The sequence below is a fragment of the Muntiacus reevesi genome, chromosome 14 (assembly GCF_963930625.1).
Source record: "Muntiacus reevesi chromosome 14, mMunRee1.1, whole genome shotgun sequence".
NCBI lineage: Eukaryota > Metazoa > Chordata > Mammalia > Artiodactyla > Cervidae > Muntiacus > Muntiacus reevesi.
In genome coordinates, this window is record NC_089262.1 from 22,786,154 (window position 1) to 22,858,242 (window position 72,089).

General features: G+C 36.5%; 1 protein-coding gene across 1 annotated transcript; it reads right to left on the reverse strand.

Annotated features, from left to right (window-relative positions):
• Positions 1-39,287: 39,287 nt before the first annotated feature.
• LOC136146590 (uncharacterized) lies at positions 39,288-42,846 on the reverse strand. The gene is made up of 3 exons (XM_065905542.1): positions 42,273-42,846; positions 41,065-41,286; positions 39,288-40,485 (listed from the first exon to the last, which is right to left on the reverse strand). Exons 2-3 carry the CDS (start codon positions 41,284-41,286, stop codon positions 39,607-39,609), a joined length of 1,101 nt encoding a protein of 366 aa, XP_065761614.1. The 5' UTR covers positions 42,273-42,846; the 3' UTR covers positions 39,288-39,606.
• Between the last annotated feature and the right edge of the window lie 29,243 nt (positions 42,847-72,089).

Genomic DNA, 72,089 nt, shown 5'->3' on the forward strand with positions numbered 1-72,089 from the left:
TTATTTTATTTTTTTAAATATCATTTTATTAGTTGGAGGCCAATCACTTCACAACATTTCAATGGGTTTTGTCATACATTGACATGAATCAGCCATAGAGTTACACGTATTCCCCATCCCGATCCCCCCCTCCCACCTCCCTCTCCACCCTACTCCTCAGGGTCTTCCCAGTGCACCAGGCCCAAGCACTTGACTCATGCATCCCACCTGGGCTGGTGGTCTGTTTCACCATAGATAATATACATGCTGTTCTTTCAAAACATCCCACCCTCACCTTCTCACTCAGAGTTCAAAAGTCTGTTCTGTACTTGTGTGTTTCTTTATCTGTTTTGCATATAAGGTTATCATTACCATCTTTCTAAATTCCGTATATATGTGTTAGTATGCTGTAATGGATAAGGAAGCTGTGGTACATATACACCATGGAATATTATTCAGCCGTTAAAAAGAATTCATTTGAATCAGTTCTAATGAGATGGATGAAACTGGAGCCCATTATACAGAGTGAAGTAAGCCAGAAAGATAAGACAAACCATTCAATATCACAGTATTCCAAGTCTATGCGCCAACCACTAACTCTGAAGAAGCTGAAGTTGAACAGTTCTATGATGACCTACAAAACCTTCTAGAATGAACAGGGAAAAAAAAAAAAAGTTGTTCTTTTCATCATAGCTAACTGGAATGAAAAAGTAGGAATTCAAGAGATACCTAGAGTAACAGGTGAGTTTGGCTTTGGAGTACAAAATGAAGCAGGACAAAGGCTAACAGAGTTTTGCCAAGAGAATATACTGGTCATAGCAAACACCCTCTTCCAACAACTGTTTCCCATTGTGGCTGTATCAATTTACATTTCCACCAACAGTGCTAGAGCGTTCCCGTTTCTCCACACCCTCTCCAGCATTTATTTTTTGTAGATTTTATGATGATGACCATTCTGACTGGTGTAAGTTGATAGCTAATTGTAGTTTTGACTTTCATTTCTCTAGTGATGAGCAATGTTGAGCATCTTTTCATGTGCTTATTCACCACCTGTATGTCTTTGGAGAAATGTCTGCTTAGGTCTTCCACCCATCTTTTGATTGGGCTGTTTGTTTTCTTGTTGTTGAACTGTATAAGCTGCTTATATATTCTGGAAATTGGTTAATCTTTGACAGTTATTTCACTTTCAATTATTTTCTCACATTCTGAAGGTTGTCTTTTAATCTTGTTTATTGTTTCCTTTGCTGTGCAAAAACTTTTAAGTTTAATTAAGTCCCATTTGTTTATTTTTGTTTTTATTTCCATTACTCTAGGAGGTGGGTGAGAAAGGATCTTGCTGTGATGCACATCAAAGATTCATGCTGGTATATGGCAGAGAGGAATAAAATATTGTAAAGCAATTATCCTCCATCTTGGAAAAAGTGATTGTCCCACCCTCTCCTTCCCACTCTGTCTGGAAGTCTGTTCCCTACATCTATGTCTTTATCCCTGCCCTGCAAATAGGTTCACCTGTACCATTTTTCTAGATTCCATATATATGTAATAATATACGTTGCCATGTGTAAAACAGATAACCAGTGGAAAGCTGCTGCATAACACAGGGAGCCCAGCATGGCAGTCTGTGATGTCCTAGAGGATGGATGAGAGGGGCAGGAGGGAGGCTCTAGAGGGAGGGGATATATGTGTGTATGTGTATTATATATACATATATGCTTATGACTAATTCATGTTATAGGGCAGAAAGCAACACAACTTTGTAAAGCAATTATCCTTCAGTTAAAAACCAAAAACAAAAAAATTGTTGGTGATATTTCAGGCTCAACCATGAGGGCTATGCTAACTTGCTACAGTCGTGTCTGACTCTTTGCAACCCCGTGGACTGTATCCCAGCAGGCTCCTCTGTCCCTGGGATTCTCCAGGCAAGAACACTGGAGTGGGCTGCCGTGCCCCCCTCCAGGGGACCTTCTTGACCCAGGGGTTGAAACCTTGTCTGTTAATGTCTCCTGCATTGGGAAGCAGGTTCTTTGCCTCTAGGGCCACTTGGGAAGCCCATAGGCCATTACAAAAGCTTTACTGGGCAAACCTCACCAGGAAAGCAGCCCTGCCCATACCAGACTTGTCTCACAGCCTTTGAAGTGAGATTCAGTCAAGGGCACAGACACATCTGACTGATCATGTTCTCTGCATGTTTGCATTTCTAATACAGATGGTTCTATTTCTAGGTAGTATTTTTCTGAGGCCATGGGCAGAGTTATTCACTCAGTCCTGTAAGGTCTGGAATGGGGTGGAAATTTTGAGGGGAAAGGGAAACTCTGAAAACACACTAATCCACTCTAACTTAGTACCCAGTGTTTTCTACTCTTAGCACGCTCTCCTGTCCCGTCTCCTAGGCCAGGGTCCATTGAAGTGTCAGGGACTTTTGTTTGGAAGTCCCTTGACAGTGAGACAAACCCCACCTCTTTATGATCCACCTGACTCTCTGCTAGGCCATTGTTTCATTGGGAAAAAATGAAATATCAGAAAGGTTGGTGCCCTCTCTAAGTTTGGCCTCTTATACTACCACGATAGGAGAAGGCAATGGCACCCCATCCACTACTCTTGCCTGGAAAATCCCATGGACGGAGGAGCCTGGTAGACTGCAGTCCATGGGGTCGTCAAGAGTCGGGCACAACTGAGCGACTTCACTTTCACTTTTCACTTTCCTGCACTGGTGAAGGAAATGGCAACCCAGTCTAGAGTTCTTGCCTGGAGAATCCCAGGGATGGGGGAGCCTGGTGGGCTGCCGTCTATGGGGTTGCACAGTTGGACACGACTGAAGCGACTTGGCAGCAGCAGCAGCAGCAGCAACACTACCATGATAAGTGACTGCAAGCTTCTTTCTCCACTGTGAATTTCATTTTTTATTGAAAGTTTCATCTACTGGTACTCCAACAACCAGGCAGTTCAGCTCTTTCCTAGCACAGCTGAATTCCTGACATGGACAAATTCAGGTTTCTTGATTGATCCAACAAAGGAGACTGTACATCAGAAAAACAATGGATGTTTCACTCAACTAAGGAAATCAATAGAAATTACAGGAAGTAGAGTGAATTACAGAATTTAGAGAAAGCAATGGTTCTATGCGCCAAAGTAGCACAAAGATATATTTAAAGGGGCCAACATAAGGGGTAGACTATAAAGTGACCTCAGGATCCTATGTGCTTGGAAACTACAAAGTTTAATAAAGTTTAATAAATAATCTGAGAGGAAAGTGTCAGTAGAAGGGAAAGATGCTTTAATCAGAAAAAACAGCAATCTGGGGAGATGGTGGACTTGTGCCCAGAGACCAGTTTGGAAGATGCTGCTCAGCCATGACAGTTTTTAAAGGAAAGGAATGGGAGAAGAATCTCAGTGAATCATCCAGGCAGCATATTCTCCATCCTTTGCAGACTGAGTGACTCTCTCTTCAGATGTTATCTTCCCTCTGTGATCCTTAGGATCACTGCATTATCCTGCAGGATTCCTGTAGGGGGCTTCGGAGGCTAGAGAGCTAATCATTCCTTAACTACTGAATTCTTCATTCTTGCTTCTTTTTATCTGGTTAAAGAATCAGCAGATTAGACAATGCATGGTGTGCATTCATCCAGGAGAGCATAAGTTAAGAATTAGTTTCAATTGCTTTAGTGATCTCATTCTTATAAATGAGGCTTTTTTGTCATTTTAATTCATTTTGCTTTTTTAAAAAAATTATTTTAATGAGAGGATAATTGCTTTACAATATTGTGTTAGTTTCTGCCATACCAGGAAGGAGACAGAAATGGGAAAACCAGGAAGGGGCAAAAGAGCTGCTTTCAAATGCTGAAATCTAAAAATTAAAGGATAATGTTTCAAAAATTGCTAAATGCCTATCACCACCAAAAAGAATACCGAACATTCAATAGACGTGTGCTCTCGTGTGTGTTCATATAGGTGTTTGTGTTTTACCTGAGAGTACATACAGTGAAAAGTATCACGTCCATTACTATTTGAATGCAGAGTTCCAAAGAACAGCAAAGTGAGATAACAATGCCTTCCTCAGTGATCAATGCAGAGAAATAGAGGAAAACAGTAGAGTGGGAAAGACTAGAGATCTCTTCAAGAAAATTAGAGGTATCAAGGGAATATTTCATGCAAAGATGGGCACAATAAAGGACAGAAATGGTATGGACCTGACGCTGTGAAAGTGCTGCACTCAGTATGCCAGCAAATCTGGAGAACTCAGCAGTGGCCACAGGACTGGAAAATGTCAGTTTTCTTTCCAATCCCAAAGAAAGGCAATGTCAAAGAATGTTTAAACTACCACACAGTTGCACGCATCTCACTAGCAAAGTAATGCTCAAAATTCTCCAAGCCAGGCTTCATCAGTACATGAAATATGAACTTCTATATGTTCAACCTGGATTTAGAAAAGGTAGAAGATCCAGAGATCACATTGCCGACATCTACTGGAGCATCAAAAAAGTAAGAGAGTTCCAGAAAAATATGTACTTCTGCTTTATTGATTACATCAAATCCTTTGACTCTGTGGATAACAACAAACTGTAGAAAATTCTTGAAGAGATGGGCATACCAGACCACCTTACCTGCCTCCTGAGAAATCTGTCTGCAGGTCAAAAACAGCAGTTAGAGCCAGACATGGAATAACAGACTCGCTCAAAATTGGGAAAAGAGTATATCAAAACTGTATACTGTCACTCTGCCTGTTTAACTTAACACAGATTGCATCATGCAAAATACAGGGCTGGTTGAAACAAGAGCTAGAATCAAGATTTTTGGGAGAAATATCAATAACCTCAGATACACAGATGACACCACCCTTATGGAAGAAAACAAAGAGTAACTAAAGAGCCTCTTGATGAAGGTGGAAGAGGAGAGTGAAAAAGCTGACTTAAAACTCAAGATTCAAAAAAACTAAGATTATGGCATCTGGTCCTATCACTTCATGCCAAATAGATAGGTAAACAGTGACAGACCTTGTTTTCTTGGGCTCCAAAATCACTGCAGATGGTGACTGCACCCATAAAATAAAAAGATGCTTGTGTCTTTGAAGAAAAGCTACAGGAAACCTAGACAATGCATTAAAAAGTAGAAACTCTACTTTACTGGCAAAAATCTGTATAGTCAAAGCTATGGTTTTTCTAGTAGCTATGTACGGATATGAGAGTTGGACCATAAAGAAGTCAGAGTGCCAGAAAATTGATTTTAAACTAAAGGTTCCATAAAATCCAGAAACCCCAGTGATTTAACACAACAAAAGTCTTGTTGTTGATCTGCCAAAGTCTGCGGACTCTTTGGAGATTCATGGATCCAGTTCATTTGTACCATGTGCAGTAGCACCATCATGTAACGGCATGGCTTCCAACACATGCTACCATGGAAGGAAAAAGAAAAGTACAGCTCAGCCCAAAAGCCATGCATATTGTTCTTTTCTGAAGCTCTTTAGGATGAGCTAGTCTCTGCCTAAATTCAAGAGGTCTGGGAAGCATAGCTTCCTGTGCTTCCAGAAATGTGAGGCACACAGATATTGATGAACACTGACAATGTCTACAATCCTAAATCCAGATTAACCATATATCTAAAATGGCTATCTACTGTGACTCTCAGTAATGAGTCAGGCAATCACATTCCAGACAATTCAAGACTAGAATATGAATACATCATTCTAAATTCTCCAATTCTCATGAAGAAAAAATATTATTTTTGTGGCTATAGATCCAGACCACTCAATATTATGGCCTACTTTTTATTCTTATCCATTGGTATTCTAAGTAAGTTCTGTGGGGTCCTAGAATTGTTTGCTCTGATTCACATTTTTGTAAAGAATTGCTTTGTTAAACAGTGACAAACTATTTTCTTGGGCTCCAAAATCACTGTAGATGGTGACTGCAGCCATGAAATTAAAAGACATTTGCTCCTTGGGAGAAAAGCTATGACCAACCCAGACAGCATATTAAAAAGCAGAGACATTACTTGGCCAGCAAAGGTCCATCTAGTCAAAGCTATGGTTTTTCCAGTAGTCATGTATGGGATGTGAGAGTTGGACTGCAAAGAAAACTGATCACCAAAGAATTGATGCTTTTGAATTGTGGTGTTGGAGAATACTCTTGAGAGTCCCTTAGCTGCAAGGAGATCCAACCAGTCAATCCTAAAGGAAATCAGTCCTGAGTATTCATTGGAGGGACTGATGATGAAGCTGAAACTCCAATACTTTATCCACCTGATATGAAGAACTGTCTCTTTGGAAAATACTCTGATGCTGGAAAAGATTGAAGGTAGGAGAAGGGGATGACAGAGGATGAGATGGTTGGACGGCATTACCGACTAAATTTGAGCAAGTTCCAGGAGTTGGTGAGTTTGAGCAAGCTCCAGGAGTTGGTGATGGACAGAGAAGCCTGGTGTGCTTCAGTCTATGGGGTCACAAAGATTCAGACATGACTGAATGACTGTACTGAAGTGAACTGAACTAAACTGATTGTGTCCAGATTTCAGTTGGAGAAAATATTTTTGTTATATTTGATTGCATTTTTCAACTGAAATATCCTTTTGCTCAATTTTCTTCTTTTGGGGGGGGGGATTCTTCTGTCACATGGCTTCCATGCTGGCTCAGACTGTAAAGAACCCACTTGCAATGTGAGAGACCTGGTTTCAATTCCTGGGTTGGAGAAGGGAATATCTATGCACTCCAGTATTCTGGCCAGGAGAATTTCATGGACTGTGCAGTCCATGGTGTCACAAAGAGTAGGACATGACTGAGAAACTTCACTTCACTTCCATCTCATGCCACTCTACCCTTATTAATTACTAATCTCATTTGTATTTGGTTTATTGTTTTTGCAATGAAGATAGGTAGACATAAAATCTCTCACACAAAATGTGGAACGTTTTCAAGTTCCCAATATTTTGTAGTTATTTTCAGAACATGGCCTTTGGTATAAACATTTTCATAATATTAGAAATGTATTTCCAAAGTAAATTTTCTGAATTAGAATTGCTGTGTGAAAGGCAAAATGTAAGGCTTTTAGATGTACTGAAGTCATCTCTCTAGAGACTGGGTGTTTTTCGTCTCCTTCCAGGAACCCATGTGAGTGCCATTTCCCAATAGCTTCATTAAGAATACACACAGCTTTCATGTTGACAATTTAATGCATTAGGAAACTTTCTTGCTGCATGTTTTATATGGAAATTTTCTAATCAGATTTTTTTATAGAAAAGTTCATGGTAAATTCTGTAAATAACAATGCTGTATAGCATGGAAAAATCTGCATTTTAGGAATACAAAAACTCAGTGAAACAACAGCAAAAAATATCCCTGAAGGAGGCATGCTCTTAAATCTATAGGAATAATGTTGCAAAATAAATAGCAGGAAAAGAAAATGTAAATATTGAAATTTGGGGTAATCTGATGATTAAGTAATTGTATTCAGTGTATATTTAAATATTAATTTATTTTATTTAACTAAATATGGATATATTTTCTATACACCATATAAGAGCCATTTTGTACAATTTTTTGTGGAATATGTTCTCATAGCTTTCATCTGTTTTACTCTCATGCTTTTGATCTTTTTTCATCAATTTTTAAAAGCCTTTTATTTATTAAGAATTTATTCTTTTACATCTGATTGTTTTTTTTTTTTTTTTTTTTTTTTTTGGTAACTGTTTTTCCATATATATTCGTCGGATTTCTTAATATTTTTTATTACTGCCTCTGGAATTTTAGCTAATTAGAAAATCTTCTACACCAATGTCACAAAGGAATCTGTGTTTGTTTTCCTCTAGCACTCATTTGATTACATTTTACATTTACATTTATGAATAATCTAAATCTTATTATTTTGTATTATTTGAGGAATTGATCTGTTTTCTTCACGTCACTATCCAGTTGTCCCAAGGGAATTTAGTTAAAAGTTCACATTTTCATTAGTAATTTAAGATACCATCTTCCAAAATTACTAATTTTCATAAGTTTTTAGCATATTTCTGGATCTTTTGTCTTTTACCACCAGTTTATCTATTTCTGTCAATACTGCAGGCTTAAAAAAATAGTTGAATTATAGCATGTTGAAATATCTCAAGGACTGGCTACACTTTCACTTCAGTGTTTTCCTACAGATTCTTGTAAGGTTTATTTCTCAAATGAATTTAGTATCACATTCTTTATCACCAAAATAAATGCATTGTTAATTTTATTGCAATCACATTACTTTTATAAATTTGTTTAAAGACAACTGACATGTTGAAGAGGTTGAGACATGCTGACTAAGAGGAAGGAATGCCTTTCCATCTGTTCAGCTTTACTTGAAAGTTTTTTAAGAGTGTATTATAGATTGTAACTTAAATGTTTATAAGGTCTACCCTACTGATTATGTTGTTAAATCTTTCAAAATTGAACTTATTCTTTTTCAATATGTCTTATTTTTATCTGAGTGTAATGTGTTAATATATTCTATTTTCAGTGCTTTTCAGAAATTTATTTCTGTATAATTTCTATTATATAAATTACCCTTTCATAGGTGTTTACTGTAATATAACAATAAAAGATATTCACCTTTTTTGCCTTTTATCACTAAAAAATGTTTCTTGCTACTGTTTTCTGGTCAGAATTGTACTTTTATATTAATATTACAACCTCTACTTTTTTCATAGTTTTATCCTATTAATGATTCCTTTTCCCTATATGTGTGTATGTGTCCTTGGCCATCCTTTTATTTTCAACTTCTATTAATCATTTATTTATAAATGAGTCTCTTCAGAGAAAAGAGTATTACTTTATGATTCAATATGAAGGATATTTTTATTAGTTACTAAAACTTGTTTGTTTTTTAAATATGCTTGGTATATTATATAGTGACTATGTCATATTATTTTATTTTTAAATTTCTGTGCTTGTATGTTATATTTAACAAATTTCTTTCTCATTGTATGCAAATTTGTTATGTATTTGATGCTCACAGTATTTAGAATATTTAGCTGCTTTATCTTTTTGTATCTTTATAATGGTCATAATCTTCTTTAACTATTCTTCAAATATCTAGTTTGTCATATTTACATAAGTTGTTTGCTATCTATTACCTACATTTTACCTATTACCCATATATTCAAGAGTGATTTAAAAAATCCAAGGGAATTTTTTTGCCCTGTGTTGCTATCAAATTGGTTCAGCTCCATCAATGGGGTACTGAAGTGAGAACTCTGGGGAGAAAAGAGGAACTCCCTAAAGATAGGAAGCATAATGATGAAGGCTGGAGAGAAAGAGTACATTTAAAAGTCCATGTATTGAAACTAGACAAAGGTGATGGTTGCTCAACATTGTGAAAGTTTTAAATGCCATTGGATTGTACACTTTATAATGGTTAAGATGCTTGGGTTTTGGAGTGGTAGAAAAATTCCATGTATACAATACCTGAATGCTATCTTCACAAGACAGTTGCATCTAGCATTCTCTATGTATTAATTTCTCAGCGCGTTTTTTAAAAAGCGATTAGATATGGGCTTACACGACACGATTAAGTCCAAAGGTCTCCTTGTTTAATTCAGTCAGCATAGTGAGGTGCAGTTTGTGTTTGTTTGTTTGTTTGTTTTTAATGGATAAAGTCTTTTGGGTGATATCCACCGGAGATAGGGAAAGGGTTGATATGTTCTCTAGATCTCTTTCAATTTGCAGAACCCTGCATCTTTGCTACTCAGTGTCATGTTTAAAAGGAACAACTCCAGTTCTCCTTCTTCTTTTCTTCCAGAAATAATTGTTTTCCCAATGTTGCCACCTCTGGGCTTTTCCAACACCCTCTCTGCTAGGTCTGTGAACTATCAAGTTCCGGACTTGTATTCAAAATTGTTGCACTTAAAGTTGAATTTATTTTTTTCCTAGAAGTAGCTTTGTATTTAAGTCTTCTCCACTATCTTCTTTTTCACTGACCTTTAAAGACTATCTTTCCCTACTGTCAATATCCACAGACTTACAAAAATGTCTCAAGGTCCAGTGGTGTTTCTGTGGGAATTTGGTGTGTACTTTCATGCGTATGAGTAATTTGAAATTCAGTTTATTCCCTGTATCCCAGTAATGGAGAAGGCTTGGATAGTGTTTGATTATATTTCTATGTCTTGTTGATCTTCAGTTCAGTTCAGTTCAGTTCAGTCTCTCAGTCATGTCTGACTCTTCATGACCCCATGAATTGCAGCACACCAGACCTCCCTGTCCATCACCAACTCCCGGAGTTTTTCTCAAACTCATGTCCATCGAGTCGGGGATGCCATCCACCCATCTCATCTTCTGTCGTCCCCTTCTCCTCCTGCCCCCAATCCCTCCCAGCATCAGGGTCTTTTCCAATGAGTCAACTCTTCACATGAGGTGGCCAAAGTATTGGAGTTTCAGCTTCAGCATCAGTCCTTCCAATGAACATCCAGGACTGATCTCCTTTAGGATGGACTGGTTGGTCTCCTTGCAGTCCAAGGGACTCTCAAGAATCTTCACCACAGTTCAAAAGCATCAATTTTCCAGCGCTCAGCTTGCTTCACAGTCCAACTCTCACATCCATACATGACTGCTGGAAAAACCATAGCCTTGACCAGACAGACCTTTGTTGGCAAAGTAATGTCTCTGCTTTTTAACATGCTTTCTAGGTTGGTCATGAATTTTCTTCTAAGGAGTAAGTGTCTTTTAATTTCATGGCTGCAATCACCATCTGCAGTGATTTTGGGGTCCAAAAAAATAAAGTTTGACACTGCTTCCACTGTCTCCCCATCTATTTCCCATGAAGTGATGGGACCAGATGGCATGATCTTAGTTTTCTGAATGTTGAGCTTTAAGCCAACTTGTTCACTCTTCTCTTTCTCTTTCATCAAGAGACTTTTTAGTTCCTGTTCACTTTCTGCCATAAGGGTGGTGTCATCTGCATATCTGAGGTTATTGATATTTCTCCCGGCAATCTTAATTCCAGCTTGTGCTTCTTCCAGCCCAGCATTTTTCATGATGTACTTTGCATATAACTTAAATAAGCAGAGTGACAATATACAGCCTTGATAGACTCCTTTTCCTATTTGGAACCAGTCTGTTGTTCCATGTCCAGTTCTAACTATTGCTTCCTGACCTACATATAGATTGCTCATTACATTTTATTTATTTTACAGGTTACATAGAGGGATTTAAATCAGATGGTCTCCACTTTCCTGGAGCAAATAGAAACTGTCAATTTTATAAGATTTGAGTATTTTTTTGGTAATAAAAAGCCATTAGTCATGTTTGGAAAGTAATGGAAAAGGCAATGAAGAGTTAAAAGTCTAAAGGAAGAGACAGAGTTGAGGACATGAAAGATATATTTGAAGAAAACATTTGCCGACTTTTGGGACACCCTGGACTGTAACCCTCCAGGTTCCGCTGTCCATGGGATTTTCCAGGCAAGAATACTGAAGTGGGTAGCCATTCCCTTCTCCAGGAGATCTTCATGACTCATGAATCGAACCCAGGTCTCCTGAATTGCAGTTGCATCCTTTGCATCTGAATCACCAGGGAAACCCAACGAAAACATAAGTGATATATTTTGCAGGGAGTGAACTCAACTCCAAGCTCTGCCTCTAGCTTTCTCTCTGTTGTATAAATGTGTTACACTAATGATATCTAATGTTTTGTGAACAGTGGAATCTCAACAGAAGTAACTTGAAGACACATAGATTTAAGGAACCACTATAGCTAATTGTGGGTAAAAGACCCCTACTATATATATTACATTCTTAGATGCTTCCAAAATTTTCCATTTCCTTCCCTATTACCACATGAGATTCTTGAACTGAAGCCCTGAATCCACCTATGGAAAACAGGAGAAGACTGACTCGAAAGCTCTTCCTTTTGTATTGTGATGTTCTTACCATATAATATTGCAGAAACCAAGAAACTCACCGTCATGGGTTCATTAATTTGTGCTCAATGAGGAAGATGAGATAGGAATGCTCCTCACTAATCCAGAGTAACTAGACTGTGTGGTGATTTTATTTCTAAGAAAGCTATTCCATAGGATCTAGTTGTATGTTCTCTGATTATGCTACTCTAATCATCTCTAAATTGCATTACAGAATATTTGTACCCTTAATTCTCACTTATTCAAAAACTGTCTGTAACAAAACAGTGCTCATGCTGGATTTCCATAAGATCATTTTATCTTTTTCTGTGAAAATATATTGGAATTCAGACATTGTTTGGGTGAATGTTGAGATTCAAATAGGTGATTAATGTGATCTCAAAGTCACTCAGAATGCCTAAAAATTCACCAGTCTGAGTTGGCAATAGGAATCAAAGATCAAGTATAATACCCATAATAAAAATAAAGTATAGAAATAGTTTTGATCATAGAAGTCAATATAATATGATGGTTAACATAATAACTTAGGAGTGAAACTGTGACACTTTGGTGATTCTTTGAACAAAAGTAGTGATATTTTAATCAGGGCTGAAACTGAGATTTCATTTTATAAATGTAGAAATATGATTGTGGTTTTAGCTATAAGACAGAAATTAAGAGGAAATATATTCAAGTTCTTTAATTGGGAGATGTATAATGCCACCAAAAAATCTTGAATTTCATAGTGTACCAGGTAAAATAATGTAAGTTAAAAACACATTTTGTTTTAGAGATGCCTGAGAGAGATTAAAAATGAAGATAAAATGTAGTATGCTTTTTATTTTTTCAAACCTCAAAGGCTTTCTGTAAGTGAGAAGGCTGGCAATTGGTTCCCAACATGTGTCAAGAAAGTAATTAATTCATAGTACCTTTGGACCACATAGTATTACCATCTATAACAAGAGCAACAGGAGACCTTCTGTTGAGAAGATCTGTGTTGTTTTCTTGTGCCTCTTGTTTTTATCTCAAGGTAGAAAATTTTGTTTGAACTTGACAATTTGTTGTCCTTGCACTTCTATATGAATTCTCTTCAGGAAAATAAAAAACAAAACTGTAGCACAGTATCAAAATACAATTGCTTTTTTTATTTTCTATTTTCCTTCAAAGGTGTGAATTTAAATTTACACTATATGCACATTGCAGGTGTCAGTTAATTTTCCTAAGAAATCACTAACAAAATATTTTATAGATTTATAAAATGTATAATTGAATATTCATAAGGATAATGAAGTAAGCAAAATAAGCAGGGATAAATAAAGCTGAGAAATGAAGATAAAGAAGAAAAAGCCTATCATCAAAAATAAGAAGCAATAATTAAAAACTGACTTAAGTAGCAATATAGTCCATTGGTACTCCAGTAACCTATTCTTGATTAGAATCACTGAAGTTTTCAACTAAAAGGGGAAATAAAATGGTTAATGCTACTTCAAAAGATTCTTACATCTGTACCTAAACTTGAGTTCTGGGCAAAACAGTCTAATTGAATATCATAAAATCATTAATTAACAAAAGACCCTGAGACAAATAAAATTTATATAAAATTTGACTACGCATGATACTGAAATTTTGTTTACTGTCAAAACACTGATAAGAGAGTGTATTGGAAGGCTGTTTCTCCAAGAAGCCTATGAAGACAAAAATTATTTCTACTTGCAGTCACCATATCCAAAAGGCTATCTAATACCATGTATGAGAGTTATAGAATGACTGGGGAGTTAATTACCTTTATTATGATAATGGTTTGCATCAAAATGCCAGTATTAATTTAGGCTAAACCATGTCATCACCTTTTCTTTTTTCTGGACTGAATGTAAGACTAGGCTCCAAAAACAAAAAATCAGGCTTTCTTTGTATCCTTTTACAAGACTAACACATGGATATATTATTTGCTGATAATAATAAAAATGAACTAAGAAATCATTTTTTATGCCTTTCCTGTATTTTGACCTTGTTTAGGAGTCTTCATTAAGTATTCTTCAGGTAAATTCTCTAGTCCTTGTGCCAACTGGCTTCTGTGAGTTGAAACAACACATACGAAGTGTGGGGAAAGGAGTCTAACCAAATCTTCCTATTGGAAAACACCTTCGATTTCCTTTCCATTCTGCATGGAACAGGTAGAATGAGAAGAACCCATTACAAACAAAGTTTAGTCTTACTATATCCTATTCTAAAAAGCCAAAAACCAAAACACATTGCTGTATCTACGTCACCAGGCTTCCCTGGTGACTCAGTGGTAAATCATCTGCCTGCAATGCAGAAGACTTGAGTTCGATCCCTGGGTTGGGAAGATCCCCTGGAGAAGGAAATGGCAACAACCCACTTCAATATTCTTGCTTGGAGAATTCCATGGACAGAGGAGCCTGGTGGGCTACAGTTCATGGGGTCATGAAAAACGGGGCGCTACCGAGCTCTGTCACCAGTCCCTACCAGCTCTCCTCATTCCTGGGAGATAAAGGGATAAACAGGAGACTAGAAATTATGGTAGATTCCAGGAGCACCTAATACCTGAAAGGGGTCATGACAGATGCCTGGTAAACATACCAGATTTCCCAAGTGCCTTTTTTCTTTCATTTTTCAATTTACTTTAAAACTTTCCATATTCCCTGAACTTAGAAAGAATGGACTTTGCTCCAGGCAAAGGAAAATTCTTCCTCTTGCTAAATAAAACCTATCCACTGCCCACACTATACCTGGACTATGAATTCTATCCTTATCTATTGAATCAGTCCCATTTCTTAATGAAAAGTTGCCACCTCATTAAACTTTATGTCACTTTCTCCTCCAATACTGTACTTTTTATCTTCTATTTGGAATTAAATTTCTTGAAAAAGCATTATCTATACTCAACTTTTCCTCACCCCATGCACTTTGAACCCATTCCAAATAGACTTTTACTCTGGCAGTGTTCCCTTAGTAAGCATTCTAATGCTCTACTTGTTGCAAAACATATTGGTCATTTCTCAATCCTACTCATATTTGCTCATTTTTATTTTTTCTCCATATATATATATGTATATATATATATATATATATAAACTTTGATTTCAGAACACTATTTCTAAAATTTTTAGAAAAAAAATTGCTTTATTTCTAAAACTTATCTTTTATATTTGAACTACAGCCTTTTAAATCTCATCTAATTTATAGCCTTGGTGTGCCATGTATTCATAGAAAATTTCCAAATAATTTCCAGAGTTCCATTCAGAACTCTCCCATAAGCTCCCAAATGATATATCTACAACCTTCTATATGTACTCTGTTAGCTTCTTAGTCATCTCAAAATTATGTCCAAAAATTTTTGTATTATTCGGAAAAGCTGACCTTTCTGAATTCTTTCTGGTCAAAGTAAATGACAAGTTCACCTTGGCGTTATAGAAAATTTGAAATCATTGAAATACAATCACATGCCATTGTATTTCACAACCAACAAAGTCACTTGTTTTTACTTTCAAAATATCCAAAATCCAACTACTTCTTACACATCCACTGACTAACAATATAGTACAAGCCATTATCATCATTCTATTAGATGATTATAATAGACAGTCTCCCTGCTTTTGCATGTATTCCCTTATTGCTAACCCAATAGCTAGAAGGATATTGTTAAAACAGAGGTCAGATTATGCTAATCATTACTCAAAATCCTCTAGTCTATTCCCTTCATGGTAAAAAGCAAAACCCTTAAAATGATCTATAATGCATAATATGTTACTTAATAGTTGTTCCTTATGCACTGCAGATATATGCTTCTCTTAAGGGCTATATTTTTGCTCTTTTGTTAATCTAAGGGACCCTTTTCCCAATATGTACATTTTCATTTATCTACTTCTTCCAAGTTTTTCTTTCAAATGCCACATTCCCCAAAGAACATGCCTTCTTTTGCTGTTTCTGTTTTGCATATATATGACCATATAACATACCAATTATACTAACTATTTTTAAGTCACTTCTTCAATAAAACATACTTCATGAAGGGAGTTTTTTTTTTTCTTTTTTCCAATGTTTTGATCCATAATAAATATAATATTGCCTGGCATCTAACAGACCTTCTGTCTATTTTGCTGAATGAATGACTGAAGACATTTCTGGTATTCATGATTCCCTTACTTCAGCTAGGAAAGAAATGATATCCTTCGAATTTGAGTGCAAAGACTCAAAAGCAAGAAAGTGAATGATATAAACTCTAGTCTGAAGGCAAGAGAAAACCAATGTGCCAGCTCAAAGATAGAAAGAGAGAGTAAATTCTCTCATTCCAGGTTTTGTTCATTTTAGTTAGGCCTTGCACGGATTGGATGTGACTCACCCACTTTGGGGAGAACAATCTGATTTTCTCAGTTGACCAAGAATAATCTCATCCAGAAATGCTCTCACAAGCAGTCAAAATACTGCTTAACCAAATACCTAGACACTCCACACTCCCAGTTAGGTTAGTGCATCAAATTTATCATCATAAACTTTAAAGTAAAATGTTGTATCATTGTTATGATTAATTTATAATTACATAGGTCCTTGAAATTCTTTATCTTTATTCTTCAAAGCATTGTAAAAAGCATAGTCATGTTTTATTCTACTTTGTGAAAGTTTGTGTTTTATATGAATGACAGTTTGTAGAGCTTTAACAACACACAAACAAATTACACACAGAATAATTTCCCCTGTTGCATTCATCACTAAGAAAAAAATGAAATGGTAATTGTGTTTTCTTAATACCAAAAAAAAAAAAAAAAACTTAAAAAGTAAGAATCCTGACATTTAAAGGCAGTTGAAAATGTGTAGCTTATTTCTTGCAATATGCCTCTAACACTACAACATTGCACATTGAAACTATTAGAAAGTATCTTTATTTAAACATCCATTGAAACATTTCTCAATACTTTATTTTGAAAGCTAATATAAATTGAAAAGTAAAAAAATAATTTGCATTACAAATTTAAATTAAAGTAAAGAATATATACTTTTCCCCTAAGTAGACCTTTACTAGAGTAAAAAGTATTTTTCTAGAATTATTTCCTTTGGATAATTCAAATTGTCACAAATGTGAGGACAGCAATTATATTAATGAGTAGAAAATGTGTCTTCCCTTTATAGAGCATGGGTCAAAGGTTTTAGCTAAAAGTATATTTTCAGATCAAATATTAAAAACTGATCATCAGCAAAGCATTGGAAGCTAATATCAAGATTATAGAAATATCACACCTGAGTTTATTCTTTGAAGAAAAAAACAGAAGTGGAGTCTTGGGTGACCTTTAGTAATCTTCGACACCATCCATATTCAAACCATATAGTAGTCCTCTTGAATTCATCTTCAAAATATATACTAAATGTGTTATTTTCCCCATTTTTAGTATTAGACCATTTATACAGGCCAAAATCCTCATTGACCTCCACTCCCATAAGAGATTTCTAACTATCCTCCTTGATCATACTGTTTCCCTGTAAAACAGAGCTATTAATGAGAAATAGTCTATCCCATAACCTGGTGGCTTACAGAAAGAAGGGTTTGTGATTGCTCATATGTGTATAGAAGAGCTATTTGTTTCTCATGGTCTTGACTTGGATTGGCAGAGCAGTCCTGGGCTTGGCTTAGGCACATTCACATGTCTGGCAGTCACTGTGGTTGGTTAATTTATGATAGCCTCAATCAGATGACTGACTCTATTTCATGTATCTTCTCATGCAGCAGCTTTGCCTGGGCATCTTTTCATGATGATCCAAGTGAGAGAACAGAAGTGTTCAATGCCTTTGAGACTTAGACTCAGATCTGATATGCCACACTCCTATCACAATCTACTGGCCAAAATGTGGCTAGTCCAAGATAGATTTAAGAGATGGAAAAACAGAAATGATGAGAGTTTTTGCAAAGACACATTGCAAAGAATGTAGATATAATAAGGGGACTGGGAAAGTGTGGTGGAAAGTTGGAAAATTGGAGTTACATTAGAGTCAATCTACCAAAAACTCAATAACCTATTTTCAAAACAATATCCAGATTATACTTCTAAAATATAAATATATGTCAATGTACTGACCCAAACCTTTAATAACCTATTATTATATTTATAATATATTTCAAACTCCTGATCAAGACTTACAACATCCTTATGATATGGTTTCTGCCTTCTCTGATCTCATCTTCTATTACTCTCAACAGGGAGCTTCCCTGTGAGCTCATCTATTTATTCCCAGCTTGCCAATGAAAAAACATACAGTAAATATTTATTGAATATTTGCTAAATAAATTAATGGATTAATTAATACACAGGCATTTTATATGGGGATTCATCAACACATTTGTTGAGAAAACAACAAATATAGCATGGGGAGAAATCCAAGATTTAGATATCATATTACCTCATTTTTCCTGTTTGTTTTCCTGTTTTCCTTGATAGATATTACAGGTAAAACATAATAGAGTTGAATTTAATCACATTCCACTTCACTGAATTCTGCCCCGAATTCTGCCCCAACTTCTGTTAAGATTCAATGCACCTGAATGTCCTTACACAAACACCTACACTGTTGGAAAACTTTATACAAAAGCAGGAACAAGTTCTCTCTACATCCAAACTTTTGAGTACTTCACATTGAGTTTCAAACTTCTATTTATCCCCATATACATAGAAGGACACCTTACAATACAGAATTTTAGACTGAAGTCAATAATTGAAGAAAATTGCTGTAAAGAATATTGATTCAAATAGAATTGCATGACAGAAAGTATTAATATTTTAGATAAAATATTGCCTGTAAATGTACTGAGGTTGATAACTTTAGTGTAAATTTCCCTGTAGTTAGAAAACACATACTTATGTTTTAAGCTTAGAGGGCCAAAAAATCTTCAATATTTAAATTGTTCAAAAATCATTTGTGTGTACTTTTGTGTATGTGTGTGTATGCATGTGTGTGGAGGTGAGAGAGAGAGAGAGATTGAGAGAGCACATGATAAAGTGCATGTATAAATGGGTAAAATACTAATGAACTGGGTAAACATACATGTTCTTTGTAATATTCTTCCTTTTTTCTCTCAAAATTTCATAATTTTTAATGATTTTTTTTCAAAATAAAGTTATATTGTATAGTACAATAATGAATCTATGGAAAATGTCTACCATTGTACATTTGGTATCACCTACAATTTTTAATGTATTGCATAAAATTTTATTTTCTTAGTGCCTTTTGTAGACCATTCATACATATTATAACCTAGTTAAAGAGCTATCAAGTGAGCAGGACTTACTCTTTGGATTCACTTTATATCAGTGTGTATCAACAAGGACTAGGGAGGGAAAACTGAGTTATTGCTATTTTAATTACTGCTAAAGTAGTAATAGATAGCCAGATGTTATGAGATATAAGAACTTGATGTGCAGACACCAGGAACTGGAATTTAGATCTTTTCCTTCTTCACCATGCACCCAGTTGTAGCAAATGCCCTGTTTATTTCATTGAAATAACCTGTTCTACTATCCTATCTTGTCTTCTTTTGCTGCAAGGAAAAAAAAAAATCATTTGATGTTTCCTTGTATTTTCACTAGTTGTCTTTATAACATTTTTGTTTCCCAGTGGGAGTGCATTTCCATAGTGGCATACCTGGATGCTTAGTTGCTCAGTCCTGTCCAACTCTTTGTGACCACATGGACTGTAGCCCACCAGCCTCCTTTGTCCATAGAATTTTTCAGACAAGAATACTGAAGTGGGTTGCCATTTTCTACTCCATCCATAGTGACACTGAAGTATTTATAACTGGCCAGGTTGCAACCACCACCTTACAGCTAATTGTGTATACAGTCAAGTGAAAGTCCCTCAGTTGTGTCTGACTCTTTGCGACCCCATGGACTATACAGTCCATGGAATTCTCCAGGCCAGAATACCAGAGTGGGTAGCCTTTCCCTTCTCCAGTGAATCTTCCCAACCCAGGATTCAAACTGGTGTCTTCTGCATTGCAGGCAGATTCTTTACCAACTGAGCTTTACCAGGGAAGCCCAGGTTAGGTCTCATCTAAAGGGAGTAATGCAGTCTACAGTGATACAAATCGTGCTTCAGAAGTTTAATAAACCCTAAAACTTGTGCTGACTTTCCTTAATAATAGAACATCATATCGATGGATGCGTGCTCAGTCTCTCGGTTCTGTCCAACGCTCAGCTACCCCATGGATGGTAGCCTGCCAGGTTCCTCTGTCCATGGGATTTTTCAGGCAAGGATACTGGAATGGGTTGCCATTTCCTCCTCCAGGGGATCTTACTAATTCAGTGTGTGAACCGACATCTCCTATGTCTCCTGCATTATAGGTGGATTCTTTACCACTGAGCCATTAGAGAAGCCCTCAGTATCAACACATGTGGGTCAATATAAATGTTGAAGTCTTTGAGGAAGTACTTATCACCATTTTTGAGTGGTATCGTTAATTTATACTCAAAATGTTTATAAAGTATGTACATTTTGCCCCACAAATATAATAACAATAGCATCTTATAACACATGACTTTGAATTAAAACCAATTCATATATGCTTAGTATTTCTTTAATATTCCTGGGGAGTAGTAAAAGGTACCTAAAAAACACTTAAACTTTGAAGTTTCCTTTACTGTTTACCATCAGACTCTTCTCTGAAGCTCAGTCTAGCCTCTGAGATTTTTTTGTTGTCCTGGCCATTTGCTTCAATAGCGTCATTATCCATTACTGCCTACCCTCTTCCTTAATCTTGTCCAGGTATATCTTTGTAACCTCCATTATGTTAACATCGGTTTTTTTCATCATAAGTTTTCTGCTACTTATACATTTTACCCCAAATGTATTTTAATAGAAGGAAAAGTTGGAAAACACAGCTGGGAAACAGGAAGCCATGTATTGCTGGCCAAGTTTTTTCTATATGTGATTAGAGCTAACAGCAAGACATAAATGTCTTCTCTATAAGACAATTGGATAGAAACATTTTTTTGATCCTCAACTGAAGGAACTGGAGCAGAAAAGATGAAGTGGTTCCTTTTCATGCCAAATCAAGATGATCTATAGCTGAGTCAATAATAGAATTGCTGGTATATAACATATGTGCCCAAGGCAACATCTGACCCATAAGAGAAGTTTCAGCTTGGTCTCTAACTCTTACAATAAAGCTAGACATAAGGTTTGTTGAAATTATACAAGTGACCTGTTTAGACTAGGAAGTGATCTTATAAATCAGTCATTCTAATCTATGTCTGTGGTACATAAATTTAATAAATTCATTCTAGATACTCAATCATTGAACATTAACTAAGTGGAGCTTAAATCAAAGAAAAAAAGCAGCTATTAATATTTGATTCTTAATGTAGGATTCTTTCAATTTTCAAATATTTTGGTATATAAGATATATAATTAATATTATCAAGTAAACAGAGATTGTTTCCTCTGTAACCTTGCAGCTTTAGTAAAGTGAAAGTGAAAGTCATTCAGTCATGTCCAACTCTTTCCAACCCAAAGGACTATATAGTCCGTATTCTTCAGGCCAGAATCCTGGAGAGGGTAGACTTTCCTTTCTTCAGGGGATCTTCCCAACCCAGAGATTGAACCCAGGTCTCCCACATTGAAGGTGGATTTTTTACCAGCTGAGCCACAAAGAAAGCCCAAGAATACTGAAGTGGGTGGGTAGCCTATTCCTTCTCCAGCAGATCTTAAAAATTCAGGAATCAAGCTGGGGTCTCCTGTATTGCATGCAGATTCTTTACCAACTGAGCTATGAGGGAAGGAGCTTTAGTAAGAAATATGCTTTTAAGAAAACACAGGAAAAACTGACAGTATATATTTTAAATGGATTTCTTTATTCCTATAATTTCAATGCCTTGACTTTGGATATAGTTGATATATGTTTATAGTCTTACATTGAAATCAGCACTTTAATTCTGTAAATTGCATAATCAAAGGTTTTATTTTTCTAGATGGTAACTACTTCTAATTGTCAAGATGCACAATTGCAATTATAAAAGCATTGAAAAACAAACCGGTTTCTGGAAAGGGGAACATATGTTCTGCAATTTTAACTATAATTTCAAGAGACAATGTAATATCTAATTCTTAAGCAAAGAGCTCTTGAGAACTCACTATACACATATTCTATTTAGTTTCATGAAACAGGGATTTTCCAAAGATTACTAATAAATAATTAACATGGAGAGATGCCTCTTAAGATCTACTCAATGGAAATGATACTTACAGTTCAGTTCAGTTGCTCAGTCATGTCCAACTCTTTGCAACTCCATGGACTGCAGCACGCCAGGCTTCCCTGTCCGTCATCAACTCCTGGAGCTTGTTCAAATGCATGTCCTTCAAGATGGTGATGCCATCCAACCATCTTATCCCCTGTTATCCCCTTCTCCTCCTGCCTTCAATCTTTCCCAGAATCAGGGTCTTTTCCAGTGAGTCAGTCCTTCGCATCAGGTGGCCAAAGTATTAGAGCTTCAGCTTCAGCATCAGTCCTTCCAATGAATGTTCAAGACTGATTTCCTTTAGGATGGACTGGTTGGATCTCCATGCAGCTAAGGGACTCTCAAGACTATTCTCCAACACCACAGTTCAAAAGCAACAATTATTTGGTGATCAGCTTTCTTTATAGTCCAACTCTCATATCCAGATATGACTACTGGAAAAACCATAGCTTTAACTAGACAGACATTTATCGACAAAGTAATATCTCTGCTTTTTAATATACTCTCTGTGTTGGTCATAGCTTTTCTTCCAAGGAGCAAATGTCTTTTACTTTCATGGCTGCAGTCACCATATGCAGTGATTTTGGAGCCCAAGAAAATAAAATCTGTCACTATTCAAAATAGCTTGTTCATTACAACAATTAGAATCAGAGTTAACAATTCTAGGATCCCAGGAAACATACCTAGAATACCAATGAATAAGAAACATGCAGGCCATAATAGTGAGTGTTCTGGATTTGCAGCTCCAAAACCAGCATTTTTATTAGTGAGAATTGGAGAATTTAGAATGATGTATTCGTATTCTTTAAGAATTTTCCACAGTTTGTTGTGATCCACACCATCAAGGCTTTGCCAGAGTCAATAAAGCAGAAATGGATGATTGCCTCAAACAACTCTCTCTTTTGTGATGATACAACATATGTTGGCATTTTGATCTCTGGTCCCCCTGCCTTTTATAAATCCAGCTTAAACATCTGGAGGTTCACTGTTCACATACTGTTGAAGCCTGGCTTGGAGAATTTTGAGCAATATTTTGCTAGCATGTGAGATGAGTGCAATTGTGCCATGGTTTGAGCATTCTTTGGGATTGTCTTTCTTTGGGGTTGGAATGAAAAGTGACCTTTTCCAGTCCTGTGGCCACTCTTCAGTTTTCCAAGTTTGCTGACATATTGAGTGCAGCATTTTTACAGCATCATCTTTTAGGATTTGAAATAGCTCAACTGGAATTCCATCACCTCCACTAGCTTTGCTCATAGTGATGCTTCCTAAGGCCCACTTGACTTCGCATTCCAGAATATCTGACTCTAGGTAAGTGATCACACCATCATGATTATCTGGGTCATGAAGACCTTTTTTTGTATAGTTCTTCTGAGAAATCTGTATGCAGGTCAAGAAGAAACAGTTAGAACTGGACATGGAACAACAGACTGGTTCCAAATCAGGAAAGGAGTATGTCAGGGCTGTATATTGTCACCCTGCTTATTTAACAGAGTACATCATGAAAAATATGCAGAGTACATCATGAAAAATGCTGGACTGGATGAAGCACAAGCTGAAATCAAGATTGCCAGGAAAAAAAAAAAAATAATAATCTCAGATATGCAGATAACACCACACTTATGGCAGAAAATAAAGAAGAACTAAAGAGCCTCTTGATGAAAGTGAAAGAGGAGAGTGAAAAATCTGGCTTAAACTCGACATTCAGAAAACTAAGATTATGGCATCTGGTCCCATCACTTCATGGCAAATAGATGAGGAAACAATAGGATCAGTGGCAGATTTTATTTTGGGGGGCTCCAAAATCACTGCAGATGGTGACTGCAGCCATGACACTAAAAGATGTTTCCTCCTTGAAAGAAAAGTTCTGACCAAACCTAGATGGCATAGTAAGAAGCAGAGATATTACTTTGCCAACAAAGTTCCATCTAGTCAAAGCTTTGGTTTTTCCAGTAGTCATGTATGGATTTGAGAGTTGGACCATAAAGAAAGCTGAGTCTGGAAGAATTGATACTTTTGAACTGTGGTGTTGAAGACTCTTGAGAGTCTTTTGGACAGCAAAGAAATTCAACCTGTCCATCTTAAAGGAAATCAGTCCTAAATATTCATTGGAAGGACTGATGTTCCAATACTTTGGCCATCTGATGCAAAGAAATAACTCATTGGAAAAGATCCTGATGATGGGAGAGATTGAAGGCAGGAGGAGAAGGGGAGGACAGAGGATGAGATGGTTGGATAGTATCACTGACTTGATGGACATGAGTTTGAGTAAACTCTGGAAGTTGATGATGGTCAGGGAAGTCTGGTGTGGTGCAGTCCATGGGGTCTCAAGGAGTTGGACACAACTGAGTGACTGAACTGAATTGATCCATATTCTAGTGTTGTATTGGCTGGAATGTGATTGCCTGACTCCTACTGGGAGTAACAGTAGATAGCCATTTTAGATATAAGATTGATCTAGATTTAGGATTGTAGACATCATCATTATTCACCAGTATCTGTGTGCCTCACCTTTTAGGAATCACAGGAAGCTATGCTTCCCAGACCTCTTGAATTTAGGTAGAGATTAAGTCATTCTAAAGAGCTTCAGAAAAGAATGATACGCATAACTCTTGGGCTGAGCTATACTTTTCTTTCTATTTCCATGCTAATGTGTGTTGAAAGTCACATCGTTACATCATGGTGTTATGTAGTACAAAAGAACTGGATCCATGAATCTCCAAAGAGTCAGCAGGCTTTGGCAGATCAACAACTAGTCTTTTGTTGTGTTGAATCACTGAGGTTTCTGGATTTTATGGAACCTCTAGTTTAAAATCAATTCTTCAGCACTCAGCCTTCTTTACAGTCCAACTCTCATATCTGTACATGAAATACTGGAAATACCATAGATTTGACTCTACAGATTTTTGCCAGCAAGGTGGCGTCTCTGATTTTTGATGCACTGTCAAGGCTTGTTGTACCTTTTCTTCCAATACACAAGTATCTTTTTGTTTCATGGCTGCAATTAACATCTGTAGTGTTTTTGGAGTCCATGAAAATAAGGCCTGTCACTCTTTCCCCATCCATTTCCCATGAAGTGATAAGACCAGATGCCATGATCTTAGTTTTTTGAATCTTGAGTTTTAAGTCAGCTTTTTCTCTCTCCTCTTTCACCTTCATCAAGAGGCCTTTTAATTCCTCTTTGCTTTCTTCCATAATGGTGGTTCCATCTACATATCTTAGGTTGTTGATAGTTCTCCTGGCAATCTTGATTTCAGTTTGTGTTTTATCCAGCCTGGCATTTTGCATGATGTACCCTGCATTTAAATTAAATAAGCAGGGTGGCAATATGCAGACTTGATGTACTCCTTTCCTAATTTTGAACCAGTCTGCTGTTCCATGTCCAGTTCTAACTCTGTTGCTTCTTGACCTGCATGCAGATTTCTCGGAAGGCAGGTCAGGTGGTTTGGTTTTCCTATCTCTTTCAGAATTTTCCAGTTTGTTGTAATCTACAGTCAGAGGCATTAGCATAGTCAATAAAGCAGAAGTTGATGTTTTTCTGGAGTTCTCTTGCTTTTTCAATGATCCAAAGGATGTTGAACTCTAGGTTGAAGGATTTTGATTATTATCTTGCTAACATGAAATGAATGCAATTGTGCCATAGTTTGAACAACCATCAGCATTGTCATTCTTTGGGATTGAATAGAAAACTGACCTTTTCCAGTCCTGTGGCCACTGCTGAGTTTCCCAAATTTGCTAGCTTATTGAATGCAGCACTTTCACAGCATCATCATTTAGGGTTTGAAATAACTCAGCTGAAATTCCCTCACCTCTACTACCTTTGTTTGTAGTGATGCTTCCTAAGGCCCACTTGACTTCACACTGCAGGATGTCTGGCTGTAGGTGAGTGATCATATTATCATGGTTATCCGAGTCTTTAATATCTTGTTGTATATTTCTTCTGTGTATTCTTGCCACCTCTTCTTAATATCTTCTGCTTCTGTTAGATCCATACAGTTTCTGTCCTGTATTGTATCCACCTTTGCACCCTTGGTATTTCAAATTTTCTTGAAGTGATCTCTAGTCATAGATTTGATTTTTTTTTAAAAAAAGTCTAAATGTGCTATCTTTCTTCATAGTTCTGCTCACTAGAGGACTTTTTAATTTCTTAAATTGAGTCTCTAAATTCTTTGAAAGCCTTCACTTTATATGTTTACTGCATCCTCACCATGTATGTGTATGTATATATTTGAAAATATATGCACTTCACATTTCCTGATCTTAAAATGAGACTATTAATATTCTCATATTAGAGATTGGTTTAACATTAAACAAATTATTGCATGACTGTTGGATGTTTCTTCTGGCAAACAACTAGACACAATTTAGCTGGCATGATATGCTCAGGACTCTTAGCATCAATATCTGTGCAACAAAGTGGGGGGAGGTAAAAATGAGCCAAAGAGTAGTTCAACTGCAAGGTAGTGGCAGAGCAACAGTTTCAGTCAACTACTTGAGGGAATTTTAAATTGAGAATGGCCTTGCAAACTTTTCTGCAGTTGAGCTAAAATGTTTAGGTCTTTATACCCCAGAAGAACCTATCACTGGATATGACCTATTTGGAAAGGGAAAATGGCAGACATGACCATGTGATTTTCACTGTTCACCACAATAGGAACACATCTGAGCACATTGTAAATGCTTGCCAATTTTTTATAAGAGCCAAATTTATATTCCCCTTGTTAATCTATCAACTACATTTGGGAATATACATTAAAATTAGACAAAACTTCTATAAACAGAAATTAGTTGCATTGTTTAAAATTGTAATATATTAGTGGCTCCAAAATATTATAATTCTCACTATGAATGAGAGTTCTATAGTGGAGAAGGTAGAATTTATATCTGGCTTCTTTTCTTTTTGCAATTCCACATTCTCCTGATCTCAATAATTGCTTGTATGGCCTCTTGTGTTGGGGTCAGGATAAAGTTATTTTGAAAGAAAAGAGAGAAATAAAGGGGTAGAGGAGGACAGCTTACTTCAGTACTGGCTTCAGGCAATATAAGACTGGTCTTGTCACCCATGAAACTTTTGGTGCTCATGGTTGATTCACATCTATGAGATCAACCACTGGCAGTGCTCACGAATGATATATCTCCTGCAGATGGCAATTCCTATTGTCAATACTCTTTTACCCCATTCCCAGCAGCTTATCCCATTGAGACTTCTGGGCAGTAATCTTGCAGTTTCAGGCAAGCCATTGTGACTTGCTGCCTTTAAAATTTACTCAATCCAATGAATTTCAAAAATTTGCTTTGCCACTGGGAAAACTCAAGCATCCTTGTGCTGAAAAACATGAAATGACAGATCCCAATTCACTCCTGTCTCTCTTACTCTTCTACGTCAGCTCCAGGCAGCAACTCTTCTTCGGAACTTGTCAGTTGTAAGGTCTCAGGGTTTATGTCTCTGGAGTCAGTGGTGGATGTGACAGTGGGGTCATGCATTCTTGTAGTCAATTGGTCACAGTGATCACTTAGTCAAGTGTCAATGGTCAAGAGACACCTTCGTCACTGTATTTATGGTTGTGGGACGCAAACTCCATGCTTCATATAAGGCTATACTATCAGGAGGATGTTGACAACTATATTGAAGAAAATATCTTGCTTATTGATTTCTCGATTCCTTTATATTGAGTTTGAAAATGACTTAATGGTGGTAAAATCACTTTGGAGAGTCTTCATGAATAGATTGATTGCTTATATTAAAACTGGAGGGGGCAGAGATACATGGCATCACTTTTTTCAACTAACTGTTCTCAGTTGAAACACCAGAAGACAAAGAATCCTATTTAACATTCTGTCATAGTTTTTGTTTTGTTTCACAGGATATGATTGAAGGATTGATAGTTTACAATATTTGGTCTATCATTGCATTATGAAAAACATAATATTTCTGAGACTCAGACATTCTTAAATCTAGTGCAAAACAAGTAAACATAATTACTGAAGTGAAGTGAAAGTCACTCAGTCGTATCCGACTCTTTGCGACCCCACGGACTGTACAGTCAATGGAATTCTCCAGGCCAGAATACTGAGTGGGTAGCCTTTCCCTTCTCCAAGGGATCTCCCCAACCCAGGAATCAAATCCAGGTCTCCCACATTGCAGGTGGATTCTTCACTAGCTGAGCCACTAGGGAAGTCCAAGAATACTGGAGTAGGTAGCCTATCCTTTCTCTAGTGGATCTTCCTGACCCAAGAATTGAACTGGGGTCTCCTGAATTGCAGGTGGATTCTTTACCAACTGCACTGTCAGGGAAGCCCAATGTATATAGACTTTGATCTGATAATTCTATTTTATGAATTTACCTCTTAGAAATACTAAAACAAATTTCAAAAAAGAATTTTTGGGGGCAAAATGTTAGAGACAAATTAGTTGTTTCTCAGAATGGAGATTTATTTGGAGATTTATCTATCCAATCTACTCTAAATGAAATATTATTCTGTACATGTGCTTAGTTAACTCAGTCGTGTCTGACTCTTTTCTATAATAAGATAATAAATTAGATATCTATGATACTGAAAAGTGATTGTTAGGTGAGGAAAGATTCAAAATTACAAGGTATAATGGGTTATTTAATTTATTTTTGAGTATCAATATATATGCACGTGCATATGTACATGCATATATTAGACATATATTTGAATGCAGATGAAAATGTTTTGAGAAAATCCATAAACAATTATTAGGGTAGATAAATCTAAGCAGATAACTCTTATCTGTAATTAAAAAAGAAAATATTTTTATGCTATATAAAACAGAAATATTTAGCATAATTTAAATAATATATATGACTATAGTGAATTATTAATACTTGTTCCATAATTTATGAAGTTATGAATATCAAATCATTCAGTAAATATGAATTTAAATCTATAGAAACTTATAAATACTGACTAAATGAATTTATAAGGTTCTAAAAGATATTAACAAAAATATTAAGGATTGGGGTTTATAGTTTTAATAACTTCTAAATTTTGTTTTTTAGACATAATTTAATAAAATTTGTGATAAAATATAAACTATAAAATTTAAGCATATTAAAATATAAGTAAGCAAATATTATCTTTTGAATGAAACAATTATGTAATTATGGAAACAGGTAATTAAAGAAAATTGTCTATCATTTCTGGCATTCAAATTATAAAGAAATGAATTTTGACCTCCTTATTCTGACACTCAAAAGAAATAATAAAAAATTCTTTGTGGAAAAGTGGTCAGAAAGACAAGGACAAATGCTTACAATGCAAAGAATCTTGATAGACATTTTCTAAAGAAGACACGCAGATAACCAATAGGTACATGAAAAGGGTTCAACATTTCTAGCCATCAAGGACAAGCAAATCAAAACCACAATGAGATATCACCTCACACGTGTTAGAATAACAATTCTCAAAAAACAAAACAAAACGAAAAACCAAGAACTAACAATTGCTAGCAAGAATATGAAGAATGTTCTGTACATTTTTCATGGGAATGTAAACTATTACAGCTGCTATGGAAAACTGTAGAAGTTTTTCTCAAAAAATTAAAAACAGATCTACCATATTATTTAACAATCCCACTTCTGATTGTATATGGAGTGGAAATGAAAACAGGATCTTGAAGAGATATCTGCACTCCCATGTTCATTGCAGCATTATTCACATACCTAAAATATGGATGAAGTGTCCATCAATGGAAACATGGATAAAGAAACTGTGGTTTACAGATAACAATAAAATACTAGTCAGCAATGCGAAACAAGGATATCCTACCAGGTGACTATATGAATGGGCCTTGAGGGCATTAGGATAAGTGAAATAAGTCAGAGAAAGACAAATATTGTATGATATCACTTATGTCTGGAATTAAAAGAAAAAAGAAAAGTCAGAAACAAAGACTCGAACAGTGATCACCAGGAGCTGAGAAGAGGAGGAAAGGGAGTATGTTGGTCAAAGAGACAATCGTCCAGTCGGAAGACAAGTTATGGGGATCTAATGTACAACAGGACTTCCCAGGAGGCGCTAGGGGTAAAGAACCTGCCTGCCAATGCAAGAAACTCAAGAGACACAGGTTCGATCACTAGTTTGGGAGGATCCCCTGAAGTAGGAAGCGGCAAGCCGTTGCAGTATTCTTGCCTGGAACATTCCATGGATTGAGGAGCCTGGCAGGCTACAGTTCATGAGGCCTCAAACAGCTGGACATAGTTCAGCACTCACAATACACCACAGGGCGATTACACTGAACAAAAGTAGTATATATTCGAAATTTGGTAAGAGATCAGATATTTAATGTTATCACCAATGGGGTCTACATGTACACACTGCTATGCTTAAAATGGATAACCAATGAAGACTTACTGTATAGTACAGGGAGGTCTGTTCAGTATTACGTGGCAGCCTGGATGGGAGGTGAGCTTGGGGGAGGATGGATACATGTGTATGTAAAGCTGAGCCCTTTCACTGTTCACTGAAACCATCATAACACTGTCAATCAGCTATATTTCAATATAAAATAAAAATATTTTTAAAGAGAGATTCCTGCCAATGAGGGGTGATTAGAATGCCAGTCTCCTCTACCGTACTTAGCTCCAGTTCACCTAGGTAAGATCATCCCTCTCAATTATGCAAATGTGTGAATACAAAAATACATTATTCCAGGATTATGATATTACTAAGGGATTAAATCTTCTGTTCTTATATATATCTAGTATGTAAGGCTTGTCCTTGCAGAAGATATCACCAATTTTAAAAGGCTATCTTACAATGTTCAAAGCTGACTCCTTACAAATTTCCATTCCCGAGTATCACACTATTTTCACTTTATGGTGCATATATATAAGATATACAGCAATATATTACCACTTCTTCCCTTGAATTTACAATGTTATCTTTTTATTTGAAACAAGCATCCAGTCATTTTCCTCCCTCTTGTCACAAGTGCATATTGTTGCTATGGTTCTTTAGATAATTGTCTTTCCTTTTTATTGCCCTGTTTTTGGCTGACTTCCACATCACAGCCACTATATGAATGACTGCTTAGTAAAAGATAGTCTTGAAGCTGCTGACCAGGGAAATCTACTTTTGCACAGGAGTTAGAGATTCAGCAATACCTCTAGGATCTCTCTGGAGAAAGTGAGAAGTGGCAAACTGTGCCTGGTTATGTGGTACATATTTAAACTATAGGTGGCGGAGCCCACCCGCCAATGCGGGAGACATAAGAGATGCCAATGCAGGATCCCTGGGTTGGGAAGATCCCCTGGAGAAGGACATGGTTACCCACTCCAGTATTCTTACCTGGAGAACACCATGAACAGACGAGCCCGGCGGGCTACAGTCTATAGGGTCATAAAGAGTGGGACAGAACGGAAGCGATTTAGCACGCAGAAATGCACGTTATATTTGTCATTAAGTCAGGAGTTAGAAATGGATCCCTCTCTTTCTTTGTATGATAACCAAAAGATTTATTTCCCCGTAAGAAAGAAAAGAAAGTGAAGTCTCCTACTTTCTGCAACCCCGTGGACTGGAGCCTACTAGGCTCCTCTGTCCACGGAATTTTCCAGACAAGAGCACTGAAGTGGGTTGCCATTTCCTTCTCCATTGTTTCCTCTTAGGGCTCTAGGATTGTAAGAGATTGGTTTCTAGTCAATCTGGCGTTAAAATAAGTTAAAATGTTCTTTGTAATTTTGCCTGTCCTCTGAATAAGATTACTATTTACTATTAGAAAAAAGGGCATTAGTTGTTCAGTCATGTCTGACTTTTTTGACCCCACTGATTTGTAGCCTGCCAGGCTCCTCTTTCCATGGGGTTTTCCAGACAAGAATACTGGAGAGGGTAGCCATTCCTTTCTCCAGGGGATCTTCCCCACGCAGGAACTAAACCCCAATCTCTTGCATTGCAGGCAGATTCTTTACTGTCTGAGCCATAAGCAAGGACTAAATGTAAACTTGTTACTAAATGTAAACAAGGACTAATTTGAAAATTTTTGCTTACAAATTCAGGTCACAGTAGAAAACAAACATTTTAAATAATATTTGAAAATTGAAGATAGCTTATTATGTAAAAATAAAATTATAAATGGATCAAAATAAAAATTCTGTATGCAAGATCTGTTTTTCTATACTTTGTGTGTGTATGTGTGTGTGTGTGTGCGCGCGCGCGCACTCAGTCATGTCTGATGCTATGTGACCCCAGGACTGTTGCCCACCAGGCCCCTCTGCCCACGGAATTCTCCAGACAAGAAAACTGGAGTGACTTGCCACTTCTTCCTCCAGCAGATCTTCCTGACCCAGGAATCGAACTCAGGTCTCCTGTGTCTCCTGCATTAGCAGGCAGATTCTTGACCTCTGTGCCACCTGGGAAGCCTCCTTCTACACTCAGGGAGTAGTAATAAAAAGAAGTGAAGAAGTAAGAATTGTAGGTTTTTTTCATTAAATATGAAGAAAATGAAAAGCTAATCATCTGCCTTGTCTGGGAATTTTGAAAATGTATCTCTTGAGCATTAATATTTTAGAAAGTTTTGGTGATAGGTGAAACATATTCTCTGAGGAAAACAATGTCACTACAGTAACATTTACATCTTTAATTGGAATAATCAATGTGAATCCATATCTTTTAAAAAACATTTCATCCAACTCTGTCCATATTATATGGGACTGAAGAACATCGGTGTCCTTGCTTTCTGCTCACTTTCTATTCATAAGCAGAATTTTTATTACATCTTACTACTGTCTTCTAGAAGAACACCATGAATGTAACTGATCTTTCATGGCCCTAGGACGTAAGGAAAATGTCGTGTTGGATCTGGTAACACTGCTCTTGTTAAAACATGGGTGCTGTAAAAGATTGATGTAGTATAAAGAGATAGCTTGTAACTCTCTTTATGCAATATTTGAAAATGTCAGTTTTAATAATGTTATAAGCTGTAATAACTGATTGCAAATGTTGAGTCTGCAAAAGACTGTGATTCCCTGGTGATGTTCAAATGAGAAAAGTCAATGTAAATTGCATTGTTGTTGATCAGTTCCTCATTCATATCCAACAATTTGCGACCCTACGAAGCATGTCAGGTTTCCCTGTCCTCCACTATACCCTGGAGTGTGCCCAAACTCATGTCCATTGAGCCAGTGATGCCATCCAACTCTCTCATCCTCTGCCATCCCCTTCTCCACCTTCCTTCAATCTTTCCCAGCATCAGGGTCTTTTCCAATAGTCACTTCGTAGCATCAGGTGGCCAAATTATTGGAGTTTCAGCTTCAGCATCAGGCCTTTCAAAGGATATTCAGGATTGGTTTCCCTTAGGACTGATTAGTTTGATCTCCTTGTTCGAGACTCTCAAGAGTCTTCTCCAGCACCACAGTTCAAAAGCATAATTCTTTATGGTCCAACTCTCACATCCACACAAGACTACTGGAAAAACCATAGCTTTGACTATAGAGACTTTTGCCAGCAAAGTTAAGTCTCTGCTTTTTACCATGCTATCTAGGTTGCGCATAGCTTTTCTTCCAAGGAGTAAGTGTCTTTTAATTTCATGGCTGTAGTCACCATCTGCAGTGATTTAGGAGCCCAAGAAAATAAACTCTCTCAGTTTCCATTGCTTCCCCATCTATGTGCCATGAAGGGAATGGATGCCCTGATCTTCCTTTTTTGAATGTTTAGTATTCAGCCAACTTTTTTACTCTCTGTTTTCACTTTCATCAAGAGTCTCTTTAGTTCCTCTTCACTTTATGCCATAAGGGTGGTATCATCTGCATATCTTAGGCTGTTCATAGGTCTCCTGGCAATCTTGATTCCAACTTGTGCTTCATCCAACTGAAAGGTTGTTGCTGAACGATAAGACGCGGGATTCTTGGCCTCCGGAGGAGACGAATTCAATCCGGGGCCAGAGACGAGGCTGGATCGCTCAGAGCTTTTGTGTAATAAAGTTTTATTAAAGTATAAAGGAGATAGAGAAAGCTTCTGACATAGGCATCAGAAGGGGGCAAAAGAGAACCCCCCTCCTAGTCTTTAGCTGTATGTTATATAGTCACAGTCTGTTAATGAAAAGAAAGGAATGTCATAAAATCTAGAATGGCACCAGATAATTCATCCCAGGCCATAAAACTATTGACTTGCATCTTGTACCAACAAATAGTTTCGTTTACATAGATTAGGGGAACAATACCTGAATAAGTAAGTTAGGCCCTTTGGCGGAACCAACTTGAAGATGGAGTCTGGGGTTCATTAACATAGCTTAAGACAACATTTCCATACGAAAAAGAAATGTATTGGTTAACTCAAGGTTTGGGAGTAGTTAGCTTTAGGTGAGACCAGGTGTCATGGCCACACAGAATGTTAGGAGAAACCTCCTTTTAATTTTGTATAGAGAAGGAAAACCAGATCGCTGGTTTGTTCTTTCCTGCCGGTTAAGAGAGAGAAAAATGTCTGGCACTTACAGCCTCTTTCCTCCATTTGGAGACCCCTGGCCTTCCTGCCTGTTACCCTCTCATTCCCCCCTTTTCTTTTAGGAGAATTATGTTGCCTAGGGAAAAGGGGCGTCGTTCTCATTCCATAACTGCTTCCGAGCTGACAAGGGGCGTTGTCCCTAAATTGGTGAGGCAACATATTCTCCTAATCCTCATAGTGAGGATGCCTGATCCAGGGGCCCCAAATAGTAATCGGAAGAAGCTGCAGTGATAGCAGGAGTTTGAGCAACCATTTGTAACTTAAAAGCTTTCATGCGACTAGAAACAAATCCAGTTACACAGTTACAGATGCAGGGAGCAAAGAGCAAAAACAAAACAATCAGAATTATTGCAATTAAGATAGTTTTCCACCATGGGGAACTAGTTAATGTCTCCCAAAGTGAAGCGATTGAGGCTTCAGGAGTGTCCATGGCCCCAATCATCTTATTCATGTGTTTAGTAAAATGAGTAACATTAGTGCTCATATCAGGTATATATGTACAGCACTGAGTATGAATGATGGCACAAGTTCCTCCTTGCGCAGCTGTCAGAATATCTAAAGCCAATCTGTTTTGTAAAACCACCTTTCTAATTTGTGCTTGTTCAGCATTAAGAGCTGAAATAGCTTTTTGAGAATCTTGTAATGCCTGTTGAGTAAAATTAGTCAAAGCATCTACTCGTAGCATAACATCTGTAGTCCCCAAAGAGGGGACAAACACTGCAGCCAAATAATCATACCAGTGAAATACAGACCTTGCCCACCGAGTTTTAAGGTGGGGCAAATTAGCAGGCTTTTCTGGAAGCTCTGAAAATATAAAGCCATGAGTAAAGGCTAGACCCAGGGTGCATCTCCCTATCCAGCCAGGGGGAAGCCAAGCCCATAGGTAAGAGCCACATATCCAATAAGTCCCATTTGGAGCAAGCCATCGTGACTGAGATACCCAGTCCCAATTAGTGCCTGGCCAGACAAAGGAAGGTCCTGAACTGGGGTTGGAAAACACGGGAATGATTACGTTACATATTTCTTGAGGCAAAAATCCCAATTGTTTCCAATTAGTGTAATTAAGTTGCTGGCTAACTTTGGAGGATGGCTCTGTTTGTTCCCAGCATATAGGGGCAGTAGATATTAGACGTCCTTTTTCAGGAGTTAGCCATATAACCTCATCCCATATTTGATAAACGTCAGGTAAAAAACCATCAGATCTAGACCTATTTGTCTTATGTGCAGCAAAATAGTCATTAAACTGAGACAGTGTATAATCAAAATTAAAAGTCAGATTATGTCCATAGTTAAGGTATAAAGTATTACACCAGTCCATTCTAGGGTTGTTAGATGTCATCAGATGAAGAGGCATCACATGCGATTGTTGTCGAAGGTATTCGCAGACTTGGAGAAAGTCTTTTCCTTGAAGTGGAGATGTCCACCACGGGAAGCCTTCCACTGATGAAGAGGGGAGTGCTCCGCAGACCCAGCAGTTAGACCGATTGTGGAATGCAGCATAGGAGTGAGCCCAGGACAGGAAGGCATTGTCTTGAGGATCAAAGGGCAGACTCAGGATTTCTGGAGTCAGCAGAAGTAGGCTCACATAGACTATCAGGCCCATCTGAAACATACAAAGTCAGAGCATAGAAAGTAAAAACATAAAATGACATCACTTAGTTCTGGTCAGGGTGCCACCTCTTGACTCGAGTGTGATGTACCCAAGAATCAATTCCTGGCACTTTGACAGCTGTGGGAGAAGAAAGAATAACCTGGTAAGGGCCTTCCCAGAGGGGCTCGAGGGATGAGCCCCCAGATCCCAATGTTTTTATGAGGACCTCGGTTCCTGGCTCAAATAGAGGCTTGCTGGATTCAGAGGCTGGGTCAGGAGTCGTCTCCCGGAGTTCTGTTAATGCCTGTTGAAAAGCTGAGAGCTGAGTTACATAATTAGTTAACTCCAAGGCTTCAGGATCTATAACAATGTCTGTGCGTAAGAAAGGCCTTCCATAAATACATTCAAAGGGGGACAGTCCCTCCTTTTTTGGGGCAGTTCGAGCCCTCATTAAAGCTATGGGTAGGACTTTAATCCAGTTGTCCTGCGTTTCTTGAGTTAATTTGCGCAGATGTCTTTTGATAATGTCATTAGCTTTTTCAACCTTTCCTGAGGATTGGGGTCTCCAGGAACAGTGTAAGTGATACTCTATTCCTAGAGCTTTAGATACCCCCTGAGTTACAGCAGCTTTAAAGGCGGAGCCATTGTCACTCTGAAGGCTCCGTGGCAGCCCAAACCTGGGGATAATTTCATGGATTAAAATCTTTATAACTTCCTTAGCTTGTTCACTACGACAGGGGAACGCCTCAATCCATCCAGTAAAAGTATCCACCCAAACTTGTAAGCAAGAATATCCATTAGCTTTTGGCATATGAGTAAAATCAATTTCCCAGTCTTCTCCAGGATACTTTCCCTTTCGTTGTAATCCAGATTTTGCTAGCTTTTCCGTCTTTGGGTTATTTTTTTGACAAACCTCACACCGTTTGATAATGTTTTTTAAAGTTTTCATTATATTTTTACCTTCAAACAAACGAGAAGTCATCTGGTAAGTGCTTTCTACACCCAAATGAAAACTCTGATGTAAACCCTTAAGAATTTTCCACTGAGCATTTTCAGGAATTATTAATCGTCCATCCTCGGACTGTAACCATCCTTTATCAGTAATCTTTGCTCCTCTTTTCTCATATCTTTCTAATTCTTCCTCAGTATATTGTGGTTTTTCTTGTTCTACAGGACCTGTCCATATCAAAGGCGTCTGTAGGGAGGGGGTTTCATAAAGTGCCGCTTTTTTGGCTTGAGAGTCTGCTAACAGGTTACCGGCGGCCATTTTACTCCCATCCCTGCTGTGCCCTTTGCAATGCATAACCGCTACTTCTTTAGGACAATAGATAGCAGTTAAAAGTCTCTCAATCTCTCTGAAATGCTTAATAGGTTCTCCTGTTGCTGTTTTAAACTGTCTTTCTTTCCATACTGCAGCATGAGTATGCAAAGTCAAATAAGCATACTTAGAATCAGTGTAAATATTCACCCGTTGCCCTTTGCTTAACTCTAGAGCTCGGGTCAGAGCCACAAGCTCCGCTAACTGGGCGCTGGTTCCCTGGGGGAGAGATTTTGCTTCTAAAACCTGTTCAGCAGTCACCACAGCATAACCTGCTTTATGCTTTCCATCCCGAACAAAAGAACTGCCATCTGTAAATATTTCCATGTCAGGATTGTCTAATGGGGTATCCATTAGATCTTCCCGAGCTGCATAGTTTAAAGTTAGAAATTGGGAACAATCGTGATCAGGTGTTTCATCTTCCTTCTCAGGAAGGAAAGTAGCAGGATTTAAATTTCCACAAACTTTAAGCTTAGTTACTGGTCCTTCTAACAACAGTGACTGATATTTAAGAAGCCTACTGTCTGTCATCCAAATGTTAACCTTAGAGTTTAAGATTCCACTCACATTATGAGAAGTCAGTACAGTAAGGTTTCGTCCAGTAATTATTTTTAAAGCTTCAGGTGCTAATAAAGCAGCTGCCCCAATTACTCTTAGGCAGTGGGGCCACCCACGTGCAGTTACATCTAATTCTTTGCTTAGATAAGCAATAGGTTGCTGGTGAGGCCCCCGGGGTTGTGTCAAAACTCCCAAGGCCATACCTTTCCTTTCAGTGACAAACAAGTTAAATTCTGACCCTGTGGGCAAACTCAAAGCTGGAGCTTGCAGGAGAGCAGTCTGAAGAACCTTAAAAGCCTTTTGAGTATCTGGAGACCAAACCAGTTTGTCGGTTTGGGCCTGCTGAGTTTCAGCTATAAGTTTATATAAAGGCCGGGCAAGTTCTCCATAACCCGGAATCCAAATGCGACAGTAGCCTGTGATTCCCAAAAATCCTCTCAATTGCCTTAAAGTCATAGGTAGGGGATGATTTAGTATAGGTTTAATTCTCTCGGGGCCTATGGCCCTAGTCCCTTCTGATATGATTAGGCCCAGATATCTAACAGATTGTTGACAAAGCTGAGCCTTTTCTCTTGATGCCTTGTAACCGCAACTTGCCAAAAAGTTTAAGAAATCTTCTGAGGCTCGTGAACAAGCTTCCTCTGTCTCAGCACAGAGCAAAATATCATCTACATATTGTAACACTACCGCCTCAGAGCTATTAAAGTTTTGTAGATCCCGTGACAAACTTTGTCCAAATAAGTGGGGACTGTCACGAAATCCCTGGGGCAAAACTGTCCAGGTTAACTGAGAAGCTGGCTGAGTAGGGTCTTCAAAGGCAAATAGAAATTGACTTTCCTCTGCCAAAGGCACTGAATAGAAGGCATCTTTTAAATCAATTACTGAAAAATATTTGGCTCGTTCAGGAATTTCAGACAATAGCGTATAAGGATTAGGCACCACGGGGTGTAAAGGAACCACAGCCTCATTTATTATTCGTAAATCTTGAACTAATCTCCACTTATCATTTGATTTCTTTATACCCAAAATAGGAGTGTTGCATGGACTGTTACAGGGAACTAATAGTCCCTGCTCCTTTAAATTCTCAATGATGGGTTTTAACCCTTCCTTAACCTCAGGTTTTAGTGGATACTGCTTCTTATGTGGGGATAAGTGGGGGTCTTTGAGCTTGACAACTACAGGAATAGCATTTTGTGCTCGACCCACAGATTTTCTATCAGCCCATACTCTAGGATTTACATTTTGTTCAACTAAAGGGAGAGAAAGGGAGGGCTCCATATTCATGAAAACAGAGGCATGGACCTTGCTCAGTATATCTCTCCCCAAAAGGGGTGAGGGTGATTCTGGCACGATAAGAAACTCGTGTGAAAATAGCACAGAATCCCAGTTGCACGATAGAGAATAACTGAAGTAATACCTTTTGGCTCGTCCAGACAGTCCCATTACGGAAGCGGATCGGGAAGAAAGTGGGCCAGGGGCTTCAGTAAGCACGGAGTAAGTTGCCCCAGTATCTAAAAGGAAATTGACGGATTGGCCTCCCACCGTTATCAATACCCGGGGTTCCTCAGGTGTAATTAGGACGGGAGCTTGTGTGGGGACCCCCGGGCACCCTCAGTCCTGATTGTCTTGAGAGTCAGACCCCTGAGACCTACGCCTCTGGGGGCAGTCTCTCCTCCAGTGTGGTCCCTTGCAGACCGGACATGGAGCCGGGGGCGGCTTAGATGCCTGAGGGCAATCCCGCTTGAGATGCCCCTCCTTTCCACAGCCATAGCAAGCCCATCCCTTTTCACCTGGGTCCCTCTGGGCATTTTTCTCAGGCTGTTTAAGAACGGTTTTCATAGCCATTGCGAGGGCTTCCGCCTTTTCCTTCGTCTTTCTCTGCCTTTCTTTCTTTTCCTCATATTCCCTACCATAATAGACTGTCTGAGCCAGTTGTAACAGATTATCTAAAGACTGATTTGGTCCATACGCCCGTTTTGATAACTTACGGCGAATATCTGGAGCCGACTGAGTGAGAAATCTATCCTTTAAGATCACTTTCCCCTCTTCACTTTCGGGATCAATCTCAGTGAATCTGCGAAGGGCTTCTCTCAGTCTGTCTAGGAATTTACCAGGAGCTTCCTTCTCTTCTTGTTCTATGTCTGCCAGTTTGCCATAGTTTAAAGGCTTAGAACGCGCCTGCCTGAGTCCTTCAAGAATACATCTGACAAAATGACTCTGATCCCATCTTCCTTTAGCAGTGTTATAGTCCCAGTCTGGTTCTGTAGCTGGGACCGCCTGACTCCCAGTGGGGAGGGCAGTTATCTCGTCCTCCCTCTTTCCCACTGATTCATTACCAAGCCATTCATCTCCATAAGCAACCGCTTTACCCAAAACTCGAGCTTTTGAGTCAGGAGTCAACGTTTGTCCCAAGATATACATCACATCCTTCCAAGTAAGGTCATAATGCAGAGTAACACCTTTAAAAGCTCTAATATATTTTTCTGGGTCCTCTAAATAGTCTCCCAGATCCTCTTTAATTCTTTGTATCTCTTGATAAGAAAAAGGCTTATTAACTCTCATAGACTGATAATTTCTCCCGGTGGGTACTTCATGAAGAGGCAACAGCATGAGTGGCTGTCCCTCAGTCTCTCTGGCTGTTCTGTGCATATCCCAGGGATATATTGGAGAAACCTGCTTTTCTTTATCTCTTTGCCTCCTGTCCTCCATCTCATCTCTTACTTTGATAGTCTGAGTTTCTACTGAAACCAGAGTAGTCTGAAGTCGTACTGAGACAGGAGTTGTTTGGACCTCTACGTGAGCAGTTCGAATCTCAATTTGGGTTCCCATTGAGACCGAAGCACTTTGAGTCTCAGTTTGTGTTTCCACTGAGACCGAAGCAGGTTGAGTCTCAGTTTGTGTTTCCACTGAGACCAAAGCAGTTTGAACCTCAGCTTGGAGCCCGGGATACGGAGGCAAAGTAGGAGGACAGGGGGGAGCGGAAGGTTTCACGCCCAAATCTACACCCTTAGGACATAAGTCTGGCATATTTCGCAGAGAGAAAAAGGGCAACCCATACGCTACTTCTACCCATTTCCCTTGCTTTTTACAGAACCGGTCTAATTGTAAAACAGTATTATACTTAAGAGACCCTCCAACTGGCCACCGTTCGCCGTTCTCCAGTGGGTACCGCGGCCATGCAGTATCACATAGGAAGACCAGGTGTGTCTTCTTTAAGCCCTGGGGATCAAATCTATCCCAGTTTTTCAGGATACAGTTCAAAGGAGTGAGGCTGGAATTGTTAGCTCCCATCTGTAAGAGAGAAAAAAAGCGACCAGCGCCATTTTTCTACCGGAGGCGTCCCTCCCTGCTCTAGATGGGGGTGTAGACAGACATTACACCAAAAGCTTTTCCTTCCTGGTCGGACTTAGTCTGTCCCTTACCGACGCAGGCGTCACACTCGTCCCTCCCGGTTCTACCACCGAGACGGGGTGGGGATGCACCAGGGGTAGACCTGATGGCATCCCTGACTGACGTCCAGCTCTTCACCTCGCTTGCCTCTGATGCCACCCAGGGTGCAATCAGAGTAACCTTCCGGAATGCCTCCCAAGCCAAGACCTCTGGGGGACACATTCATCACCTGAGTGCCTGTGCACGACCCGGAGTATATTCCTGACCACAATAAGACTGATACAAACATGAAACTGAGATGTTCCTTCCAAGAGTCACCACACCGGTATAAGAGCCTCCTCTGCTCCACTAAGAGCCAGTGTTACCAAAAGAAAAAAACCATTGCAGTTCCAATCCAAGTAACCTTTAACATCAGAGATGCTCTGGGAGTTAGAGCTCCATCTAGCTTCCAAACTTTCCATGCCTAGCGAGGCTAGGCGCTTCCTGACTACCAATCCAAGTTTGAGACCTAGACCACAGTAGAGTAGCAACATAGGTTACAAGTCCCTTGAAAGCCCAAGATCCGATAGATAAGGTTAGTACTTCTAATTCCCAAGGAGTTATGAAATGGTCAAAGAGACCGAAAAGTTTGACCGAGAAAAAAGAGTTCGGTCCACATGCTTTGCCCGTTTCTGGTCGGTTCCCAAAGGGGACATTGGTTGCCTCTTGGCATTGGCAGGTCGGTATAAACCCCCGACAAGTTTCTGCCATAAGCCTTATGAGGTCGCCGAGGAACCGCAGAGCAGGGCCTTTCATTCATTCACACAAGCACACCGTAGAGTTAGTAAAGTACAGCGGAAAACGTGTTCGCTAGGAGAACAAAGAACTAGAGCTCCAAGCATCCTTACCTTGTCCTGAAGGATCCCGGACGAGCCCCCAAGATGAAAGGTTGTTGCTGAACGATAAGACGCGGGATTCTTGGCCTCCGGAGGAGACGAATTCAATCCGGGGCCAGAGACGAGGCTGGATCGCTCAGAGCTTTTGTGTAATAAAGTTTTATTAAAGTATAAAGGAGATAGAGAAAGCTTCTGACATAGGCATCAGAAGGGGGCAAAAGAGAACCCCCCTCCTAGTCTTTAGCTGTATGTTATATAGTCACAGTCTGTTAATGAAAAGAAAGGAATGTCATAAAATCTAGAATGGCACCAGATAATTCATCCCAGGCCATAAAACTATTGACTTGCATCTTGTACCAACAAATAGTTTCGTTTACATAGATTAGGGGAACAATACCTGAATAAGTAAGTTAGGCCCTTTGGCGGAACCAACTTGAAGATGGAGTCTGGGGTTCATTAACATAGCTTAAGACAACATTTCCATACGAAAAAGAAATGTATTGGTTAACTCAAGGTTTGGGAGTAGTTAGCTTTAGGTGAGACCAGGTGTCATGGCCACACAGAATGTTAGGAGAAACCTCCTTTTAATTTTGTATAGAGAAGGAAAACCAGATCGCTGGTTTGTTCTTTCCTGCCGGTTAAGAGAGAGAAAAATGTCTGGCACTTACAGCCTCTTTCCTCCATTTGGAGACCCCTGGCCTTCCTGCCTGTTACCCTCTCACAACCTAGCTTTTTGCGTGATGTATTCTGCATACAAGTTAAATAAGCAGGGTGAAAATATACTGCCTTGACATACTTCTTTCTCAATTTTGAACCAGTCCATTGTTCCATGTCCAGTTCTAACCATTGGTTCTTGACCTACATACAGGTTTCTCAGGAGGCAGGTAAAATGCTCTGGCATTCCCATCTCTTTGAGAATTTTCCACTGATTGTTGTGATCCACACACAGTCATAAAATGCATAAATATATATATATATATAATGTTACTGAAGAAACATTACTAGAACAAGATGTATTTATATTTTTTAAAAAATTGTGCTGATAGTAGATAAGTATTTAAATATTTGTTTTCTCTTTTTAACATAATATTCCTTGCAAAACAGGAACATAAATATAATACATGTAATTGGGCCAGCTTTATGGACCTTGGTCTTTGTTTTGCTCAATGTACTGATGTCAATCTAAAATTCTTAATAATTTCATCTTTGAAATTTTGTTTTGCCAGCAAAATCTAAGAAGACCATTTTACATGCAAGTGAGCAGAGTAAACACACACAGTACACATATCCAGGTTCTGTGATGTCCTATTTATATGCCTGATGAACACAGGATTCTGGGAAATCTACAGTGCATGGTAGTTTAGTGAGAGTCAAAGCAAATACGAGTTAGACGTGTTATGGTAGCATACCTGTGCTCACTTTGAGTCTTGTTGAACTCCATTATACTGGGGGGCATGGGGATGCTGTGCTCATTTCATCAATGACTATGACTGATAATCCAGGTCACCTGTAGTCTTAAGAGACTGCACTTTCTAGGTTCAATCTTTCATACTGATCAACCACTAAGCCTAAATGAAAGTGAAAGTGTTAGTTGCTCAGTCATGCTGACCCCTTGGGACCCCACGGACTGTAGCCTGCCAGGCTCCTTTGTCCATGGAATTCTCCAGGCAAGTATACTGGAGTGGGTAGCCATTCCCTTCTCCAGGGGATCTTCCCAACCCAGAGATGGAAACTGGGTCTCCCACGTTGCAGGCAGATTCCTTACTGTCTGAACCACCAGAGAAGCCCATTGCTGAATATCATTATGTAAAAGTAAAGGAAAAAATAAAGCAACCATAGTTTCTTTCTTTTCAAGTCCGCTCATACCCGTTGGTAAGCAATAGTAGAGTGTTTTGGAAGTGTGCATAATATCAAAAGTTGAAATAAGCCATCGTTGAGTTAGATCTGTGCAATGTTTCCATTTTTTCCCTAAGAATGAAATGAATATACAAATACGAGTCACAAAACAGAAATGTGTAATTTTAGTGATTCCATGCTTGCTTTTATATATATATATATAAAATTGAAACTGCACAATGCAAGTATAAATGATCATAGTCATACTAATTTAAAATTTTAGTTTTCCTTCAACTAAAACAGCTGTGTTAAAGAAAAAAGCACCATAATACTTATATTAAAAGAGAGGCAGAAGAAAGGGAACAGCTATATAATTTAGGTCCTTGAAAGGGGCTCTTTTCCTGCTTTTTTGAATGAGAGGTCCAAAGTTATCATTTTGCACTAGGTGCCACAAATTACAGAGCTGGCACTGAGTGCTGTAAATATAGATTAAAATATGTTGTGATTAAGTGTTGTTCATTCAAGCAATACAGAATTTAGTGTTAAATAATTATTTGTGGTAATTCATAATATAAAAAGGCTTTCACAACATGCAGAAAAATTATGTGAAATTTAAAACTCTCAATTATTGGTATATTAGAAAAAGAAGGGAACTTTTTCAACATAAAAAAGGAAAATTTAAAAAAAACTAAAAACTAAGATTATATTTAACACTAAAGACTGAATGATATCTCTTGAGCTTAGGAACAAAACAAAGATATCTATTCTTATTGATTTTATGCAACATTGTAGTGAAGATCTTAGCTGTTGCATGAGAAAAACGATTACAGGTTATAAAGATTAGAAAGGAAGGTTGAAAAATAAACTTTATTCATAGTTTTTTTTAATAAAAGATATATCAATCTTATATAGCATTACTAAACTGACTTCTTATTTCTAATAGAATTTTTATAAAATATTTAGAACTTTCTACATTGCTGACCACTGATTTGGCATGAAATATTGTCTTCCAGGTTTCTACAAACCTTTAAGTCTATTTCTCATGCTTCCTAAATTTTATTTCATTGTTCAACAATTTACTCATGTGGTATTATTACATGGTTTTAATATCTGAGCTTTTAAGATAATTTTGTATGTGGCAAGGTTGATCACACTTTACTGTTTCTAAGAGATTTATAATCAAGTTGTCATTCCAGTGAGATCATTTTTATTTTCTTAATAAAAACAATAACTTATTTATTTATTTTATTTAGGAAATCTCATTTGTTGGATTTTTTCAAGGAAATGTGTGGGTTAATCCCTAAATAATTTGAACCAATAACTTAATTATCTGGGATATTCTTGGGGAAATTTAAAATATAGCATTTGAAAATGACTTTAAAATTGTCATTATAAAATAAGCTTATATTTTTAATACTCATTATTCTAAGGTAAAATAAATAACAGTGTTAAGTAATGTCATTTTACTTTGTTTCTAGATGTCAAATATACATAAATTAATTCATATACATGTACATATATATATGTGTGTGTTCAAAAAATCAGCATTTGAAAGAAATGGAAAATATTTTCTTATAAATTATTCAGCCACAAGCAAAATACATCCTTGGTGCAATTGTCAGAGATTTACATACCGTCCTAAATTTTGAATATCATTTCTGAGCTAGAAACTTTAAGGACAAAAGAATAGCTATGAATAATGAGAAACAAACCTGCACAAGTGAATTATGGTTTAAACCTTGTCATGTTAATAAAAGGTGACAGGAGCATATTATGCTGCTAGATGAAGTTTCAACCTTTATTACATGATTTGGTTTCACTGAGATCCATGGAGATAAACTGAAATATTTAGTGACAGTCCATTTTTTTAAAACCATTTCCTCCTCAGGAACAGATCAAAGAATATAGGCATACAGTTTATTATACCTGGCACCCTAATAAAAATTCTGAATATTTGCACAATTGAATCAGTTCTCAGTTCCCTATCTATCAAAATTAGCAATTCATAAACCTAGGTAAACAGAACTTCTTACAAATACATAAATATCCTTTTAGTTAAAAAGGATAATGAGCATGACATTGAAAAGTAAGTAGAACAAATACTTTAATATGTACTGCTCCTAGCACAAATGGAGTTAACAGTCTGTCAATACATCCATTTTACTGTACTTATAATTCAACTGTAAAAGATCATTCAAGTAGAAACATGTCATTGCAGTAATACTGTTTTCTTACATTTATCCAGCCATCTTTTATGTTATTTCAACTACTTATAATTCAGTATATATTTAATTTATATTCACACCTAGAAATATCCCCTCAGTGTTCCCAGAAAAAAAAGCACTGTTGATAGTATATATTTTTTTTATGTGTCCAGAGAAATAGTTCAAAAAATTTATTTTTATTTTTTTTTAGAATTTACTATATAAGAACAAAGACCTCCCTTTCTCAAATTTGTGAGTCGTATAATTCCAGACATAATATTGACTTAAGAATATGTAGCATAATCAGAAAAAGTTGGCTCCAAAAGTAGATAGTAAACTTCACTTCCATGTTCATAAAAGTCAACAACTTCCTTCACTTCTTCCTACTCAAATCAGACACTCAACAGTGTGATTTTTATTTTCCAGCAATCTGTTTATTTTAAAATTTCTTCATGATCTTCCTGGTTTCTTTGGAAAAGCATCCTAACTTAATTTCTTGTGATACTAGATTCCTTAGATTTCAGATATGATTAAGGACTTGATCAGGACACTACTATGGAAAAGAAAGGATAGCCTGTGACATATGGCAGATTATGGTATTGATCAAAATTAGTTCTGCATGGCTTCTGGTAAAATTAACTGAAGCACCTGGAATAAGACAGACATATTCTTTCTTGGTGGAACTGAGGAGCTGGTGATGTGAGCCAACACTAGGGTGATCCCATACATTCTTGGTACTTCACATTCTAAGCATGTGCTATTACTTAGGCCAACCTCATTTCTGATTTCCAAGCTCTACTACAAATCATTAGAGTATATTAAATTGTACCATAGTTAATTCCCATAAATCCAGCTTCTGTTCTTCTTCATTTTGTTCATGAGGTCACCATGACTGCCATTTCGTACAAGGAATTAACAAGCATTGTCAATTGTTGCCCCATCACATCTCCTATGTTCATTTTATAAAACACTCATGATAATGCACAAGTGATGATCTTATGTGACCTCGGTCAGGCAATACCTTTGGCATGTGGGATTTTTCTCTGGGAATTGAAGACTAGGAAGCATGCACCAGTACTACTGAGACACACCTTTGTGAAGGAACCATCTGCTAATAGTAAGTGTCTCTTCACCAACTAAAAAGGAACTTATATACCATCATTCCTTCTCTTGCTACTCAACAATCTCTCTCACCTTTGTAACAACCATTTACCAGGAATATGAAAATCAGCAATTAAACTCTCTGAGTCATTTTACTTTTCAGTGACTTTTTTTTTTTGTATTGAATACCAACATTAAGTAAAAGCAATTAATTTGATGCCTAGATCCGTACTCTTGTATGGTTTTCTTTTTTTCTATTCTTTTTTCAAGCATTATGTTTTACAAGATGTATTACAGAGCTAAAGCATATTTAATATTTCTTAAGTCAACAATATTTAGAGACACATGGTAATATGGATACAACTTAAGATAATGCTTCACCCTCATATGACAGATTATATTTTCCAACAATTTTAATGACAATATCTCCAGTTTCCTGTGTTCTCTTTAAAACTTTGCTACTTTGCTATCAAATGGCATAACATATATACCTTGCTACTGAACTCTGGCATAAGTGATAAAACAAGATTTCAGAGGCTAAAAGAGAAGGCAGCTTTTCCTGGTTGTCTCTTGGAATGCTCACTTTTGGAACCAAGTCACCAGGCTTTGGGAAATGCAAACAGTCACATGTAAGTATTCTTGATGAAGACCTAACATCAAACCATTCAACATGTGGTGGCATGAGAGTTCAAATAATTCTATATCCCATCACTGTCCCAAGAGACGCCTTGTTGCTGACTTTCCCCAACAACTCCTGCCAAAATTGTAGATCCTTGAGTTAATAAAAGATTGTCATTGGCTTAAAATATTACATTTTATATTGATTTGTTATAAAGTGAAGGCAGTCTGCTTATTGGGTAATATTTTGATAACTCTGAGCCTCTCAAACCCTTCTGCTTTCCTCTGGGGTTATATACTGCATACTTTACTAAAGTCAACTGTACAGTTATTCCAAATTTTGTTTTCCATCATTTTGTAAGTCTCCCTCTTTTCCCCACAGTTATAAATAAAAAGTGATCCAAATAAGTTTGCTTTAGCAAACACTACCAGGATTGTTATTTTTGTTTCTTTGATGGTAAATCTGACTGCTTAAAAAATCTTTTAAAAAAAGTGAATGAATATAGTGTTCAGTAGACCTCTTTATTAGACATGTAATGCTTTTAAGCATTAGCATACTTTCTTAAGAAACTTAAAAAAATGTTGGGGTTGATGTTGGAGAGACATTTAAGTAGAATATGCTTATGTTCCTTGGGAAATACCAAATGTGACAAAAAATAATGGCTATATATTAGCAGCTTGATAGTTCCCTATTTTTTTCTCTTCCAATTTTTTTTTATTACTATATTTGCATATTCCAACGTTGGTAGAGCATTCAGATCTACTCTTGGTTCATTATGTACTCCAATCTTCATGCTGACACTCAGCTTTACTGTTAAAGCATGTTGACTTCTCTCAGGAATTGATTTGCAAATATGGTTTGTGACAACTGGCTCTAATGTTTCAGATATTTCAAGGTAGTCCTAGTCAGTTTCTCACAGTTTAACCATCTTCATCTACTAACACAGAGGTTGGCAAACATTTTCTGTTAAGGGTCGGATAAGAAATATTTTCATCTTTGAAGGCCATGTATCTTTGCTGCAGTGACTCAATGAAAACAGCCATAGACAATGCAGAAACTAATGGGTCTGGCTGTGAGCCAGAAAAACATCATTAACAAAAACAGGTGGCAGACTGGATTGGACCATAGGCAGTCATTTGCCAAACCTTCTACTGAAGTAGGAACACTGTAGAAATGTTTCCATTTAATATTTGGCATCTTCACAAAGCCTATTTTCATTTATTATTTAAGCATTCTTCGGTCTACAAAATGGTTAAGAATAAATATATGAATATATTTTAAAGGTTTAATGAGAGAGAAATCACAAAATATATATTTTAAAGTTTAGCCAGTATCACAAATACAGTTTTAGCTTGCAAGAAAAATTTAAAATCTTTGGAATGAAAATATGTTTGATGATGACAATTTGATGATTATCCCATGAGTGATCTAATAAAAGTCACTTAAACTAAACACCTGGATTCATTAGAGAAAACAGTAGCTTCTTTGGCAGACACAAACAATATTTCTTTGAGTTTTGTTGTAAATAGAAAAAAGTTTTGAAATTGAAGGCATAGAGAAACATATGCTGAACTTTTAGTCTATAAATAAATAGCAAGTCAAAGTTCAAAATACAACTAACAGTAATATAAAAGTTTATTTCTTTGTTATAGATATAGTTCAAGCTTACAAGTAGTAGTCAAAATGCATGAGTTAATTAATCCAGTTAAAAGTAGTTCTGGCACACTGTTTACAAATCATGTATAAAATAAGGAACCAACCAACCAGAAACTATTTCCTTTATGAAGCTTGTTTTCTACTAGGAAGTATAGATAATAATGAAGATAAATATATGACACATGAGGATTATAAAATATAAGGATAAGCACATAATAACTATAGAGAAAGAGGGTATAATTTTAAATATTCTAAGAATCATTAATGCAAATGTTTCATTTGACAAAAGACCATGTTGTGGTTATTTGTTGTATAAGTAGCGCTGCCATGGAGTGCATTCTCAGGCATGTGTCTGACTCTGTGACTCCACGGACTGTAGCCCTCTAGGCTCCTCTATCCATGAAAATTTCTAGGCAAGAATACTGGAGTGTGTTGCCATTTCCTTCTCCAAGGGATCTTCCTGACCCAAGGATCGAATCCGCCTCTCCTGCCATGGCTGGAAGATTCTTTACCACTGAGACACCAGACAAACCCCTGTGTTTCTTCCAGTTCATGTCTTATTTCCCATTTAATTTCTGCGGTCTTGTATAGTTTCATGAATGTTGCTTGAAATTCTTTCTGGAATAAGGTAAGGTATGTAGAAATAACAATATCTCTGGTTTCCTGTGTTCTTTTTAGGACTTTGCTACTTTATAAGCAAATGGCATAATATATATACCTTCCTATTGAATGCTACTGTAAGTGATAAAATATGATTTCTGACGCCAAAAGATAAGGTAGCTTTTCCTGCTTCTCTCTCAGGATTATCAAATTTTGAAACAAATCACCAGGCTTTGAGAAATCCAAGCAGCCTCACAGAGGTGTTCTTGATGAAAACTCTTTTTAGAGGTAACATAGAACCAGTTCTTCTCTCTCTCTCTCTCTCTCTCACATACACACACACACACACACACACACACACACACACACACACACACACGCACAGACACACCACACTCACACATAATAATAGTAACAACAGGGACAGGAGGAAACTTTGAGAGGTGATAGCTTTGAACTTAATGATGGTGATGGTTTCACAGGTATGTACTTATTTTCAAACTCATCAAGTTATAGCTATTCAATATATACAGTTTTTCACATGCCAATCAAACCTCAATGAAGTGGTTTTCTTTTTCTTAAAGGATGTTAGCAGAAATGTGATAAACCTCAATAAGTTATACTTTTAATTTATAATATTGTATTAAGGATAATTTCTTAAATTTCATAAATGTTTTGCTGTTGCTCAGCTGCTAAGTCATGTTAGGCTCTTTGCAACTCCATGGACTGTACCATTCCAAGCCTTCCAGTCCTTCACCATCTCCTGGAGTTTGCCCAAGTTCATGTCCATTTAGTTGGTGATGCCCTCCAACCATCTCATCCTGTGCCACCTTCTTCTCTTCCTGCCTTCAGTCTTTCCCAGCATCAGGGTCTTTCCAGTATGTCCGCTCTTTGCATCAGGTGGCCAAAGTATTGGAGCTTCAGCTTCAGCATCTGTCCTTCCAATGCGTATTTAGGGTTGATTTCCTTTAGGACTGGCTGGTTTGATCTCCTTGCAGTCCAGGGGACTCTCAAAAGTCTTCTCCAACATGACAGTTTGAAAACATCAAATGTTTAATATTTAAAATAAAGAGAGGCTCTAAGAAGTATTGACAGGAACTCTCTATTAGTTTTATAAATCTTTAAGTTTAACACTATCTCAAGTATTTTTAAATGACTTTAAAATATAAACATTGCATTGCACATATATCTTTTATAAAGAGACAGGCTAGTGATTTAAATAATCTTTCCTATTTATTTTTTCATGAGCCCCATTATGAAAAAAAGATACATTATCCAAATATAAATTTGCACTGACAAAGTAAAGATGATACAAAAAATAAGACCTGGATTTTAAGATGCCCCTTATGATTTAAAGTTAATCTAGTAAAATACAAATAGGTATGAGAGTTTTACCACTTTTCTATTTTTACTCACATATGAAATTCAAGTTTTCCAACAGGGAGGGATGTTATGGTATTTGATATTCAGACAATAGTTTTTAGCAAAATATTTTAGAAAAGTATCTGACTTTCTTTTAAAGAGAAGAATGTGAGTGCAACTTAAATATTAATATTACCAGAGCATTCTAAAAGGGCAATTAATATATAGCTATACCTAACAGGATAAATTAATAATATATATGATTTAATAAATATTCAAAATATATACTTGCTTGGTTAGCTTATTTATTTAGTTTTTTAACTCTCCATAAAAGATTCAACTATACTTTAAAGCTAACTTTTGCATTTCATTTTCAAGTGGCATGAATCCTCAGATAACAATATGGATAACATTACCTCATGATTTTTCCATTTTATAAACATCACAGAGATTTACCAGAGAGGAATCCTAAAGCTTGTTAAAATTTATTCAGTCCACCATCCATTATCCATAAAAACTGTATTAAGTCATTATTCAGTCTTTTCTATGATTTCAGGAGAAGGAGTGCTGAATACAGTTATGGTTCTCTATTTTCTCTAACTTTCTTATCATTTTTGTTGTTATTATCATTTTGTTGTTATTCTTGCTCAGAATCATTGTTTAAACTCTGTATCCTCTTCCACATTCAATTTTTCCTGCAAATCCTTCTATCCCACATTTTATATTTTGAATGTTTCTGTAAATATTTTCTGCATGGCTGTGAAGAAAATGGAAGATGCATAAAAAACATGTTTATCTGCTTTCATTATGGTTAGCAACTAGGAACACCACCAAGCACATTTGCTTTATACAAACAAGAAAAATATAATGCTGCGATTCATGGGGTCGCAAAGAGTTGGACACAACTGAGCGACTGAACTGACTGACTGATGTTCAAAGCATAACTGAAGTTTTGTGGATGGAGCCTATGCATCAGTGCTTTTTAAATGTTCCCTGGGAGATGTGCATCGAGGATTAATTCCATTTGTGTAATGTGTTTGCTTTGACATGTGTCAACAACTTTGGTCTCAGGGACCCTTTGAATTCTTAAAAATTACTGTGAATTCCAAAGGACTTTCATTTTGATGAGTTATATAGGTCAATATTTACTGTATTAGAAATTAAAACTGAGAAAACATAGAGCTATTTATTTATTTAAAAAGAGTAATAAACTGTTGTACACAAATAAAATAGCATTTCAAGAAAATGAACAGTAATTTACAATCCAATAAAAATAATGAGAAAAATGGGTTCTTTTTTTTTTTTCTTTCAAATCTAGTTAATGACTGACAATTAGAACAAAAATGGATTTCTATGTTTGTGTCCACATTTAATCTGTTGGGATGTAGCCTATGGAAAACTCCACTATGTATCCTTTAGGAACTTTGAGAAAACAAGAACTAAGCAATTATTCTTATTTTTAGGGAGATGAGTTTGACCTGATACATAGTTGGTTGTTGTCCAGTTGCTAAGCTGTGTCTGACTCTTTGTGATCCCTTGTAGTATATATGTGACTCCATCCTCCACTATTTCTGGAAGTTTACTCAAATTCATGTACATTGAGTCAGTGATGCTATCTAACCATCTCATCTTCTGCCAGCCCCTTCTTCTTTTGCCTTCAGTCTTTCCCAGCATCAGGGTCTTTTCCAGTGAGTCAGTTCTTCACATCAGGTAGCCAAAGTACTAGAGCTTCAGATTCAACAACAGTCTTTGCAATGACTATTCAGGATTGATTTCCTTTAGATTGATTGATTTGATCTACTTGTTGTTCAAGGGACTCTCAAGTATCTCCTCCAGCACCCCAATTAGAAAGCATCAATTTTTTGGTGGTTGGCCTTCTTTATGGTCCAACTTTCACATCGGTATATGATACTGGAAAAACAACAGCTTTGATTATACTGACCTTTGTCAGCAAGATGATATCTCTGCTTTTTAATATGTTTTCTAGGTTGGCCATAGATTTCCTTCCAAGGAGTAAGTGTCTTTTCATTTCATGGTTGCAGGGTTGCCAGAGCATGTCAAATAGTTATTGAATAAATATGCTCATGTTATTATTTTAATCAACTGCCAGGATAATACATGAAAAGCTATTGAAAGCATTTCTGCAAATATGTTTATTATATATATATATAATGAACATAAAATGTTCATTCCTTATTACTTTGTGTATATATATATATTACAATAATGAACTTAAAATGATTTCAGTTCACACATAAAAGAAAATTTGTGTTTGTTATTGCATTAGCTATTGTACTAAAGAGTTAACAGCAGTTAGTGGACCCTCAAAGGAAGGATCCTATTAAAATTGATAGAGATTGCTTAAACTACTGGGATAGATTTTGAAGAATGAATAAATTTAGCAAGGGAAATAAAACTCTAAAGGTTTCTGGAAAAAAAAATAGCAAATTAAGTCTTGGTTGTAAGACAATATATTTTATCTGTGAAAGTAATTACTTTAGCATCTCCAATGTGGCAAAAGAGAGCTAAGAAGACAGTAGAGTATATTTCGTGGCCAAAACACGACAGAACTCTGGAGTAGGCACTGAAGTAGGAGGGGATATTAAGAATTTTGCCTTAGAGAAAAGCAGGGAGGACAGAACTTTTGATAAATCTAAGAGGTAACACTTTTGAAATGCTGACCTACTACAGTGTCAATAAGGATATTGTTTTAGTTTACTCTTCCTCCCCAAAGAGATTATCACAATCTTAGAGTCTCACAACACAAATGTATTATCTTACAGAAATGGAATAGAGGTACTTCCCAGTACAAACAGCAGGGCTGAATTTTTTCTAGAGACTCTAGGGAGAAATTGACCTCTTTTCCATTTCTAGGTTTTAGAGCCTGCCTGAATTCCTTGGCTCGTGGTCCCTCTCTCCATCTTTAAAGCTCATCTTTCTAACCTCTGCTTCTTTGATTACATGTACACTAAGACTTTGAACTTCCTGCCTTCCTCTTACATACAAGGATACTTTTCTCATTTCAAGATTCTTGACTTAATTACATTTGTAAAGTCCATTTTTTCATGGGAAGTAACATATTTACAAGTTTGAGGGATTATGACAAGAACATCTTTGGAGGGCATTGCTCTGCTTACTATTATTCCAAGTGAAATAATTGCATGTATTCTGATTAATTCAAAATATAATTAACAAACATTCATTATAAGTAAATAATTGAATAGAATCAGTAGTATCTACTGAGGCTTTAAAATCTAATATTATTTCAAAATAAAAGTCTTCTTTTTAATATAAATAATTTGAATAATTAGCCAGTACATTTTCTGAATTCAGAGTGATGTCTTTTGCCACCTCAAAGCACATGTATAACAAAACATCTTGATTGTATCAACCTACAATTAATGAGCTATATCAATTAATTGTATTGACTTTTGCCACATATTTGATGCATAACTAGCGGCAAGCATGTATGTTTTCAGTTTTATTTGCTGTTTATCAAAAATCATATTATGTATAAGTTGAGGATCTTATCAATTAAGACTATTTAAAGAGGCCTGAATTTATAGTTTAGAAGAAACTTGATTAGAGAAAGACTTTAGAGAATTATAAAAACAAAATATTTTAGTTACAAAAATGCATGAATAAATATTTGCAAAGCAAAAAAAAAAATACTATGGAATATTAAACAAAAGTCCTTGGTGGCTGACATTTTCAAACATCTTCCTTATTAGACAATGCTTCTTTTACGTATAAATAAACAAAATTATTTCTTTACCACAGAAAAATTGTTATAGGCAGGTGGTAGGCAGGGAGGTGTAGAGTGACAAGGTTAAAATGCAGAAGGCATGTAGACATTCATATTGCTTTCCCTCATATTATTATTGGTAATAGAAAAAAAACTGTCCATTTTAAATAAAATGGGTAAGGCATAACGCATAAATGTTATATTCATAAATACGGGGTTAATGATTTGTCCAAATTGATTCAATATTTTTATAATTTGTGCTCTATTTAAAGTTATCATAAAATATTGGCTATATATCCTATGCTCCACAATGTATCCGTGCAGTTTGTTTATCTTGTACATAGTAGTTTGCATTTTCTAAGTCAGTAACCCTCTCTTGCCTGTCTGTCTCCCTTTTCTCTTCCTGCTAGTATCCACTAATTTGTTCTCTATCTATGAGTCTCTTTCTGTTTTGTTATATTTATTTTTTGTCTTTTTTTCATATTCCACATGTGAGAGATAGCATTCAGGATACGTCTTTCTCTGTCTGATTTATTTCACTAAGCATAGTATCCTACAAGTCTATGCATGTTGTTGCAAATGGTAGAACCACATTCTTTTTTTATGACATAGTAATATATGACATAATAATATATATATATATGGAGAAGGAAATTGCAAACCACTACAGTACTCTTGTCTGGAAAATCTCATGGATAGAGGAGCCTGGAGGGCTATAATTCATGGGGTCACAAAGAGTCAGACACAACTGAGTCACTAAGAACTATTAATGCATATATATTTATGCCATATCTATTTTTCACTCTTCTATGGGTAGACACTTGGGATTCTTCCATATTTGTCTTTTAGTGTAAATTCATGTCAATGTATGGCAAAAACCACTACAATATTGTAAAGTAATAGCCTCCAACTAATAAAAATAAATGAAAAAAAAAAACATTAACTGCTAAAAAAAATTACTATAAATAGCACTTCAATGTACATTAGGGTGCATGTATCTTTTCTAATTATTGTTTTTATTTTGGAGGAGTATGTACCCAGGAGTGGAATTACTAGACTATATGGTAGTTTTTTTTTTTTTGTGGTCCTTTGAAGAATCTCCATTTTAAACAAATACCTCATTTTTGCATAAGGTAAAACTTTGTCTTGTGTAAATAAAACTTTTCTATCATTTTGATTATCTAGTATGTTAAATTAGATCAATGATATTATTTTATTTAAAATATTTAATTAAGGATTAAATATGAATGAACATAACTAGGTGAAAGACAGCTTAATATTACTATGAAACACACTTCAGTAAATCTGAAAACAGGTGCAATATCATTCTTTCAATAAGTAAAATTACTACCAGAAACATTGAACACTGAGAAGATAAATGCAATAATGATTAATTACATGGAAATAATTATAAGTGTATGCAAATTGGTAATTGTTATATTATTAAATATTTGTATTTATTAGGTTATATCTAAAATCACATTTTAGCATATAGGTGTAATAAAATGTTTACAAATGAAGGAAATTTTACATACTCAAATGACTATAGACATGGACATTTATTTATGTCATCTATGCTAACTGAGATAAACCAAAATAAGCTAATTTTTAAGCTCTTAATGATTTTTATCCTATTTATCATTTGCCAGTTCTGTCACATTTGCTGCAGCTTATTCAGCAGTGGAAAAGCTGCTGATTGACTAAGGTCACTTCTTTTTATCCATCTCATTCTTGGAGGGCTCTAAAATTGACTTGGCCACGTGAGAAGAACTGACTTCTTGGAAAAGACCCTGATGCTGGGAAAGATTAAAGGAAGGAGGAGAAGGGGATGACAAAGGATGAGATGGTTGAATGGCATCACTGACTTGATGGACATGAGTTTGAGCAAACTCCAGGAGTTGATGATGGACAGGGAAGCCTGGCGTGCTGCAGTCCATGGGTCACAAAGAGTCAGGCACGACTGAACTGAACTGAAAATTGACTTGAACCCCAAAACATTTGAAAAGATTGCTTTTCTGAAATAATTATTATGATAGCCAGTAACCTGGTACCAGAGAAGGCAATGGCACCCCACTCCAGTACTCTTGCCTGGAAAATCCCATGGACGGAGGAGCCTGGTAGGCTGCAGTCCATGGGATCGCTAAGAGTCAGACACGACAGAGCGACTTCACTTTCACTTTCACTTTCATGCATTGGAGAAGGAAATGGCAACCCATTCCAGTGTTCTTGCCTAGAGAATCCCAGGGACGGGGGAGCCTGGTTGGGCTGCCGTCTATGGGGTCAAACAGAGTCGGACAAGACTTAGCAGCAGCAGCAGCAGCAGCAACCTGGTACCAGCATTTGATTGTGTCTATAGTATATTTACTTGATAACAAACTTATCTACAAATTAGATATGCAGTATCTTTGTTTATTTAAATTTAATATCTGCCAGAGTAGCAGATACTTATTTCAGTTACAAATTTAAGTGTGCAAGAAATATATCATTCCTTATTTTCCCATTATTAAATGCAAATAGTTTTTATTCTGAGCTCAACAGGGAAACAAAATGCAACTTGCTCTGAGGTTTCATTCACGTTCCATGACCACTGACTGTACTGACCATGTATTTATTGGTCAGTCTCTAAGTTGTGTTCAGCTCTTTGTGATCCCATGAACTGCAGCATACTAGGCTCTCCTGTCCTTCTACATCTCCTGGAGTTTGCTTAAACTCATGTCCAATGAGTCAATGATGCTATCAAACCATCTCTTCCTCAGCAGCCCCCTTCTCCTTTTGCCTTCAATCTTTGCCAGCATCAGGGTCTTTTCCAATGAGTCAATTCTTTCCATCAGGAGGCCAAAGTATATGAACTTCAGCTTCAGCATCAGTCCTTCTGATGAATATTCAGGGCTGATTTCCGGATGCGTGAGACAAGTGCTCGGGCCTGGTGCACTGGGAAGACCCAGAGGAATCGGGTGGAGAGGGAGGTGGGAGGGGGAATCGGGATGGGGAATATGTGTAAATCTATGGCTGATTCATATCAATGTATGACAAAACCCACTGAAATGTTGTGAAGTAATTAGCCTCCAACTAAATTAAAAAAAAAAAAAAAAAAAAGAATTGACTGGTTTGACCTCTTTGCTGTCCAAAGGGTTCTCAAGAGTCTTCTCCTGCAGCACAGTTTGAAACCATCAATTCCTTGGCACCTAGCCTTCTTTATGATCCAACTCATGTCCATACACAGCTACTAGAAAAACCATAGATTTGACTATATGGACCTTTGTCAGCAAAGTAATGTCCCTGCTTTTTAATATGCTGTCTAGCTTTGTCATAGCTTTTCTTTATAGGAGCAAGTATCTTTTAATTTCATTGCTGCTTGTCACCATCCACAGTGATTTTGGAGCTCAAGAAAATAAAATGTCAGTCCTTCCACTTTTTCCCATTCTAGTTGCCATGAAGTGATGGGATCAGATGCTGTGGTCTTAGATTTTGGATGTTGAGTTTCAACCCAGCTTTTTCACTCTCCTCTTTCACCCTCCTCAGAAGTTCTTTAGTTCCTCTTCACTTTCTGCCTTTAGGGTGGTGCCATCTGCATATCTGAAACTTGCTATTTCTCTTGGCAATCTTGATTCCAGCATGTGATTCCTCCAACCTGGCATTACTCAGGATACACTTGCATATATGTTATTATAAATTAGCAGGGTGACAGTAATATTTAAGTGTCAAGTCATGGGTTTGGGGTAAAAATAAATATCTTTTTTTAAAAACTAAATATTTGGTTTTTATATAAATAAAGATCATAACCACACTAGTGGCATATAATACAACATTTCAACTTGAGAGTTTGCAACAGTAGCTGAAAAAGACCATATTAAAAGAAAATTAATGGGACTAATAGATGAAAATTGTAAGTAGCAACAAACTTACTCAGCTCCTGAGTATTTCAAGTTTTATAGTATACATTAAAAATTATTTCTTCCATCAACATTATAAATCCAAACTGTCATATGTTTATGCATTTTACAAGTGACACTGATTTAATGCTTATATGGTAGTGACACTCAGAACATATCCCAGTTTGAAGTTTACAACAACCACATGCTAACACAAACACAACATATTCTATTTCCTTGCCCTGATAACACTTATCATTTATCTTTTCAGTTTTATTCAGCTTCTTACCCTAAATGTTCATTTAAACTTTATTTTTAAATAGAAAATTATAGGATTATGTGAAAGATGAAAAAAAAAGATTCAATAAGATTGTTTGTCTATTGAGGAACACCCAACACCAATATAGAAAAATTAATTTGCCTTAGTTGCATTATTATTCTAATCTTCCTAGTTCATCAATTACTGATTAAATAGCTAGTGGGTTATATTTAGGGCTATATTTTCACATTATTTGTTGTTTGTTTCATGTAGAGAAATTTATGACCTTCAATTTTTGCTTGTAAAACTCATAATTTGCATATACAGAGTCCTTAAAGGTAATTGAGCACAGTATCATGGGTATATGCATATGTCCAAATTCATCAAGTTGTATATATTAAATATGTGTAGCTTTGTGTAGAACAATTATACCTTAATAAAGCTGTAAAAAAGAATAATTAAGCGTGAATGATTCATTGCTTTTTTCACTGAATAATTTGATGATGGTATGATGCTTATATTTTGTCATTAATATTCATTAATTATAATGTGTGATTAATTTCATTAAAATAATAAAGTCTAAATTTATGTTAAAGCAGACACATTTAAGTTACTCTATTTCATTTCTTCTGGTACCATTTTGCTTTAAGTAATCTTTTTTATTTTTTTTTGCTCAACAATAATATTTGTGTGTTTAGCATACAGTAAATTGCTTGAATTCGATAAATTAATGAAAAAATATTAAAATTGAATGCAATGTGATCATACTGCTTTATTTTTTAAGAAAATCAAAATGCACAATTATGCAAAAAGCCACCTTTTAAATATGTTTGGCTCATATTATCACCATCTGCTCTTCTTTTTTAGTCTACAAAGTATGAAATCGAGTAATTTTATAAATTTTGCTTGGAAACTTATAGTTGAACCAAACTGATTCAAAATATTCTTTGATGCTTTATTCAGAATTTAAACTCACTGTTAAGTGAAAACTGTCTCTCTAATAAAGACGTTGAAAGTAAAACTTGTATATTTTCTTATTTTAATCAAGTTGACAGCTCATTTTTAAGCACTCAAATTTACTTCTTATAATTTAAAAATTATTTTTTGATAAGCTAAGTCCCTGAGGTGCCAATGAGAGATTCCTAATGAAATAATAAAATTAGGCTCATTTAACTTCTCAGACAATGTTATGTAATACCTAGGCAAGTGCCTCGTGTGAAAGATATACTTAGTATACGAATACTCAATCATTCAGGGAAAACACTTGTCCTCTTCACATACTTCCTTTGAAAAGCAACACAGTAGAGATGACCTAAGAATTCTCTTCTTGCTTTAAAAGGTTAAGCTGAGTGATAGTAGCTGAGAGCATAAAGAAACAAAAATTAAAGAGATTTCTCAATAAAAGAAAGTATGCATCAAGAAGTGTCTGCTGCGAGTTAGGCATGTTGGAATTCTTAAAAGTGGTGTTATGCAATAAATATGAATATTAATCTTTCAAGTTATTTTAAAACAAATGTTATTGGATTATTATATTTCTGGTATTTAAAGAAGCTCATGGTTACTTCAACCATGACACATATGGACATTCTGAACTGTTTATCTAGGTTAGTATATCTTGTTGATCTCGATATACTACAATTTCTATACAACTTTTAACTTAAAGAGCCATAGAAGACTTTGACATTAAATTTGGTTTGTATATTATAGAGTGTAACTCTTCAACTGAAAATTGCTTTCAAGGTGTATTCGAAGCACCACTGTGCATGCAGTGCATGCAGATTATTTTTACCATGATATTTTTCCCTAACCAACTGGCTAATAAAATCCTCCATTTTAACAAACACATTTTATGTAATAAGACTATCTTTTACAATATAACATGATACTTCTTCTTGCTTATTTTTCTGATATAAAACAGCCTTTGGAATAATGGAATAATGTTTACTCTTATTGTGGGAGGATCTTTCATATTCTCAGTAAAAGAATCTTAGTTCTCATTTGTTTACCTCAAAGTGATTGGCTCAGTTTTTACTCCATCTGTGTTCTCCTGGAGCTGTCTCTGTTTGTTAGTCTGTATTTCAGACTATAGATTAGCTACACACATTGGATTTCCAAAGTTTATTCTCCTTTTGCAATTGGCCAGGAATCTGTTCATGTAATAAATAATGCCTGCTAGATCTGGCATCATTACAGATTTGTTGTTGTTTTAAGTAACACAGATATTCTGTTTCAAAAACATCATGTGTACTGTATGAAGAGGTCACTCTGAAAAGGTCCTGGGTAAAGGCACTTCTGGAAGAGTAACTAAGGAGAATGTTTCTAAGCATATATATTATTGATACTTCTTAAGATCTGGGGAATTTTTCACTTCATCATAAATTCTTTAATCTAAAGACTGTTATCTAATCAATATAGACTGTAAAGTCTTGGAATTTTGTGTTTTTTTAACAGACCTTATTATTTTTCAAATAGTTAAGTATAGCTATAATCTAAACCACTGACATTTTGAGAATAAATTAACCATTATTTTACTGTAAAGACAGGATGAACACAGCATACACCAAATTGGGGCTAAAGTATTTCCTGGCAAGGGGGTTAAACTTAATTAAAAAATCAAGTTGTGGAATTACATGAGGCTTCAGAGAAATTGTAGATCATTCTGTGTGTTTTGACACAGTATGATGAATAGGGGAGGAGTGGAGAAGAAAGAGGGGAAAAGTGACATGAAAATAAATAGGATTGAATAGATAAGTTAACGTTGTATTTGTATTTTAATGTTTATCTCTAAGCCATGTATCTTTGATATCCTGATCTTCAAAGAGAGAATTGGCTCCTCAAGAAGTTAGAAAAGGAGGATGGGAGATACTAATCTTCTTGATGTAACTGTCAAGAAAACAATTCCAAAAGATTCATCACAGCTCGGTCCATTCTGAGTTACATGGTGTTGTACACAAATTTCGCAGTTTTCTTTTACATCTACTCTGGGAACTCATTTTTGGAAATAAATCTACATTGAAATTAAAAAAAAAAAAGTGCTAGATATATGTAGTCTTCTTTAGTGTGACATTAGAAGGGAAGTAGGCATCAAATAAAAGCATCTAAGTGGTGGGATCAGATAGTGTGTCCCAAACAAGTTCATTGCAAGCATCATGAGTTTCCCCGGTACAAAAAGACTACATTAAATCACTCTTAGTGAGCTTTAGTAAGCTTTAGAATATCAAAATCTACCAGTCAAAAAGGAGCAATGCATTTATCATCTCACACTTTTCCTAATTCATGTTATGCATACACACACACACACACACACACACACACACACGTATTACATATAGACATACAGATATATCTATCAATCTTTGTATATCTTCAAAGATTTATCAGTCAAGCATATAGAGGAAGAATATCTTTCCTTATTAACTTTCTTACCACCCTCAACGATTTTTATTTAAGACACTATTAGATTGTGGTATTATAGTTAAACAAGGCCATAAAAGTGAAGATAATTTTTAAATTAGTTCTTAGGGTTTCAGTTCAGTTCAGTCATTCAGTCGTGTTCAATTCTTTGCAACCCCATGAATCTCAGCACACCAGGCCTCCCTGTCCATCACCAACTTCCGGAGTTTACTCAAACTCAAATTCAGCAAGTTGGAGATGCCATCCAGCCTTCTCATCCTCTGTCGTCCCCTTCTCCTCCTGCCTCCAATCACTCTCAGCATCAGGGTCTTTTCCAATGAGTCAACTCCTCGCATGAGGTGGCCAAAGTATTGGCGTTTGAGCTTCAGCATCAGTCCTTCCAGTGAACACCCAAGACTAATCTCCTTCAGGATGGACTGGTTGGATCTCCTTGCAGTCCAAGGGACTCTCAAGAGTCTTCTCCAACACCACAGTTCAAAAGCATCAATTTTTCGGTGCTCAGTTTTCTTCACAGTCCAACTCTCACATCCATACATGACCACTGGAAATACCATAGCCTTGACTAGACTTAGGGTTTAAATATACAAAATAGCTACACATAGAAAAAATGAATTTGTTAAAACCTACTTTGGAGATGTAAACAATTGATTATATCTACTATTTACAGTAATTGTTAATACTTTGGAAACTTTTTCGAAAGTATATGGACTCTTTCTTGTTAATTGTTTAGTCACTCAGTTATGTCCAACTCTTTGTAATCTCAAGGACTATAGCCTGGCAGGCCCCTCTGTCCATGGGATTTCCCAGGCAAGGAAACTAGAGTGAACTGCCATTTCCTTCTCCAGCATATCTTCCCCACCAGGGATACAACCTGCATTTCCTTCCTTGGCAGGGGGATTCTTCACCACTGAGCCACCACGGACTCCTTAGTGATGTCATTAAAATAGGTGATATATACAAATACTGTTGGTGTCCTTCAAGTGAGCAGACAGGTGACTAAGGACAGGACTGAAAAATCTGTTTTGTATGTATCATATTAAAACAATGATAAATATTAGAGATAATGTTGAAGATATAATATACCTCCTCACAATTTTTAGGAAATAAATATTATTTAATACTGCCTCCCAGCCATGACTAATATATAAAATGTTCCTCCTTCATATTAAATATTTCCTAATTTAATGTGAATAGTGTCTGCTGTCACTGAAATCTCCCTGTCAATGTAAATGAAAATGCTATAAAAATAAATAAGCTTCAAAACCAGTATAGATTCAAAAAAGTATCTCCAAGTGCTTTCTTTCCAAGTCATAATCCTTTTAATACTTGATTTATTGTTCATATTAAAAAAATGTAAGAAATTTAAAACCATTTTGAGAATACAATGCAATAAATGGAAAGCAAAATATTTGAGGAATGAAGAAAACTCTATGATTTACAAAAGATAAGTTAAAGTGTATGGTTTTTGCACAGTCATTTAAATAATAATATAAATACTAATGATGAAAATAATTCATGCAAAAGTATACAGATGTTTAGAAGCAACTTTAGCTTTCCAATAAAAATAAATACATATTGAGTACTTATATATGCCATGCATTTTCAGATGTTCAATGCATGCAATTGTATTGTCAAAGTAGCTCCTCTTTGGAGATGAGGAAACTAAAGCAAAAAAATAAAGAAGAAAAATGTTATTTGTAGAATTTGTATAATATATTTGTAGAACCTCATTTGTTGCTCCAAGACTCATCACCTGAAGTCTAGATTGAGTGCCCAATTTCTGCTATGTTGTCTTATCACTCATTTATAACATTGTTTTTAAAAAATCAATATAACTTAAATATCCCCAAAGAAGTAACCAGACACTTGGTAAGCCTTAGAGATATATAAGTAAAGTGACTAAAGTACAGAAAAACATATATTCATAGAAGATTGCATGTAAACTGACTAATCGATAAGCTGATATACTTAAATATAAAACCTAAGGAAACCTGAAACTTAACATTTAACTGCCAACTAAATACTAAAAAAAGTGCAGTAAAGCTATTCCATTCCTCAGAATTAACTGCTTTAGGTATTAATTTCACTACCTTCAAGCAGTTATGCACTACCATGGGAAAAATGGCCATCTTGCAAGTGCACAAGTGACCTTGAAGATTTTAGGGCTTTCCTCCCCAAGACAGTTTTCTCTAGTTGCCAAGATTTGGTAGAAAGTTGTGTTCAGTCGTGAATTTTTGCCAAAGTAATTAAGAACTCAATGTCAAATTGTTTGAAATTTGACAGATGGGCTAAATAATGAAGTTGGGAGAACTTTTATAGTTTTTGTTATTGTTTGGTTTTGGTTTGAATAAATGAAGTATATTCATACAAACTTTTCCTTCATGGTTTTTACTGCTTTAGAATCCAGGTACCCAAATAGATATCTATAACTTTTGACATTTATATTGTTTTTATAAAATTAGAGTCATTATACTATATCAAGCAATAAGCAATTTTGAAGACAAGTGTTCTTACTTTTAAATGACATTTTGATGTCTATTGTTAAAAGTCATTTGTGATTGATTATAACCTACACAAACTTATAAACAGCTTCTTTTTAGTTGAAAATATTATGGGAAAAATCTAAATTCATCTTAAAATTTTAGTCTGAATTGTTAATATTTTCATAGAAATGATATAGAATAATTGATCAAAATCTACAAATGAAGTACTCTGGTTCACATATCTTTTCCTAGGTAAATTTTAACAAACATTAATTCACTTAACCTTTCTTTTTCTTTTTGGCCTTACCTAAATTATAATTTAGTAATAATGATAACAAAATTTTAGCATGTACATTCACAGATTGTCATTCTGTGGGATTGATGGTGGTCAGCAGGTGACATATTTCATGTATGTGTGCAGCTCAAGTGAGCCTTAGATCATCACATTAAGAACACACGTGGTGTGGGTTTTCTTCTCATTCTCTTCAACTATACTTAATGTGATAGAAATTTGAAATCTATGTTTGTTTCTTTTTATATCACTATTGTTCTAAAGAAAATGAGTTTAATATAACACTCTTTTCAGTTATTTGTTTTAACACCTTTTAGTTAGTTCAGTCTCTCAGCCATGTCCTACTCTTTGTGGCCCCATAGACTGCAGCACGCCAGGTTTTCCTTGACCATCACACACTCTTGGAGATAGCTCAAATGCATGTCCATCCAGTCAGTGATGTCATCCAACCATCTCATCATCTGTTGCCCCCGTCTCCTCCTGCCTTCAATCTTTACCAGCACCAGGATCTTTTCAAATGAGTCAGTTCTTCACATCAGGTGGCCAAATATTGAAGCTTCTGCCTCAGACCTTCCAATGAATATTCAGGACTGATTTCCTTTAGGATAAACTGGTTGGATCTCCTTGCTGTCCAAGGGACTCTCAAGAGTCCTCCCCAACACCACAGTTCAAAAGCATCAATTCTTTGGCACTCAGCTTGCTTTATGGTTCAACATTCTCATCCGTACATGACTACTGGAAAAACTTTAACTTTGACTAGATAGACCTTTGTTGGCAAAGTAATGTCTCTGATTTTAAATATGCTCTCTAGGTTGGTCAGAGCTTTTCTTCCAAGGAGCAAATGTCTTTTAATTTTATGGTTGCAGTCGCCATCTGCAGTGATTTTGGAGCCCCCCAAAATAAAGTTGTCACTATTTCCATTGTTTCCCCATCTATTTGCCATGAAGAGATGTGATCAGATGCTATAATTGTAGTTTTCTGAATGTTGAGTGTTAAACCAACTTTTTCCCTCTCCTCTTTCACTCTCATCAAGACGCTCTTTAGCTATTCTTGGCTTTCTGCCATTTGGGTGGTATCATCTGCATATCTGAGGTTACTGATATTTCTCCCGGCAATCTTGATTCCAGCCTATGCTTCATCCAGCCCGTGGTTTCCCATGATGTACTCCACATACAAGTTAAATAAGACAGGTTGACAATATAGAGCCATGACATACTCTTCTGATTTGGAATCAGTTTGTTATTCCATGTCTGGTTCTAACTGTTGCTTCTTGACATGCATACAGATTTCCCAGGAAGCAGGTAAGGTGATCTGGTATTCCCATCTCTTTAAAACTTTTCCACAGTTTGTTGTGATCCATATAGTCAAAGGATTTGGAGTAGTCAATAAAGAAGAAGTGGATGTTTTTCTGTAATTCTCTTGCTTTTTTTGTGATCAAATGGATGTTGGCAATTTGATCTCTTGTTTCTCTCCCTTTTCTAAATTCAGCTTGAAAATCTGGAAGTTCACAGTTCATATACTCTTGAAGCCTAGCTTGGAGAATTTTGAGTATTACTTTACTAGTGCGTGAGGTGAGTGAAATTGTGCAGTAGTTTGAACATTCTTTGGCATTGCCCGTCTTTGGGATTGGAATAAAAACTGATCTTTTCTAGTCCTGTGGCCACTGCTGAATTTTCCAGGTTTGCCAGCATATTGAGTGCAGCACTTTCACAACATCATCTTTTAGTATTTGAAATAGGTCATCTGAAATTCCATCACCTCCACTAGCATTGTTTGTAGTGACACTTCCTAAGGACCATTTGACTTTGCATTAATGGATGTCTGGCTCTAGATGAGTGATCACACCATTGTGGTTCTGTGTCATACTATATAGACTATACAGTGGAAATGACAAATAGATTCAAGGAATTAGATCTGATAGATAAAGTACCTGATGAACTATGGACGGAGGTTTGTGACATTGTAGAAGAGGTCGAGACAATCCCCAAGAAAAAGAAATGCAAAAAGGCAAAATGGTTGTCTGAGGATGCCTTACAAATAGCTATGAATCGAACAGAAGAGAAAGGCAAAGGAGAAAAGGAAAGACAAACCCATTTGAATGCAGAGTTCCAAAGAATAGCAAGGAGAAATAAGAAAGCCTTCCCCAGTGAACAATGCAAAGAAATAGACGAAAACAATAGAATGGGAAAGACTAGAGATCTCTTCAATAAAATTAGAGATACCAAGGGAATATTTCATGCAAAGATGGGCACAATAAAGGGAAGAAATGGTATGGACCTGACAGAAGCAGAAGATATTAGAAGAGGTGGCAGGGATACACAGAAGAATTATACAAAAAAGATCTTCACGACCCAAATAATCACTATGGTGTGCTCACTCACCTAGAGCCAGACATCCATTAATGCAAAGCCAAATGGTCCTTAGGAAGCATCACCACAAACAATGCTAGTGGAGGTGATGAAATTTCAGATGACCTATTTCAAATCCTAAAAGATGATGCTGTGAAAGTGCTGCACTCAATATGCCAGCAAATCTGGAAAATTCAGCAGTGGTCACAGGACTAGAAAAGATCAGTTTTTATTCCAATCCCAAAGAAGGGCAATGCCACTCCAGTATCCCTACCAGGATAATCCCATGGACAGTGGAGTCTGACAGGCTAAAGTTCATGGACTGTTGCCTGCCTGGCACTTCTATCCATGGGGATTCTCCAGGCAAGAATATTGGAGTGGGTTGCTATTGCCCTCCTCTAGGGATCCTCCCCACCCAGGAATCAAACCTAGGTCTCCCTCATGTTAGCAAATTCTTTACCATTTGAGCCACCAAGGAAACCCAGGAATACCAGAGTGTGTGGCGTATCCTTTCTCAACAGGGTCTTCCTGACCCAGGAATCAAACCATGGCCTCCTGCATTTCAGCTGGATTCTTTACCAATGAGCCACCAGGGAAGCCCTCGCTTAATTATCAGGGTATAGGATATTCTCTGTTGTTTGGAAAATTGTTTTAGCAAATGGTGAATGTTAGAATAAAGCAAAATAGAACCACAAATAATATCTACAAATAATTTCACATCATTGGTGGAAAATCAGCATCTTATTGTTAGCTATATCCATAAGGTATGATTTTAAAAAGCTTTGTAAAGTGTTTCTCAACACATCCCTGACTTGAGTTTCCTGTATTAGTCCTAGATTACCATTTCTATTTTAATTTTTTATTTTTTAGCCAAATGAGAACATTTAGTTGCACAATCTATTATGCTTTCCAGATATTCCTAAGAATAATTTAATTTTTAAATGCATTTTAGTTTTTTTATTTTTTTAATAATTGTGTTTATTTATTGTTGGCTGTGCTAGGTCTTCACTGATGTGTGGGCTTTTCTCTAGTTGCAGTGAGCCTCTACTCTCTAGTTGAGGTGTGTGGGCTTCTTATCATTGTGGCTTCTCTTATAGAGCCCAGGTTCTAGCGCAAGCAGGTCTCAGTAGTTGTATCATGTAGGCTAAATGCTTGCGGCTCCTGGGCTCTGGAGCACAAGCTGAGCAGTTATGGTGCATGGGCTTAGTTGCTCTGCATGTGGGATCTTCCCAAACCAGGGTTCAACCTGTGTCTTTTGTATTGATTCTTCACTACTGAAACAAGACGGAAGCCCCCTTTTTAATTTTTAAAAATGTAAACTCAACCACATTTGAAAATTTTCAGAATCAAAAACTTTGGACAGATAACACATATTCTTATATGATGATCACTGGTTCAAGTCCATGCCTATCAATAGCGGTTATTAGAAAATTCAGAAAAATATGTCATGTGCACTATATGCTTGCACTTTCACTTCCTCTCTAGCCTTGTTTAACCCATAAGATTCTTATATTCTTGTCATTTGGGCTAATTATATCTGAATACATTATGTCTGCTAGACTCTTTTCAACATTTCAACCATTTCTCTCATTAAAAAATAATTTCAGTGTTGTTTTCTTAAATTTTCATGAAGATACAAATAAAGATAGTTTGCGGGGGAAATCAATTTACTAAAGAAACCACATTTTTAAGTTTGAGCTTATTTCATATGAATTTGTATTTTTGACATTTTTCAAAATAAGATATAAATTAAAAATGTTGTTTCTGCATTATATTATTCTACTATAACAACTGGTATGATAATCATAGTATGATAGTAAAAAATTACCATCTAAAAAACTCAAATAAAAATGGCAAATTTTCCTTCACGCTTAATTATACAAATTCATGTTTCCTTTACTCTTTATGTTGTTGTTTAGTCACTAAGTGGGTCCAACTCTTTTGCAAGTCTCCTCTGTCCATGGGATTACCCAAGTAAGAAAACTGAAATGAGTTACTATTTCCTCCTCCAGGGTCTCTTCTCAACCCAGGGACTGAATCTGTTTTTCCTGCATTGACAAGCAGATTCTTTATTGCTGAGCTACTAGGGAAGTCCTCACTCTCTATAGTTTCACATGTATTTCCCTTTGATGATTAATTGTGTCTACATAGGAATATGTCCTTGGTATTTTCCTGGATAGTCTTAGCACTGAACAGGGACAGAATCAATGTGAACTTATCCACAAAAACATGTCATAATTGCATCAAACCAGAGATACCTTAAAATATGGACACTTGGCAAAATAAAAATGAGATCATTTTGAACTGAACCCAAATATATAACTGTTGGCCAAATTTGTGTTCAAATGTAGTTTATAAAGTGTTCAGCTACTGAAAATTCTGAAATGTCTGAAAATTTAAGACACAAGTTTCTATATCTCTGATATTTTTCATTTACTTATGAAATAAATCACTGACAATTTAAAATATGTATTTCTGATATAGATATTTTATCTTTGAATACTGCTACCCTCTCCAGGAATAGGTGACAGAAAACTAAGACAATCTGCAAACCTTAGAAATACCTGCTCAAGTGTTCAAACAGCATTCGTTAATTCATTGTCTTTCTACTAAGTCAGGCAAGAAGTGATTGAAATATAATGCTAATACTGTGTCTACACAACGCTGTGATCAAGTCATAATTTCTGGTTCACATAAAGTTGCCCTTATTTTATTTTAGTATACACTCTGCTTCATGCTTACAAATATATGGAAAATTAGAACTCTGGAAAATTCGTCCGGAGAGATGTTTAGGTTACGTATGGAAACATATAGGGGAAATTGGAATGATCTGTAAGTTCAGTGTAATTTTCCTTGGGAAACTGACGATTCACAAAAAATGAAAATGAGCATAATAAGATATGAAAAAATCCCCCTGGAAATGGAGCATGTTTCAGTAAAAGAATATTTCCAAACTACTGTCAATCAATGATAGAGAGAGCAAAGGAGAACACTGTAGAAGAAGGAAGGGGTAAGAGATGGGCCCATGGTTGAAAGTAATGGGAATGCTTGAATGAGGGGTAATGGGTGGTGGGGGAGACACACTCAGATATGATATTTTCATAAGTTGCCTTCAGGGAGAGGAATGGATTTGAAGGACAAGGAGATGAGTTTCCCTGGTGGCTCTATGGTAAGCAATCTGCCTGCTAATGCTGGAGACGCAGGAGAGGTGAGTTCAATCCCTGGGTCTGGAAGATCTGGTGGAGGAGGAAATGGCAACCCACTCCAGTATACTTGCCTGAAAATTCCATGGACAGAGGAGCCTGCCTGGCCACAGTCCATGGGCTGCAGAGTCAGTCATGACTGATCATGCATGCAGAAATATGGGTTGAGTTCAGGAGCACTGCTGGGTCATTTTGAAATGACTGCAGTTTCCTGTGCTAATGATAAAGGTAGCTGGGATCTTGTTGGAGTTAAATTAAGAGAATAGATAAATTGAAAGCTATTGAGGTGATAAAATAATTTTGGGGGTGATTTACACAATGCCTGAACTCAGCCATTTTCAGAAGTCGCTCCCTTGTCATTTACAGCTCTTTGAATTTCTGACCACAAGCACTATGGATAAAGCTGTTTTTTTAAAAATTTATTTCATATTAGTTGAGCAAAATATTATAGTGAACTATTATGAAAAAAGTATAAGGTTGTAAGTTCTTTTTTAAAAATTATATTCTAAAATATGGTGTTTTAGTTTTCACAAAAAATTCAAAACATTATGAATTTCAGGCATATTGAAAAATAGCTTTAATAAGACATTCTCTTTTTTAAAAATTGATTTGTGAGCTATAAATGAATGTATTAAACATGAATGTAGCACTTTTGAGTAGGTAAGTTTAACCTATGTGCTATCATTTTCATGATAGAAAAGATGTCTTATAAAATACAGTTTTTTTAAAAAGTGTGTTAGTGTATGTATGTATGTACTTGTGTGCATATATATATATGTGTGTGTGTGGGGGAGAGGTGAATATATACATATATACACATACATACACATAAAAC

What these genes read in the sequence shown, in the direction of transcription:
- LOC136146590 (XM_065905542.1), bottom strand. Translation starts at nt 41,286, where the DNA reads ATGGGAGCTAACAATTCCAGCCTCACTCCTTTGAACTGTATCCTGAAA. An exon ending in GTAAAAAGCAAGGGAAATGG is followed by an intron (nt 40,486 to 41,064) that starts GTAGAAGTAGCG and finishes GACTATTTAGAG; the next exon opens with GACCCAGAAAAATATATTAG.